Source organism: Stylophora pistillata, chromosome 2 (assembly GCF_964205215.1).
Source record: "Stylophora pistillata chromosome 2, jaStyPist1.2, whole genome shotgun sequence".
NCBI classification, from domain to species: Eukaryota; Metazoa; Cnidaria; class Anthozoa; order Scleractinia; family Pocilloporidae; genus Stylophora; species Stylophora pistillata.
In genome coordinates, this window is record NC_142520.1 from 5217311 (window position 1) to 5289399 (window position 72089).

At 37.6% G+C, this 72089-nt stretch overlaps 2 protein-coding genes, 2 long non-coding RNA genes and 1 pseudogene across 7 annotated transcripts; 3 read left to right on the forward strand and 2 right to left on the reverse strand.

Moving 5' to 3' along the window:
• Window positions 1-9310: 9310 nt before the first annotated feature.
• LOC148736799 (uncharacterized) lies at window positions 9311-11414 on the reverse strand. Its single transcript, XR_015997316.1, has 4 exons — window positions 11318-11414; window positions 10270-10882; window positions 9835-9916; window positions 9311-9377 (listed from the first exon to the last, which is right to left on the reverse strand). It is a non-coding gene; the product is annotated as an uncharacterized LOC148736799 (long non-coding RNA).
• A 2196-nt stretch (window positions 11415-13610) lies between these two features.
• LOC148736800 (uncharacterized) lies at window positions 13611-22855 on the reverse strand. Of its 2 annotated transcripts, none has more exons than XM_088750991.1 (15): window positions 22759-22855; window positions 22419-22475; window positions 21708-21826; window positions 21246-21328; window positions 20685-20767; window positions 20155-20241; window positions 19520-19607; window positions 19139-19214; window positions 18593-18739; window positions 18335-18460; window positions 17887-17922; window positions 17372-17435; window positions 16849-16880; window positions 15434-15476; window positions 13611-14984 (listed from the first exon to the last, which is right to left on the reverse strand). In XM_088750991.1, the coding sequence occupies exons 2-15, from the start codon at window positions 22453-22455 to the stop codon at window positions 14743-14745; spliced, it is 1263 nt and encodes a 420-aa protein (XP_088607117.1). In that variant the 5' UTR covers window positions 22456-22475; window positions 22759-22855; the 3' UTR covers window positions 13611-14742. The 2 variants fall into 2 exon arrangements, with proteins under 2 accessions (XP_088607117.1, XP_088607116.1); XM_088750990.1 differs by having other exon boundaries at window positions 13611-14987.
• Window positions 18346-22909, forward strand: LOC148736801 (uncharacterized). 3 transcript variants are annotated; one of them, XR_015997315.1, is made up of 4 exons: window positions 18346-18485; window positions 19064-19112; window positions 20949-21014; window positions 21281-21711. It is a non-coding gene; the product is annotated as an uncharacterized LOC148736801 (long non-coding RNA). The 3 variants fall into 3 exon arrangements; XR_015997314.1 differs by lacking the exon at window positions 21281-21711 and adding an exon at window positions 22632-22909 and having other exon boundaries at window positions 18372-18485; XR_015997313.1 differs by having other exon boundaries at window positions 18376-18485; window positions 20949-21711.
• An 18833-nt stretch (window positions 22910-41742) lies between these two features.
• On the forward strand, window positions 41743-58922 carry LOC111346084 (uncharacterized). Its single transcript, XM_088751025.1, has 18 exons — window positions 41743-41821; window positions 42081-42436; window positions 43158-43322; window positions 43501-43611; window positions 43896-44021; window positions 44129-44225; window positions 44540-44758; window positions 45217-45593; window positions 45903-46070; window positions 53323-53433; window positions 53756-53872; window positions 54177-54267; window positions 54588-54962; window positions 55266-55388; window positions 56091-56213; window positions 56726-56848; window positions 57663-57797; window positions 58248-58922. The coding sequence occupies exons 1-18, from the start codon at window positions 41743-41745 to the stop codon at window positions 58601-58603; spliced, it is 3252 nt and encodes a 1083-aa protein (XP_088607151.1). The 3' UTR covers window positions 58604-58922.
• On the forward strand, window positions 49542-51043 carry LOC148736802 (uncharacterized; annotated as a pseudogene).
• Window positions 58923-72089: the final 13167 nt, after the last annotated feature.

Below are 72089 nucleotides of genomic sequence, written 5' to 3' on the forward strand. Positions count from 1 at the left end.
CTTCGAAATTGAAGCAAATTTTGTTTGTGCAAGCATTGCTGAAATGGTCTGGACAATTGCATTTTCGGAAGGTTGGGTTCTGACCGTTGTATTTAATACAAATCTGGTACTTCCCAAAACGAAGAAAGCTGGGGATGGGCTTAATGATACGGACTCTGTAATGTCGGAGACCGTTATAAATGTTGGGCGCGTACGAGTGTTTTCCTCGGCGACAATGAATGACTTCTCAGTAGGGCGTAAGGCGTTTAATTATTGCAATTGTGGGACAACCGATATGGTTACCCTGAACGATCCCACATTTGTTGTATCGTCTAAGTCATGCCAGAGTGCTCAAACTAGGAAAGCCAAGTGAGCTATGCGCAATGCTAGCGGCAATGACTCACTCTACAGTGCTCAATTTGGACATGAAAGCAGAGACTTGTATGCCAAAGAGCTATATCTAACTGCAGACAGTACCGTACTCTTTTTTTTTATTTTTTTTATTAATATAATAGCCTAGAGACCAGGCGATTTTATTTCGCCAATGATATCTATTTACAATTCTAACTGATTAAAGTGTTCGAATTAAATTATGAGTTACCTAGGTAATTACAGGTCTCAATTAACTAATGATATTTTCTCTTACAGGCGGCACGAACAGCGCACGGGCTACAACAGCACGGAGTAAGCGCCCACCTGTAAGAGGTATCATTAACGAAGTTTAAGTTTACAAAGTTCTATTTACAAAGAGTTTTGTCCCGACCATGTGGGGCGCAAACAGCGCACGGGCCTGTAGCCCGGAGTAAGTACCCCTTATTGGCGAGGTTTAACAAGTTTAATTATATACAGAGGTTCAGGGGGGAGCAAGAGAAGGGAAGAAGACGGTTTTACCAGAGTCGACCGAACAAAATGTGTTTTAAAGGACCAAAAATTCCTTAAGGTATCAGCGTCGCTGCTAAGAACTCTGAGTTGGACATCTTTCTTAATTGAGTCTATAGTCGCGTGGGAGCTCAAAAGAGAACCTTCGAAGGTAGCTTTATTTCTGGTAAACTAACATAAATATATATAATGGTTGTCTTGAGAAAGTTAGATAAGGATATACGGGTGGTAGATTGGTCTAGGGAAAAGGGGTAATAGATAGATGTATGGGAGATAGAGAAGGGGGAGTCGAGTAGAACACGGAAAAGGGGGGAGAAATGGTCTCAGATTTTCACAACTCTGGGACATCCCAAGAAGCAGTATTCAATAGTTTCTGTTTTGCCGCAGATCGCGCATTTGTCATTATTGATGTATCCCCAAGACCTCAGGAGATATATCTTACGCGGATCACTCTATTGATCAATAGCCAAATTAGACCGTTCTTCTTGTTTTCAATTAGCTTTAGGCGAGACTTGATGGGGCGGTCCACAGCAGACGCCCAAAAATCGGAGCACCGGGCTGCAACGCAGACGGGGTCAAGCAAGAAAAGATATAAATTCTTACTGGTGAGTAAATCAGGTAAGGAACCAGTTTTCTGATGCAAGGTACGGAAATTATCTAAACAAAGCCGGTAGTAATTGGAAGGAAGGAAGAGGGACCAGAATTGGTGGGAAAAGAAAAACGGGGATCTAGAGCAGTTAACTTATGTCCTAAAAAATATCGAGCTAGGTAATGCCATTTGGATGTACCAAAGTAATCTCTTAAAATGGAAAAAAAAAAAGAAAAAACAGAAAGGCGCAGGCTAGCGCACTTAGGTTTAAAATCAACGACGTTGAGGCCCCCAGAAGATGGGAGCGCACAACAGCGATCTAACATTTTTCATTTTTCCTTTCTAGATAAAAGGCCAAATGATCGATTTAAGAACGCGTCCACCTGAAAACCACGCAGAAGAGTCAACACAAACCCCCACTGAATTCGCTCAAACTTGGCTCATTTGTTGCCCAGAATGAGCCTAAAATCTAGACCAAAGCGCTTATCCAACTACTATTTTCTAGGGAGCTATACTAGTTTTAAGTGTTTGTCCAAAAATGCGCAAAAATCCGTGCCTAAAATGTAGTGAGTTAATGATGCTGGTGTTTCTCCAAAATCTAAAGCCAACAAACAATATTTCGTTAAGTGAAAGTAGAAACCTAGATCTTTATGTACACACATAAAAATATATGATTGTCTGCTTTTATATTTGTGAGCCATCAATCGAACTTGACAATTTTCACCATTTTGCGAAATAACGGAAAATAACCTAAAATAGCGGGAAAAAAGCAAACAAGCGGCCATGTTTTGATTCATGGCAGTGGTTTTTTTAGCTTGGACAATTGATAATCTAAGCAATTTGCCCTTGAAGTACGGCAATCCGCCGTGCCTGGGAGGGTCACGTGACACGTCCCGGAATGTCGTAATACAGATTCCACCCTAGCGCGAAGAAAACTTGGAGAAGATCTCTAGAAGCATTTTGAAAAACCATATTTTCACCTTAAGGCCTACCTAACTTTCAGCAGAAAGGAAGTATGCAGTGTTTTGTTTCACCATAAGGCCTACCTAACTTAAGAATGTGAGCCGAATCGATTTTTCGGCTATTGTCACCATCTTTTGAAAATGTTCGATTTTTGGCCAAATTTCCTTTTAGAGGAAAGCCAACTGAGAGCGTTTCACGTAAAGAAGAGAAAACAAAAACCACTCTCTAAAAGGAGATGCTAAAATCAATTTATCTATTTATCTCAAGGGTAGTATAAGATCTTAGTTGTCTCCACCTTTCTGAAAACAGAAGAAAATACCACACCGCGGATTCATTAATTAATCATTGGTTCATTGGTTCATTTATTTCACACTATTTACATAAAATTAACATAGAGAAAAGTAAAGTTGCAACAAATGATTACAGAATAAAATAAATAAAGTGCAGATTATAAAAGTGTGTGTGGTGGACAAAGTAGCAAAGGCTTTCTAGCTGGCCACCATCTAATCTTAGGTAAATAAAGAAATAATACTGAGCTGGGATTAATGTGGAAGAAAGAGTTACCAGTATAGATTTAAGGTATGTTAGAGATATATTGAACCAGGCAAGAATCTATACAGGAAAAGCTTAATAAGAGGAGAACAGACACAAAACGAACAACAGCATCAACAATAACAGACACACATACATACAGACAAACAAACAACGACAATAACAGACACACATACAGACAAACAAACAACAACAACAACGATAACAGACACATACAGAAAAACAAACAACTGCAACAACAATAACACACATACAGACAAAAAAACAACAGCAACAACAATAACAGACACACATACAGAAAAAGAAGTTGATTATCTCTGATAATCGATCAAACATTCAGAGAACATGGGATGCCATTATGCGCCACAACAGAAAATGCTAACTTTTTGCAGCATGAAAAAATGCTTTAGTAAGTAGACTGCATCATCATCATCATCATAAGCAGCAGAAGTTAATTCAAAATGCCTAACTACCTTAACTTAACAATTCAGAGGTGTATGACGAATCCGCGCCACAAAGGTGGGCGCCCTCTAACATACACAAAAGACGAAACATAAACAAGCCCGAGAAGACACGCCACAACACAACTAAACGTAGGCCTGCAAATATTTATTACTCTGAGTAAGACAATATGGTAATCAACAATTACAAACAACAAAAAAGACAATAAACTAAATTATCTACCCTAATTACAATAATACGATAAAACTAAATTGCTAAGTTACTTACCTAAATTACTTTACAAGAATGAGAATGCGCTAACTATATTTACAAGAGTATTATTAATATAAAAGGGTATAGTTTCTTTTTATGGTTCAGTTCGGTTAGGTTTCACCTTACGCCCGCGTCCGTGTTCTTGTCTTGTCCACAACTCACCACGCTCCACCAACAAACGGTCCCCTGCCAAACCAAACTCCCGTTCCTCCAACCAGGTTCCCGTCTCACCAGTTCTCAACTTTCCTCGATTCCTTCGTTTCAACTTTGCCTCGTCTTCTGACAAATTTGCAGTTTTGAACTTTTTACTTCTCGTAATTTGACTCGTTCAAACTTCTCTTAACTTGACTCGTTCAAACGTCTCGTAACTTGACTCGTTCAAACTTCTCTTAACTTGACTCGTTCAAAATTCTCTTAACTTGACTCACTCAGACTTCTCTTAACTTGACTCACTCAAGCTTCTCGTAACTTGACTCACTCAAACTTCTCGTAACTTGACTCGTTCAAACTTCTCGTAACGTGACTCGCTCAAACTTCTCGTAACTTGACTCGCTCACACTTCTCGTAACTTGACTTACTCAAACTTCTCGTAACTTGACTCACTCAGACTTCTCGTAACTTGACTCACTCAAACTTCTCGTAACTTGACTCGCTCAAACTTCTCGTAACTTGACTCACTCAGACTTCTCGTAACTTGACTCACTCAAACTTCTCGTAACTTGACTCACTCAAACTTCTCGTAACTTGACTCACTCAGACTTCTCGTAACTTGACTCGCTTAGACTTCTTGTTGAATCAGTTACTGTCTCTTCTTCCTTTAGCTCACAGTCTGGTAGATTCTTTGCACACCCGTTCCTCAGCAAATGGTTTTCCACGTGAAATGGAACGATTTTACTGAATGAATTTATCAGAAATGATATCTAGTGTCCGTTACCTCAAAATTTTCTACGCTCTTCGTTCGTAGCTCACAAACCTTCACCTCACTTTCCCGTAACCGTGCCCAAAGCCTTCATTATATACGCAAGGTGCGAGAAAAAGGGGAAGAAAACTATTGAATATATAGAAAAAAGGTTAGTTACACAAGTAAAGAGTGCGAATTACATAATAAATACAAATACCACACACTAGACATATCCTAAGGCCATCCACGGACTAGGGATTTAGTTGTCCACAACTATTTGTGATCGACCATTAAAAGTAGTCGACAACAAAAAAACGTAGTCTGTGGCGCACGTTGGCGACAACTAAACTGCAAATTATTATTATTATTATTATTATTGTGGACGGCCTCATTTTTAGGCGTCTTTCTATTGTGTGAAAACTTTTGTTTTAATTGTCGACTGCTTTTAGATCTCCGCGCTATTGTGTTAGCGGCTTTCCCCGCCGGCTTAAAACATGGAGGATTGCAGAAGTAAAATACTTGGTAAAGAAAACATTCTTTTTGACCTTCCTTCTCCACATCCCGTTCTTGGAGGTGGAGACGACACTAACGATGTCATTATTACAGCAGCTTGTTATTATCACCATTGCATAAAGCTTTCGCTTACATCTTCACGATTTTCAACTCTACACAGGTAAGGCGTAGAGACAAACTTAATTAAAGTTCAAAAGTCGTTTTGTTTTATCAGATATTGATGGATTCATAAAGAGAGAGGTGTTACTTCGCCAGCTCAATGCTTCAATAGATGTGCAGCTCTCGTAAAAATCTAGCATTATCGTAATAGCTTGACACAGATTCTGGACATCTCTTCGATTTAACAGGGTTTCTTCATCTTTCCTCTTCACTGCGTGAGGAACAGCGAGGTCAGTGATCGTTCAATAAGAAAATTGTAAAAGTCCGATAATATATCGATTTTAACAAGTACAGCAGAGACCGGGATGTTTTATTTTACGCGTCCTATCAAAGAAACGAAACCCTATTGGGCAGGGCTCATCTTGGATCGAACTTTCTAGACAGATGGACTCGACGTGACAATGGCAGCAAACTATGACCAAATTTTATTAATGTATTTCCATATTCTGTCGGGCGTGGAGCTTTAAAAGTGCGCTAGAGCTCCACTTTCAAACAAATTCCCATCTCCTTGGAAGGGGCATGGGGGAGGAAAGGGAAGAAGAAAGGACATGGATTTCCAATTCACGAGACAGATCATTGATTTGTCGTACAAAGAGTTTAAAGTTTATATTGCAATTGATAATACTTCTTAGGGAGCAAAAGGAAGTAGTTACACTGCATCTATTACATTTTATAAATGTTCCTGTCCTCATTAGTTTCAGATAACTGAACGACCTCAAATTCCGCTATGGCTTGAGAAAATTTGTTGGCATTGAACGTCCATTCATATCATATAACAAGGATATTTTGCGAGTAGACATGGGTACGCTTCTTCTTATTTTTGAAAGACTGACCCCTTATAGTCACCGAGAAACGACACAGAGAATGAGGCAGTCCATTGATGTCGATGAAAGAGTTGGTATAGCATTATGGCGATACGGAGCATCCGCAGTAAGCTCTTGGTGCCCAACCTCCCGCGTATCAGTTGCTAAATCCGTATTTGAGCGCCAGCGTGTGGAATCCTTTATCGGACTTATTTAGTTGTGGATAACGTTTACTGGTCGATCACAAATAGTTGTCGGCAACTAAAGTCCCTAGTCTGTGAAGGGCCTAAGAGAGTAAAAGGATGCATTACATAATCCTAAGTTAATTATTTTGAATGCTTTCATGACAAGGTGGCGATGGAAAAGCACGCTAGTGTCTATTATAGAAACCGGCGCTATGGCCTTAAATCACAGACAATGTACTTACAAACCAACTTAAGGTTTGACTATAGCTTCAAAAGTTTTATCGGAGAGTGTGACGATTGGTTTCGCGCCTAAACGGAAACTCGTTACGGTTTCCTGCTACACGGAGATCTACTTCGAGCGAGCATATACGGACGTCAAGGATGAGACAGCGTTTTGGTTCCAGAGTAAACTTTATTCGTAGAGCACTCTAACATACATCATGCTAGAGTCAAACTGCACTTGTAATCATCAGAGCTGTACAATGTAGCTGCTTATGAGCCAATTGGTGTGAGGTGCTATTGTTATCTAAATCGACCATATTTCAACAGTATAAGAAAAGAAGCGACAAAGGTCTTTGAAGTTAAACGAAAACTACTTAAATATTCCCAACTCTTTCTACGACGAAAAGAGTTTCAAAATAAAAGGACGGCTAGAATAAAGTCGAGGTCATTAAAAATAGGAAACTTAGGTGAGAATTCACAGCTCTGATGTTAGAAATATACATGGAAATTACAATAGAGCACCTTACAAAATAAAATGAAAAATACAATTAAAGTTTCCACTTATCTAAGCAAGGTTGGTGTTAAGTTTGATCGTATGAAAGGAAATTGAAATCACGAGTATAAACTCAGCTGCCAACTACCATGAGAACTAATTTTTCCAGAAATATCATTAAAACTTTCATTTGTCTACAATCTCACTAGGATTTAACAAGACTGAAAAGTTAACGATGCAAAATCTATTTCCAGAATCTATTGTGGCTTTTTTATATATTTTTAAAACATCGCAACGAAAGACACTCGCATGAATTGAGAACGGCTAGAGTACCAAAAACAAGAAATAAATATGCTTAAACATTCACAGGAAAAAATCGCTTAAGTTTCCTGTAACAAGAGATTTGAGACTGTTTTTTTTTTCCTTACTATTGTTTTACCCGCGGCTTTTCTGTCAGTGGTCCATTTAGATATAATACTGTATCATTAGCTATTAGTAACTGTAGTAAGATTCACAACTTGCGATATTTTGCTTGACTATGCCGTACTACGATATTACACTTTCAACTATCGCTGTGATGTACAATGTAAGTGATGTGAGAGCACCTCAGACTATCAGCTTTTGCCTCTTTTCCAGGTAATAAGAATTCGTCTAATTATTCATTAAGGGAGCACATGATCGAGTTCTCATGATGTCCTTTCCAGCTATCTAGAATTATCTTAATAATCTCAGGTTTGCCTGTAAAAGGGTTAGCCTCTATACAATCAACGCTAGGATAGATTAAAACTCTGCAGCTACATGGAGGTTTTGTTGGAGACTTTTTTTTATCTTTTCGCCGTCCTTTAGTGGCTCAAAATTTACTTTTCTCAGGGCGGCAATGGCTGTGGCATCCTCATTTACGTCCGAGGGAACTACGGAAGTTCGTTTCGTGCTTGTCCCATCGTCCTTTGCTGGGAATGTCGCCTGAATCCTTCTTGTCAAACGAGCTCGTATCTGTAAATTTCAGGTTAAATGAATCATATTGTTACATTTAAGGAGTTTGTCACTCTAAGTCTTTGCCTTTGATTTTGTTTTGTTATATGATATGAATGGACGTTCAATACCAACAAATTTTCTCAAGCCATAGCGGAATTTGAGGTCATTCAGTTATCTGAAACTAATGAGGAAAGGTGCAATTATAAAATATGATAGATGCACTGTTCCTACTTCCTTTTCCTCCCTAGGAAGTATTATCAATTGCAATATCACCTTTAAACTCTTTTTACGACAAATCGATGATCTGTCTCGTGAATTGAAAATCCATGTCCTTTCTTCTTCCCCCTCCTCCCCCGCGCCCCTTCCAAGGAGATGGGAATTAGTTTGAAAGTGGAGCTCTAGCGCACTTTTGAGGCTCCACGCCAGACAGAATATGGAAATACATTGATACAATTTGGTCATATTTTGCTGCCATTGTCACGTCGAGTCCATCTGTCTAGAAAGTTCGATCCAAGAATGAGCCCTGCCCAATAGGGTTTCGTTTCTTTTATAGGACGCGAAGAATAAAATAAAACATCCCGGTCTCTGTTGTACTTGCTAAAATCGATATATTATCGGACTTTGACAATTTTCTAAAGTGAACAATCACTGACCTCGCTGTTCCTCACGCAGTGAAGAAGAAAGATGAAGAAACCCTGTTGAATCGAAGAGATGTCCAGAATCTGTGTCAAGCTATTACGATAATGCTAGATTTTTACGAGAGCTGCACAGCTTTTGAAGCATTGAGCTAGCGAAGTAACACCTCTCTCTTTATGAATCCATCAATATCTGATAAAACAAAACGACTTTTGAACTTTAATTAAGTTTGTCTCTACGCCTTACCTGTGTAGAGTTGAAAATCGTGAAGATGTAAGCGAAAGCTTTATGCAGTGATGATAATAACCCAAATAACCACGAGATTCTCAGCAGAGGAATCATTACTACGCATGCCTTTACACCAAGTCTGCAAAAAAAAGTTAGAATTGTTGTGTTGTGATTATGACGAAATCTAATGAGCACCAATAGGTATATCAATCATATCAAGTTGATTTATCGTTGTTATCGCTACGAACTCCAGATTCCGCTTCCCCCAAGACCGTTGGATTCCCCATTTCAGTTTCTGGAGCCGGAGCTGATTCCTAGACCCAGTAATCTGGAAACTGAGTTTCCTTACATGGACCAAACTCTACCTTATTTGTTCGCTGTGTTTGTCTTTCCCTTATTGCATGGTCGTCATCTCCTTGATAACCCGGCCGAGGATCAAAATGTTGAACTTAAGAGAAGTAGACAGACCTCTATGAGCCCCTGGAAAGTTTTTCAGTCTCGATAACGATAGTCACTTACAAATTCAATCAGCACTACAAACGCTATGAATATCCAGATCAGACCATTGGCCGAAGACATCCAGCAGCTTTAAGAAGATAAAAAGAGAAAGAGTAAGCCATAAATAAATGCTTTGTTTGTCAATTATTACAGGAATCTTAAAACAAAGAGCTTTTGGGCAAGCTAATATGGATTTGGCGCACATTTAATGAATCGATCATGCCTTTTCTCCAGATTATTGACTGGAATAATTCATAATTACTGCCCTAAACAATCCAATTAAAAACCGATTAGAAGACTCCAAATTTCTATATCTTCAATCTCAAAACACAATAACAAAACAAACAGGTAAGAAAACAAAAAAAAAATGGAGAAAATGTTGAATTTCTATATCTACTTTGTTCAGCTGTAACAGGATGTTTTGTTTTGTTTTGTTTTTGTTTTTGTTTTTGTTTTTTTTCAATACCAAAGAATACTTGTGTCAAATCAGCTATTTTAAAGTAGAGTGGGATGGCTTTAAATCAGTACAATGAAAGTTAACTTACTATTTATCACTCGCAAAACTCTCGATCCCATCTTTTCCGGCTGCAATACTCAGGGATATGGCAACAATGAGCGCAGGAAGGCCTACAAAATTGAAATTCGAAACTCGTTCTTCTCTGCCAAGAGCATAGTTTTCGTTTTTGACCTCGCACAGTTACCTTTAGCACCGCTAGTCAGGGCTATTCAGGAATGTAACTTAAAATATAATTGATACAGGCTGTTCTTGGTCCCCTGCTCTTGAACTCGGAGAGGAAATCTTCCCTGAATTCCTTAAGGGAACACTGACGCACAAAAATAGGGTGAGCAAGGACCAAAGAATAATTGTAGGGAGGATTTGTCTCTAAAATTAGATCAACTTAGGGGTTATGGGTAACTGATCACGAGGGAACAGCAGTTAAAACTGTTTAAAAACACTCAATGGTCACCGAGTAACTTACCCCATGAGATTCCATGGCAAATTTTTTAACTTGTTGCCAACGTTGTAAACTTTCACAACAAACAAATAAAGGTAAATTCCCTCGATTAGCATCCAGCAGAAGGAGGCCATCAAGAAATACTGCACAAGGGCTGCCAGTGCAACGCATCCTCCCTGTGAAAATGGACAGCAAAAGAGGACACGCAATGATTGATTTGCATGAGTTTCACCCTGGCTCTTTTTTAAACCAATTTTTGACCGATCGAATTTAGAGGTAATTGATGGAAAGCTCACCAAAGAAAGTTTTTTTTTTTTTTTTTTTTTTAACTAGAGAGAAAGGACAAAATAAGTGACTCAAAAATTTTCGAAAACCCTTCAATCCCATCAGCTTCATGTGTTACTTATAAAAGTATATACTTTCGTTCAAGTGGCTTTTTTTTTCAAATTTAATTTACGTCTCATTCATCTTTGTATTCATTGTTCCTTTCCTTTTCTGAACTGTAAACCCCGGCCTTTTTTTTAGAATTCTTGCCTTGTTCTCAGTTGCTCCAATCCCAGCGAGAAATATGACTTGTCTTGCACCAAGAGAAGCGATGAGACTCACTCGAATCTGAGATAAAGGTCCTCTTATGTCTCTGGCATCGCAAACCAAAAAAAAAAAAAAAAAAAAAAAGAAAAGAAAATGAAAAAAAAAAGTGAATAAAACAAAAGAAAGATCCTCTAAATAATAATAGTCGATTGGGTAGATTGCAATACAATGTTCAGGAGAAGTTTAACAGAATTTTCCTTCCTTTTTCATTTTTGTACATAAAAATTAAGGTATCTTGCTAATGATACATTTTTTCATTTCTTTTTTGCAATTTGTTTGTTGAGGTATACAAAAATGACTCCAGATCTTTCTTTCGTCATAGAACTGAAAGAAACATGCGAACAAGGAGTAACGCGATTAGTATTGCACGGGTATCATTGGTAACTGTCCTTTGACAGAACTATGCATACTTGGAAACTTTGTTTAATTATGTCTCCACCATTTTGACTGAAACTGTTTTATGTCTAACCACTGGACTCACGTGAGAGTGATATAGCTGATTATCGTCAATGAGATCCCAATAACAGAGAGAGTCAGCCCGATGTATGTGAGAATTTTCAAGGCCTTTTCGTCTTTCTTTAACGAAATGAAAAAAAAAAAAAACAACACAACATAACAAAGATAATTATAATACTATTGGGAAACACTACAACGTCTGGATACGTCGGACTCGCCAGGTTTTTAGTGAACTTCACAATCTAATATAATATTATGAGGATCATTCACGGTTTCCGGGAAACGAGCCCAAAAGCACCTGATCAAAAACGACCACGATTCCTCGTTTTGCCAAGCTTCGACATACGAGCCTCGATTATCCAATCGAGCCTCGATTTTGCAATCGTGCCTCGATTTTGCAATCGTGCCTCGATTTTGCAATCGAGCCTCGATTTTCCAATCGAGCCTCGATTTTCCAATCGAGCCTCGATTTTCCAATCGTGCCTCGATTTTCCAATCGAGCCTCGATTTTCTAATCGAGGCTCAATACGGGAGGGAGCCTGGGGCGAGCGAGAGTGGTCATGTTCGAGCAAACTTGTCGTCGCGAACTCAGGACTTTTTTGAAATTTTAAAAAGAACGCGAGAGGTAGAAAGAATATTTTTACGCTGCTAAAGAGATGGAGGAAATGGTCCTAAGGTAAGCATTGGTTTCTTCTGGTACATTGTTTTACCGGAGGGTGTTTGTTCCTACTTGCTGCTTCATAGTTTTCGGTTACGTAAGCTCGATAGATTTTCGCGTTCCTATTTTAATTGGTCATTTTTAGCCAAAAAAGGAACATAACTCTTAGGAAATGTTAAAATGGTTTGGACAAAAAAGACTGAGTAGAGGATGAGTAAAACTAACATTCCGGCACCAGAATTCAAGACAGTCACGCGTATGCATAGCTACCAGCTGACATTCATATTAGTGGGAATGGAAAAAAAACAAAAGCAAAATTTTCTCATCTTGCAAACAAATGGTAAGAAGAATAATGTTAACTATACTTCTGTCCATTTTCCAAGACCTTAATAGTTCAGCAGCATTTCATGGAACATGTGAAAGTGTGGTGGGATACTATAATTTTTTTGAAGCTAAATTTGTCATCCAATTTTGTGTTTCACTCATTCTATTCAGATAATTTTGTGAAACACAATCATACTGTGATATTTTTTATAGCAGAGGAATCTATTTTAAATCAAAATTGACTAAATGTTCACAAGTGAATGAACGTTGGAGGTTTTTAAAGAAACTGTGGTGCTGTGTCAGTGGGGGTAGATCAATTAAGATGAAATTGTAAACTGGCCACCCTGAAGATTCAAAAAGCTGACATTTTGAGCATTAACCCTTTGTCAGAGTTAAGGGCCAATACTTGAAACTTCAGCTTTTTGACTCTCTACAGTACAGTGGCTAATTTATAATTTCAACTTAGTTGATATAACCAAATTAAATGTTGACTAGTAAGATTAACATGGACTTGACAATAAGTTAAAAGAAATTAATTCTTATGAATTGATTTGATAGTTCAGAACAAATAAGATTCCTAAAATGTTAAATATTAATTTTGTAATAGATCCACCAAACTAATCAACTGTAAAAGCTATGACACAACTGCAACAGTTCACTTTTAACAAAATAATCAAGTGCTTGTTGAGCTGACCTTAATTTTCATATAGCCTGACCTAGCGCACTTTATTGACTGAAAAAAAAAACCTTAATCCTTATCTGCGATCATGACTAAAAAAAAAGCAAGACATTTTTGATATTAGTAACTGAATTGAATATTTTAATACCTATTAATTTAATAAATACAAGTTGATTTTACCATAGTAATTAATATACTTAACATCAAATCTGCCATGTTTGTTGTTTAAGTTGAACCTGCTCTACATGAAATAAAATATCAAAATATCCACAGGCAAATTAAAATAAAGGTGTGACTAACTAGGGACCTTTTTTTGGTTTGCATGCTTATGGATCATCTTCAAAATATGAACGAGTTTTAACTTCTTGCCACAATTTTTTATATATACATATATATGTATGTACTGTATAATGTAATTTTAACTTTGCCTACTCTTCAGTGCAAGGCAAGAATTAAGCCAAGGAGTCCCTACTCTAGATATTAAATCACTGTGCTCTCACCCAAGGAAGCTAATTTCACACCTTTCAGTAAAGAAAACATGGTTGTGGTTAAGGTTTATAGTTTCATAGAAGCCTAAATTTTTGCACTCTTTTAGAAGTCTTCTCTATTGCATGTGCAACATCAACTATTAAATTCAAATCATAACTAGTTCCAGTATTCGATCTAGTTCATGTTTTTGTTTCATTTATTTGGAATATTCTATTCTGACACTAAATGAAATGGTTGTGGACTCTTACTGATGTAAAAACAAACTAAAAAACAAAGAAACAAACAAAAAGCAAGTTACCTCATATATATTAAGTACTTCCAAAGCAGCTGGCAATAATTAAAGAAAACCAAAAAAAAAAATGTGCTTACTATCCTTAGATGAGGGCACAATATTAAGGTTACTAGCATTTCAGATAACGTGGGTATGAGTACAATTTTAGTATGAGCCTACTTAGACATTTTGCATATGTTGATTTACAGATCGTTTGATGCTTCATTTGTTGTCTTTGTTCTTGTGTTTATGTTTTGTTATGAAACAAGGACAAAAGCTTAGTGTTTTTCAAGCAAAAGAGAATGGCAGTTGAACCTGAAAACATGATTTGAAGTTGAATCAGTTACTTGGGGTCAGAAAGCATGAAATGAAAAATATATTTTGCTGTTTTTTGACATCTTATATTCAATATTGGTCTTTAATTTTTTAAAATAAGGATTCCACTTTATGATGAATTGTTTACCACAATAAACAACTAAAACTTTGAAAAGCATAAAGACTCTGACATACTGGTGATGGTTTGAATGATGTCAGTTCTTGGAAGTTCGAAGATCATAGTTTGACCCAGACCATTTGTTTTTCAAATGACCCAATATAAAATGTCATGCAATACATATGATCCACTTTGACTAAATTCTAAACTGAACACTTTTAGTTCCTCATAACACTAACCATATTTACATTAGGAACTGAAGTTTTGGGTTCTACACTTGTTGTTTATCATCAAAACATAGAACATTTTTAACTTGTTGCTTTATAGCAGCCTCTATTGAACAAATTTTGAAGGACTCTAGCCAGCCTCTACCATTTTTGATGACCATGAAAATATGTGAAATGTATGGGAAAGTGAAATTTTATTGCATTGTCCCAAGTTGTGTTTCTGGAAGTCTTTTAAATTACCCTAAGCAGTTTGATTGTGCATTTTTATATTTGGATCTGCTCTACATGAAATAAAATATGAAAACATCCACAGGTAAACAAAAACAAAGGTATGGCTGACAAGGGTCCTTTTAAAGTCTTTTTAAACTTTTAACATTCTGGGTGATTTTCCACCATTGGCTTTTTTCTTTTTGAGGTTGTTCTCCTGTCCTTCTTTTTCCTTTTCCTTTCGTGTTTAACATGTTCCTTCCCCTCTTCATCTTTATGTTCCCTCTTTTTCTCTTCTTCTGTGTGCTCCCTCACTTCCTCTTCTTTCTTTTGCTCCTTTTTCTCTTCTACTTTCTTCTCCTCCTTGTTGATGTCTACACAACTTTCCTCTATTTCTTGTCCTTCTTCTGGGGAAAAAGTTATAATTTTAGACATTGTAGGCTGACCAGTAATTTTCTTTTTCTTGCTGTTGACTCACAATTATATATTTCTCTGATAATTATATTGTCCCAGTTTGGAGGGAAGTGCTTTATAGATTGCCAGGTTAAGTAGGGGCCTTAGTTAAAAGGGTCAGTAGGAAATTTCCATAATCCATGGTCTCCAGGTCAAGAATATACATTTCCATGTTCTTTCAATATCTTCTAATAGAGTCTAATCATTTTGTTCAACCTTCTGATTAAATTCTTTTGTAGCTCTAATGATATCCTTATGCCTTGTTATCCCCTAAAATGCAGTAGGATGACAGTGGATCAACCATCATCAGAGATGGCCACTTTTACCAACATTAAAATCAGTATCCTTACTGGTTGGTAAAATGCTGGTTATTTTACTTATTAGATAATATGCATCTCACCTGATTGTGCAAAAATAATTCCAGATGTACCTGGTAGTGGTTCCTGAAACAAGATAAAAAGTAAAGGGAAGTATGCCATCCACAAGAGTCACGTGTAACTTACTTTTAACAACAAGGGACAATAGCAAAAACCAAGATGCCACTGCCTCAATCTCTTACTTTCCTTAATAACCATGACTATCATAACGTAGATATAGTATTATAAAATTAAATAGTCACTAATGAAATGTACATGAACTAATCTAATTACATGACCTCATATTTCAATGGCAAATTAAAATAGGGCATTCAATACCTTTACTAAACACACTTGGAAAATGATGTTACTAACATGATCTCTATTTACTTAGTTCTTTAGGTTGATAAGTTGTTTACTTTATAGCATGACCCTTATTTAAAACTATAGTGATAATAGATACTGTCACTTGTTCCACCTTGCTGTTGTTAATATTATTTGGTCAGGTGTTGATGTTAGTGTTATGCAGGAGGAAGCCATGACAGTTCATTTTGTTCAGTTGTATGTATATTGACATATCTTAAAGTATTTTGGTTAAAATGAGAACTAGATCACATGAAGATCATTAAGTACGTCTGCACAAAATAATGCTTCTCGCAAAGAACCTTGTCCCAAGGGACCTTTAAGTCTGCCCCAAGTGTCGCGGCTCACGGAGAACCTCGTCCCAAGGGACCTGTCAGTCTGCCCCAAGTGTCGCGGCTCACGAAGAACCTCGTCCCAAGGGACCTTTCAGTCTGCCCCAAGTGTCGCGGCTCACGAAGAACCTCGTCCCAAGGGACCCGTCAGTCTGCCCCAAGTGTCGCGGCTCACGAAGAACCTCGTCCCAAGGGACCTTTCAGTCTGCCCCAAGTGTCGCGGCTCACGAAGAACCTCGTCCCAAGGGACTCGTCAGTCTGCCCCAAGTGTCGCGGCTCACGAAGAACCTCGTCCCAAGGTAACTTTCAGTCTGCCCCAAGTGTCGCGGCTCACGAAGAACCTCGTCCCAAGGGACCCGTCAGTCTGCCCCAAGTGTCGCGGCTCACGAAGAACCTCGTCCCAAGGGACCTTTCAGTCTGCCCCAAGTGTCGCGGCTCACGAAGAACCTCGTCCCAAGGGACCCGTCAGTCTGCCCCAAGTGTCGCGGCTCACGAAGAACCTCGTCCCAAGGGACCTTTCAGTCTGCCCCAAGTGTCGCGCCTCACAAAGAACCTTTTCCCAAGGGACCCGTTGATCTACCTAAGTGTCGCGGCCCACAAAGAACCTCGTCCCAAGGGACATGTGAGTTTTTTAAGTTTAAGTCAACTTTTTTTGGTCAATGATCTATGGAACATACAATGCAACATGTTATGGTAGGGTTTTCATAATGTAGCATACTACCAATAATTTTACGTGACATTTTAATGCGCACTACTTCCCTTACCTCATTTGTTTTGCTTGTGTTAGGATCTTCATCTGTCGGGAGGAGAACTAGTCTCAGTATGTAAAAATACACAATTTAATATACCTATATTTTACTGTAATTGCTCAAGCAATACAGGTGATGATGATTTATCCAGTAAATTACAGAATTTTGTGGCGACCCTCATTGTTTATCAGGTAACAAATATGAAATTAATAAGCCCTCAACACATAACTTAACATATGACCAGTGTTGATTTTTGGCATTAAGGCAATTTCTTCTGAAATTTTTTAAAGAAAGATGTTATCTCTGTTTTTAGGAACATCATGTAGTCCTAATGTTTGTCCTTATTTTCCGCTTATTATCACTGAGCAAGGCAGATTACCTGTAATTTTCTGGTTGGGTTGCATTACCTTTGATAAGACTGGGTCTGCTTTTCATGCATGTTCAGTTTCATTTGAAGGTACTTCATTTTTATTCTTTACATTGTTTTTTTCATTTTTTGGTAATTACTAGTTTAATACATAATATTTGTATTCCTCACCTAGTATTGTGGATGAAGGGTCACCTTCCAACTGCAAATCGGGAATATTTCCTTTGAATGTCACCTACAGGCAAAATGAGGAAAGCCATCATGTGACCCAGAATTAACATTTCTTATTTCCTCACCATTAACAATTTCAAAATTTATGCTTAACTCTATGAATAAAACTCAGGTCATAACCCAAACTTTCAACCTGGGTATACAAAATGAATAGTCAAAAAAGATGATTTTGTCTTTTAATAATAATCAAACTGAAAAATTAGGCTGTGTGGAGAAAGAAACGGTTTATACTAAAGACTGGCTATGGTGATTAGAGCTTTCCAGTTTACTTCTTCAATAATACACATTCTTTTTTTCTGTTTTGACCCTTGTGCCATTTTGTTTCATGTGACACACTCATAGGCAGATAATTTGCAGCAAATTGACCTGTCCGAGCATACACTTTACTTAATATGTGGTGTTGTATCATACATTCAAAGATAAGTTGTTACTATGTGTATTCACTTTTTTCTAACCTCTGATCCCAGAAGGGATTTGATCTCTGCCTCATCCTGGATTAAAAAAAAAAACAAGTTAACAGAATCAAAGATAAGGTTTAATACATACATTCCACAGTATTTACCAGGGTAGCTGTTTGAACACTTTACCACTGTGACTTTCAAACCTCATGCAGGCACATTGGTGAATATGGAAGCAAAAATTCCCTCAAAATTCATACTTGTATTATGTATCTCATAATGATTAATTTTGTGCTAAGAAATACCAGGAGATAGCATATCATTTGCCATATTTTTTCCACCACCTCTAAAAATCAGGATTAAAAGGGTATTTTGAACAAATTTGAATTCACCAAAGGCATTCCATTTGCCTTCTTGAAATAACACAAGTATATTTTAGACTCCAACTCCAGATTTCTAGTACTGTAGTTGTTATTCGTTTTATGCAATATTATTATTTACTTACTCTCTCATGAATATGAAGCACCTCTGCTCTCTCCAAGAGGTCTCCATGTTTTACCACTTCCCTACCTCTTTGGATAGAGAAGTGTAATGGGAGAGCATTGTTGGAGCCTGCCCAGTCATATACTTCCTATATCATTTAGACAGGAAAAAAGGTTAGATTTCTTTTTATAAAAAGCTATCTGCCAATCACTGTATGTCTACATAACTTTACCAAAGTGCTATTTAAAGTTTAATAATTTGTATCATTGTTTATATGTACCTGGAAGAAGGCACCTTTGATGAACTGGCGCTCTTCCTTGCGGTTTGAGTGGCGGAGGATGATTTTCACTTTCTCTTCTTTTCCTTCCCGACTGACATTTGTAACTCTGGCTTGTCGGGCCTTCCTTATCTTGCTTGATTCTTTAATCTGACAGAATAAATACATTACAACCTCAGTAACATTTCATTGATAATGTAGAAAAAAGATCTTGAAATTTCTGCTGCTAAGTCTTAAAAGAGAAAGTGGTAATTGTAGCAGTTTTTTGGTAACAAGTATTATTTATGTTGAATCACTTCATTTCACTCATTTCCTTTCCTGTTTGGGGATATTTCTCTGAAACTTGGGCCATACTCTGATGGCTGGTGCTTGTTTTGGCTCCTGAAGTCTTAAAGGAAGCCTTCTAAAAATAATCCTCATTTCATTGCCTGACTTTCTCCTAATGTGTTCTTTATTTTTGTTTATTTCCAACAGGTAATCATGCCATGATTGACATAATTGATATTGGCATTATTTGTGCAATGTAAGTATTTGGGAAAAGCTATTTACCTTGTCATCCTCTATTGCCTTTTGCAATGCACTCTCCTGCTCCCTCTTAAGTGAATGATCCTGCTCTAACCTCTCCCTATTGGAAACAATGAATAACTTATGGTGAATCTCACCAGTGTTCACTTTGATTTGCTGCATCTGTCTGGATAATCAAAACATATTAACCACATAATTTGCATACACCTAGGTTTTTTTAATGTTTGTTAATTGTGAACAAGACATTGTTTGACACAGCTTAGTATCTGATGTATGAATAACACATCAGACTTGAGCTATATGAGTTTATGAAAATTTTCTGTAAGATCATAAGGTTGTCAATGGGTAACAAGCTGGAAATAATTATTTCTACCTTTATCTTATCGAATATTAAAGACCTCTTACCATTCCCTTGTGAATGCATCCACAGCATCTGCTGCCCTTTTTACTGCATCCACCACATCTTCCTTTGTTGCCAATTTTAGGTTGTCTCCTTGTTATAAGAATCCAAAATAAAACAATTTTGTTTCCAGCCATCTTTAAGTCAAATCAGATCAATATCAACCTATGATGTTCAATTTTTAAAAAGGGGCCAAAAAGACATATTAAAACAATTTACCAAAAAGTGGCAGAATTTATGCAACGTCAAACTGGTATGTAGGTAGTATACTGGTGCCTGATAATGGCTTGGGATATTGTACATGACTGCAAGTCAACCTTAAAATTAAAGAGTACATTATCTTTAAATTAATATAAGACTTAAGGTAAGGGAAGCGCTTTTAAAGCAATGGGAGTTTTTCCTCAAACTTCCTTATGTTTATTGTCTGTTTTGACTTGCGCCTACACATAGTGATGACATTAAAATTGAATGAATACAGACTGACTTGCAGGCATGGGATCCATTTCAAACATTCCAAACTGAACGTTATTTGCCAAGAAAAGCTTATTACTATTATCAATATAAAATTCCTTTCATTAACATTTACCAACCTTTTCAACAAATTGTATTTTTAGGCTATTTACATTCTTAAAATGCTCACCACAAAAACGCTCTATGAGGATAGGCTGAGAAGTTGTGGGTGCCATTATGAGTAAATTGGACCCAGCACTTCCAAATTTTCTTTTCACTGTCATAAAAAATGACATAAAATGGTAAGAAGAGTTTGAGAACATTGACAATCATGGGCATTATTGCATCTATTATTGGTGCGTAGAGGTTGTTATGGGGCACTAAATATAGTATAAGGAAACACAACATAGACTAGAAGATAACAGGATATTTTGATATGCTCAGTACTACAGAAAGTAAAACACCCTATTATAAGTACATCCTGGAAGGGAACAGGAGATGTCAACATCCCTTAATAATGAAGAAACATATCTATGCACACACTCTTTACAGTACACAATATCAGTACTTCAGATGTATCCATTTTTAAATATTAGTAAAGTGTGAGAATTACATTACAATCTTGATGTTTAGCCATTAAGACTTAGGAAACTTTTTTAACTTTGACCTTTTTGTCTCGTATCTTAGTAAACATCCAAAACACGGATAATAATTCAATACCTTCTCTCCCAGATCTGGATTTTTCTTTAGTTATCCAAAAGTATAAGTTTCCATGATTGATTCCATGTAGAATATTCAGAATCCTGATGATTTAAGAGAGAGATAAACATATTTGATTACTAATTAAAATTATTTACTACTTAATGTGAAATATAGCATGCATGCATTATACAGTGGATATTAAAAATCTTGAATACCCTTTGTGATGTTTGTGAGTGATGTTTGTATTTCAAATTATAATGTAATTTATGTTTGAAAACACAGAAACCAGTCAGTTGGAGTAACCTTCTATGTACAAAAAAATTGTCATGTGGGTACACATTGCACCAGGTAAGCATGGTCACTTTTGATGTCTCCATGTGTTTTTAAGTTATATACACAGAAAAGTTTAAAGGCACGGTTCATGCATATGTCTCTCAATGAGAAAAATTAACTATTATGAACTATGATATTAACCTATTTATTTTGTCACTGTGACTTAGTGTAATCGGAAGCTGTTTCTGCAGAGTGCAGCCTGCTTTTAGAGATAAAAATAACCTTTTATTAACTATTGATAGTCACCTTATCACATCAGGTATGTTGTCACCTTCTTGTAGGATCACTGTAACCATGCTTCTCTGGTCAGACCTGGCCTGGTGACACATCTAGATACACAAATTTATAAATTAAAGTAGAGTTAGATTTAATGTTATTTCTTTTGTTGTTATGATGCAACACAGTGCATTGTTACAATGCATGCATTAGGACTATATGTCACCTAGAGAAATTAAAGTTGACAGACAGTAACTGTAGTATACTTTTCCAAATGGGTCTGTTCCTCAGCAAGTGAAATTGACATATGACAAATGTGGCTTCACAAAAGTTAACAGGCTATTTTTATTTCAAATGTGACTGCTAATATATTTTACTTCTCATTAACTCAACACATTGACACCTAGGCAAGCTAACTGTATTTATTTACAACAGTTTCCTTGAAAATTGCAAGCCATCCGGGCAAACATAACATCGCTATTTAACACAAACCTCCTCATATGTCAAGTTCAAAAAGATTGGTAGGAGAATATCCTCATGGGCTGATGCCACCTCCATCAGCACTTGTTCACAGTAAAGCACATCCCATGCTCTGTCCACACTCCATTGCACTACAAAATTATTATATTGTGGTCTACAAATAGTAGTGGTATTCAATCAAACTGTCATCCTTTAAGGACATCTGTGTCAAAATCTTCTAAGGGTTGGGTTTTTTCCAAACTCTTCTTCCATTTTCCTTCTTGAAATAACAAGTATATTTTAGACTCCAATTCCAGATTTCTAGCACTTTTGTTATTTGTTTTATGCAATATTATTATTTACAAATAGTAACGGTGTTCAATTGAACTGTCACCATTAAGGACCTGTGCCAAAATCTTCTAAGGGTTGTTGTTGTTTTTTTTTTTGTTTTGTTTCCATTCCCTAACTCTTGCTGTAGTTTGAAATATGAATGAGACAACTACATAAGGTATAAGCAAGGTTAAGCTTTCTATTTTAGGTTCAAATGCTACTTTTGGCATGAATATTGTTTTGTATCTGGTGGAAATTTATCTAATGTCATCATCCAGGGAGAGCCCTGCATGTACTTGCATTAAATTATTGACAATAATTCCAACATACCTTGATTATTCAGATCCAGAACTCCTAAGGAACTCATAAATTATTGAAAATATTATTGAATTATTGACAATATTTCCAACATACCTCGAGTATTCAGATCCAGAACTCCTAAGGAACTCATATCCTCTTCTACAACCCCAGCTGAAATGTAATGGCACAAAATTGAATGAATTTCAAGAACATTACTTATTGTGCATTACTTCATGCTACAAAACTGCACGAGTCAGTCAGTCTATCTGTCTATATCACACTGTACTCTACCATAATACTGAAGATTATCCTATTCTTCATCAACAGGAGACCCAATTGTTCATCTCTCTTGTTTTTCAATTAAATTACTGAGTAAATAAAATTATGTTCAAGCTAATCCCACTTTGGCTTTTTTAAGTGTATCTGTTTTTTAATCCATTTTATAGAAACACACCTGTTTCCCACTGTTCTGTGCCAGTTAAATGACATGCTATAATAAATGTAAAAAAATATATGGTGTAAAAATTTCCTCCTTTTTGATTTAATTTCTTGATCAGTCTCACATAAATATTGTTGATTTACATCATACCTAATGTGTAAATCTGACTTGGCTTACTTTGTTAGGGCACTTTGTTAGTGTTAAGACTTAAAACACTGGCTTTTAATAGTGCTCTGTAAATTTGCCTTATAAATGGTATTACATGATACAATTTGAAATCATCTATGTAAACTATCTGCAGTTTTAAACTTGATTTCTAGTGTAATGTGCATGCTTTTTTCAGAAAATATCCTTACCCACCCCGTTGGTGGCTGACCAGACCGATGCGGGAAAGGAATTATAGAAGAATTATATAAGAATTATAGAATTATATAAGAATTAGAGAAGAATTATAGAATTATAGAAGATACACAAAGTTCCAAACTAAGTGAAAAACTAAGACTCAAATCTCAGAGATTTCACTAACAGTTTCACTACGTGGTTAAACATTCATTTTCCTTGACAACAAAATATTGCTGCCAGTTTCATTTACTTGCGAGGCTCGATTACTTCTTCTCCCTTCAACGACAGCTAGGGTGAAAGCATTGATCCTTCTCTTCAGCCGAGATCTTGTCTGTGAGGATAAGTTGATCTCAAAATAGTGACGTGGTTTTATTTGTAGAAAGGAATGATATACCATACTATTACCATGATGTTCCTTTATCACTTATTATGTCTGCTACGGTCAGCATGTGCGTCGAACCATTGACAGCAAATGTTCATTGCCTTTAGTATTATCAACGAAGCAACACGCTTTGTTTTAAGAGTGGAATTACACTTTTTTTGTCAGAAATATAATACGTTTTATGATAAACAAGTGATACAATGTAGACATGCCCATCATGGAGTGAGAACTGACTTAGTAGCCACAAAAGTGATTTATTAAAAAAAAAAAAAAGAGATAGAAATATAAAACTTTTCCGCTGAGGCCTTCCGCTTTTCGCTGAGGACCTAGGTGGAAACGACAAAGCTTTTAACTTCATATATTCATATACACCCAAAGAAAACAAGTCACTAATTTGAAGAAATAGAGCAATGCGTAAATGAAAAAATAAATGCATAAATGATTACATTGATGAGTACAGGAAACACAAAATTGTTAATGAAGGGTTAGAATAATTAATTCTCATGGGAACGATGGAACAAAGGAATTTTTAAGTGAATAGAGAGACGGCTGGATTTAAGCACATACAGTTGACGAAATAATAAACAGATTCATAATGACAACAAAATAAATCTTATACATACTATCCCCTTCTGATATGCCGTTGAATAAATAACCTTATCTTTATCATGGTGTAAACTTTGTAGAATCGCAAACCCAGGCAGTGGTAACGGTGTTTGACGTCTAAGCTACAGGATAGGCTATTTCCTACGCAGTTCACCATAACAGTTGCGGAAAAATTTTCCCGGTTGAGTTTCTGAATGCATTTTTCTTGCCACTGAGTGGATTGTTTGAGACAAAAAGCGAGGTCTCTGCACCACATCAGGACACAAAGCCGACGAGGTGGGAAAGGGCATTTGATTTCAAACCAAAGCTGATTGGTTCCGTTTTCAATTAGCTGACAGGTGTCCTTTACCCTTTTAAGTTCCTTCTCTGCATAATTATTAGAACACTGGTGACTATGACCTGAAAAAAGTAGGTGGGAAAAAGCGTTGAATTCTAAAGAAAATACTCGACCGTACCCAGTTTCCAATTATAAAATCAACTCTACAGCAGAGGTTTTAACTGCGATAGCCCGCTTTAAGTATTCTTCAACAAGAGAACAGAATTGTTTTTGCTACATTGAGAATATTTTCAGCGGCAAATATCCGGAAATGAAACTATAAGTTATAGAACCATCGAATTGATACTGACATAAAATAATAATAATAATAATAATAATAATAATAATAATAATGATGATGATGATGATGATGATGATGATGATGATGATGATAATAATAATAATAATAAAGATCTTCAACGATTAGCGAGTATACTGTGATGAAATAAATATTTTATCCTGGTATCATTTCTACAATGGTGGTGGTGGAGATGAACAAGGACAAGTTAGCAAATATAGACAAACAAGATATCGGATAATTCCCCTCTTCTTCCCCATTAAAAAAGAAAAAAGAAAAGGAAAAAAAAAAGGGAAATGAATAAACGAAACGAATGACATCATAAAACTGACATCCACTCAGAAGGTTACCCAATTGATCTTTCTTACTCACCAATCATTAGTGTAAGGCTGAAAATTTTCCGGAACATTTCGGTTAAAGATCCCTTCGAACCTTTTAAAGGCGTAATCGGCCTTTGCGTGTCTTTAAGATCACAGTGTCGTTTAACGTTTTGATGTGATCAATGTGTTAGTCTTTGTTTAGTGGCTTCTGGTTGATAGATCCAGGCTAAATCTTGCAAGAAAAAGGAAGACAGCGGTGAACATGTTCGGCGTGAGTTTTTAATATATCGCCCCTTGAGGTTGATGGTAATAAATAGACTAGCTGGGTCCATATTTACTTCATAAATCGAGACAATACTAAGAAACGAGAAGAATACTTACTTCTTGCAGGCGACATTGTCATGGAAACCATTGGGCAGCAGCAGGTGGCAGTTGAGTTAACAAAAAAGAATTGCATAAAGCGAACGTGTTAACCCCTTCATTATATCAGAAAAGGTACGATTTTTCACGTAAATCCTTCCTAACACCAACATAATAATTTTGTAATTTACTCTTTTCTTAACATGAAGTAACGGATGCAGGTCATAAAGTCACGCCGGTATGTTTCAAAATTTTAAATTCACCTGTAAGTTAGGCACGCTATTTTGCTAATTGCTGGTGTTTTTGCGTTAATGACGTCGCCACCGACAGATGAGTAACGAATGGGGACTAATACAAAACCATGGGTTGCCATCTCAGTTGGTTCCATCATTAAAAAAATGTGCCGAATTTCTTAGTTTGCATAACTGACATAAGGTTGAGCGCGTTTTACTTTTGAAAAGTGCAGATTTTGGAATGAATATTTATAATGTCTGCCTCTGGCCACGATATATTTTCATTCTTTTTTGTTAGCGATCATAACTGATACATCAAAAAACATTTCACCACAAAAATTTATAAAACAAACACAGGTCTTAACTCGTTCTAAAATTATTGAATTGGTGTTTTACGAATATAGACCTCCTTGACAGATTTACATTTAGTTCATCTGATAACTGGTAATGTTTGTTACAATGCTTTGTTATTGCCGAAGGATATTAAAAAATCAACAACAAAAGAAAAACAACAAAACAACAACAACAACAAAAAAAAAACAACAGCAAAAAAAGCAGCAACAACAAAAAAACACCCAAATAAGGTTTTTTTCATTTCATTGAAAATGACAATCATTTAGTCAAGGAAAGACGAAGACGAGAGAGCGAGAAATAAGATGGACTGTCTAATGCGATAACTCTTAATAAAGTTATCTAACATCTGCAAAGCCTTCACCATAAATAAACTCATGCGATGGAAACGAAGCACCTTGGCTCCGTGCTTTTAAAGTGGATTCCATAATTTTTATTTGACCAGGAGAACATGAAGCAGTTTTGATATCTAAAATGGAAATACTTCCCACTTCAATCATACCGAAACATTTCTGCTACTTTACAGGCAAGAAGAAGTCTACCTCCTGTTTCCCGTTTACTGAATCGTCTGTCGAAACCACAGTGTACTATTACTATAGTTTTGAACGAGCAGCAGATTTCCTTATGAGGAGAACGACACGCAGTGCTGTTGCAGAGTTCACATCTTTTCTCTGCAATTCATTTTATTAGTAAGCGAAAATGCCAGTTTCAAGGTAATTTATGTAATGAATCAAACAATCAATAGAGATTAAAATAGTAAGGAAGAGGAAAGAAGTACGATTCAATTTTTCAGCGTCTTAAAAAATAATTATAAATCATTTAAAATCCTTACCTCTACTCGAGGCAGTTGTCATCTCGACGGGTTCCTTACACAAAGTAAGCACCAAATGTTTCTATAGATACTCAGTGTGGTTTCAGCGATTAACGATAAAAGCACCCCTCTGAATTTCATTTGGTAGGTTTGACTGCAACTCATTTTGAATATTGCATACCGTCAACAGAAGAACATTTAGTAAGAGTACAGGAAAGTTGAAAACTTATGAACAGTAAAATACAGTAGTATTGTAACAAGTATAGGTTTTAATCACCGAACTAGTGTCACTCCCGACTCCACTGGGAGTCCAAGGTTTTGCCGGTCACATGACTCTTGGCTGGAATCGCCATGTGCTTGGGTTTGCGGATGTTTTGTTTAGTTTTTTTGTCCATTGAAGAGAGTTTTAAAAAGGGCGTTATTGTTTATTTTCGTTGGCTTAAGGGAACGGTTCGGTGAGTTAATATATATATTAACTGTATATATATATTGAGCACTCTGGCATGGCTTAGACGATACCACAAAGGTTGGGTCGTTTGGGGTGACCGTCTCGGTTCTCCCCCATCCTAGCATTAGCACTGCACTGATGAGGCCCAGAAGGCCGAAACAGTACTGTCTGCAGTTAGTTATATATATATATATATATATATATATAACTCTGCAATTGCAACTCTGCAACTCTTGCAACTCTTGCAACTCTGCAACTCTGCAGAGCAATATATTGCTCTGCAATTGCGCATGCTCGCTAGTGTACTCTAGTTTGAGCACTCTGGCATGGCTTAGACGATACCACAAAGGTTGGATCGTTTGGGGTGACCATATCGGTTCTCCTCCATCCTAGCATTAGCACTGCATTGATGAGGCCCAGAAGGCCGAAACAGTACTGTCTGCAGTTAGATATAGCTCTTTGGCATACAAAGCTTTGCTTTCATGTCCAAATTGAGCACTCTAACTAGGATGAGTCATTGCTCTGCAATTGCGCATGCTCGCTAGTGTACTCTAGTTTGAGCACTCTGGCATGGCTTAGACGATACCACAAAGGTTGGATCGTTTGGGGTGACCATATCGGTTCTCCTCCATCCTAGCATTAGCACTGCACTGATGAGGCCCAGAAGGCCGAAACAGTACTGTCTGCAGTTAGATATAGCTCTTTGGCATACAAAGCTTTGCTTTCATGTCCAAATTGAGCACTCTAACTAGGATGAGTCATTGCTCTGCAATTGCGCATGCTCGCTAGTGTACTCTAGTTTGAGCACTCTGGCATGGCTTAGACGATACCACAAAGGTTGGATCGTTTGGGGTGACCATATCGGTTCTCCTCCATCCTAGCATTAGCACTGCACTGATGAGGCCCAGAAGGCCGAAACAGTACTGTCTGCAGTTATATATATATATATATATATATATATATATATATATATATATATATATATATATATATATATATATATATATATATATATATATATAAACCCCTGAAGAGTGAATCGATTCACGAAACAGGCTTGTCGGGAAATGTAGTTACGTCCTTTTTTCCTCTCATAATATTTATTCTGCTCTGCTTCAACGTATTGAGCACTGTTCCACGCGAAAATCGACTTGCAGACTTCCTATATATATATATAAGAAGGTTGGATCGTTTGGGGTAACCATTTTGGTTCTCCTCCATCCTAGCATTAGCACTGCACTGATGAGGCCCAGAAGGCCGAAACAGTACTGTCTGCAGTTAGTTATATATATATATATATATATATATATATATATATATATATAACTAACTGCTATATATATATATAACTAACTGCTATATATATATATAACTATATATATATATAACTAACTGCTATATATATATATATAACTAACTGCTATATATATATATATAACTAACTGCTATATATAACTAATATATATATATATATATATATATATATATATATATATATATATAACTAACTATATATATATATATATATATATATATATATATATATATAATTGCAGACACTGCACACTGTTTCGACCTATGTGGGTCTCATCAGTGCAGTGCAGACACTGGGCCAAGCTCTGGAATAAAATATATATATATATATATTCTTTTTTTTTTTTTTTTTTTTGTGGTTTAGGCAGGTATTTGGAGTTTGATGCCTTCTTTGTTTGTACATGATTTTCAGAAAACCTTTCGCTTTCACTCTCACTAACCGAGGCCGTGCGGCTAATTTATGAGCTCGAGTTTTCTACGTTCGTTTGAGATAAATAAAAACAGTACTACGGTCCAACAACTAGGTTTATCTTTTGTTGTTTTTGTCCTAAAGAGAGCTTCATCAACCTAAACAATAATTTACAAAATAATAATATGAACTTAATAAGGATCGGAGTTAAATAAGTGTTTCCTCGTGTTTCCTTTATGTAACGCTCGACCTTAGTTCCTGTAGCCACGAGCTTCTCGGTCCAAACTTGTATTTTTGCGGTGTTGTCGATTTCTGTGGATGCTCATTTTGAATTAATTGGCGTTATTCCGCACACGAGAAACATGTTTCTGAAATTGCAAAATTTCACCAACATTTGGTTCGCGGTTTAGTTAAAGACTTATATTTAAACAACGATCTCTTACGTGAAGTAATTACAGCTTCTATTTCAACGAAACGGAAAGAGAGAAACCCTGAGATACGCTTTGTAAATAATCATTACCAAGATGTGTTGAATATCCTGCCAAGTTATATCGCTAATATACAGATTTAGCCAAGCCTAAAAGCGGAGCTCCCAAGAAGTGAATATTTTGCAATAAAATTTCTTTACATATATTACAAATTTTTAGCCAAAAATTAATTCCGTATAGATTAAACCCATTGACACTTACGTGTAACACATGCCTGTGAAAAGTCAAAATTTTGGAGAAACCAAGAAAGCAAACAGAATCCGCAGTAAATTTTTAAAAATCATATTTTCCAAAAAAGACAAGCTCCAGTTGAAAGAAGACTAATTAACGAACTTATTTCCGACGAAAAAAGCGTTAGGGGGATATTACGTTTTTACTCAAAAATCAAGATGAAAGATAAATATTTTCGCATGTGTGCAAATATTTCAAACTGGAACGTCAAGATGAAAGATAAAATCGATAAATATTTTCGCAGGTGTGCCTATTTGGAACTGGAATATGCGAATTTGTCCGTGAGTGAAGAGATCTCAAGTTCCATGGAATTTATCAATCGGAAGCAAGACTAAAATGGCCAAGACATATTTTGGGACGACATATTTATTCAAAACAGTTTTTGACTTCCTATAAGCGAAAAATGTACGAATTTCTTGTGTGTACAAAGCCCACGCGGTAAAATTCATCATGCTTAGATCGTTGACTTGCCTTCAAGGCCAGAAATTGCGCAGCGTTATGTTGAAAGTTCTCTAAAAACCTCGATTTGACGATTTGACACAAAATCTTCTATTAAACAATACTTTTTTAACACATGGTTACTCGAACATAATATTTACTGGGCCATCAAATCGTCAAATTGTCGCTAGGCCCTGCTTGAAGTCCGAAAGTTCGGTTTTCACTTTACGTCCATAATTCGCATAGTCCTGAGAATCTTTGACTCGAGGTCTTATTCTGACACCTTTAAGACCCTGATATCCGTTCTTCTCCAAGCAGAGTATTCTATAGCATTGTTACTTTACATTCTGAGTTCCAACTCGATCGCAACTTTGCAGTTTTGAACTTTTTACTTCTCGTAACTTGACTCGTTCAAACTTCTCGTAACTTGACTCGCTCAAACTTCTCGTAACTCGACTCGTTCAAACTTCTCGTAACTTGACTCGCTCAAACTTCTCGTAACTTGACTCACTCAAACTTCTCGTAACTTGACTCGCTCAGACTTCTTTTTGAATCAGTTACTATCTCTTCTTCCTTTAGCTCACAGTCTAGTAGATTCTTTGCACACCCGTTCCCCAGCAAATGGTTTTCTACCGTGAAGTGGAACGATTTTCCTGAATGAATTTGTCCGAAATGATATCGTGCCTAATGTCCGTTACCTCAAGTTTTTCCACGCTCTTCGTTCGTAGCTCACAAACCTTCACCTCACTTTCCCGTAACCGGGCCCAAAGCCTTCATTATATACGCAAGGTGCGAGAAAAAGAGGAAGAAAACTATTGAATATATAGAAAAAAAGGTTAATTACATAAGTAAAGAATGCGAATTACATAATAGATACAAATACCACACACTAGACATATCCTAAGGCCATCCACAGACTAGGGATTTGGTTGTCGACAACTATTTGTGATCGACCATTATAAGTTATCCACAACAAAAAAACGTAGTCTATGGCGCACGTTGTCGACAACTAAACCGCAAATTATTAGTTGTCGACGGCCTCATTTTTAAGCGTTTTTCTAGTGTGTGAAAACTTTTGTTTTAGTTGTCGACTACTTTTAGATCTCCGCGCTATTGTGTTAGCGGCTTTCCCCGCCGGCTTAAAACATAAAGGATTGCAGAAGTAAAATACTTGGTAAAGAAAACATTCTTTTTTACCTTCCTTCTCCACATCCCGTTCTTGGAGGTGGAAACGACACTAACGATGTCATTATTACGGCAGCTTGTCCCCAACAATAAGTTGTGATGCAGGATATTTTATCCAAAACGACTGAAGGCAGATTTGGCGCAAAGTTCGTTCGAGGGACTATTGGCCAACGTGCGTAGAAACTGGAATGACGGCGATTTTATCACCAATTTTCGAGTAGACAGGGGTACGTTTCTTGTTATTGTTGAAAGACTGACCCCTTATATTCACCGAGAAACGACAAGAATGAGGCAGTCCATTGATGTCGATGAAAGAGTTGCTATGGCGTTATGGCGCTATGGAGCATGCGCAGTAAGCTCTTGGTACCCAACCTCGCGCGTATCGGTTGCTAAATCCGCATTTGAGCGCCAGTGTGTAGAATCCTTTATCGGACTTATTTAGTTGTCGATAACTTTTAGTGTTCGATTACAAATAGCTGTCGACAACTAAAATCCCTAGTCTGTGGAGGGCCTAAGAGAGTAAAAGGATGCATTACATAATCAATGCTTTCATGACAAGGTGGCGATGGACAAGCACGCTAGTGTCTATTATAGAAACGGCGCTATGGCCACAAATCACAGACAATGTACTTACAAACCAACTTAAGGTTTGACCTTAGTTTTAACAGCTTTTTCGGAGAGTGTGACGATTGGTTGCGCGACTGAACGGAAACTCGTTACGATTTCCTGGTACACGGAGATCTACTTCGAGCGAGCATATACGGACTTCAAGGATGAGACAGCGTTTTGGTTCCAGAGTAAACTTTATTCGTAGAGCACTCTGACATACATCATGTTAGAGTCAAAACTAAACTTGTAATCATCAGGCCCCAGTTGTTCAAAGGGCGGATAACGCTATCCAACGAATAAATCGCTATCCAGCAGATAAGTGTTACCAAAACGTACTGTGCTATCCACCGGATAGAGATTTTTCCAGTGTACAGCGTTATCCATTCTTCGAACAACCGGGGCCAGAACTGTAGAATGTAGTTGCTTATGAAATAGTTGGTGTGAGGTGCTATTGTTATCTAAATCGACCATTACTGTGACATTGTTTGGGGTAGCTGTGGGAAAACGCTACGAGACAAACTGCAGAAATTGCAGAATAGAGCAGCCCGTGTGTTAACATTCTCTAACTTTGATGCTGATGCAACTGAGCTACTCGAGTTTTTAGGGTGGAAAAATCTTGCACGCCAGCAGGAAATCCATAAAGCCACCATGATGTTTAGATGTCTGCACGGGCTAGCTCCAAGGTATCTATATTCAAAGTTTACGTGGCGTGACTCTGCTTATGACCTCAGGGACTCTGAAAATAAGCTTAATGTTCCACTACCACGCAGTAATTATTACAGAAAAAGCTTTAGCTACAATGGCGCCACATTATGGAACAGTTTACCACGCGATATAAGGAACACAGAGTCTCTGGGGTTATTTAAACGTAAGATCAATGACATTCTAAGGCACGGCTTTCACGGAAAACAGCTTTAGTGTTATAGTATGTAGTTTTAATTTCAAATATCTTAGCGTATGTGATATGTATTTTTATAGGCTGATGAATTGATCGTGTCTAAATAAAGATTACAATACAATACAATACAATACCACTTTCGAGAGGTGGAAAGGAATGACAAGGACACATCGAAACCAGTCGCTAGACATTTCAATTTAGCTAATCAATCTAAGCAACATATGGCAGTCTGCGATCTTTCCTTACAGTTAGGTAGCACGGAAAGCCGTAAAAATCTTGAACAAAAGCTCATCTTTCAAACCGGCAGTCTAAATCCCACAGGGATCAACGAACGCTTTTCATTCCACTAATTTATTCTTGTTTTTCTCGTTGCCATGTTCCCACCAATAACGCAGCTCCATTCTCTGCCTTTAAAAGCACACACAACCCATAATTCCTCTATTCGCTCCGAAGAAGGGCTAACACTCGAAACGTCAGCTTTTGTAATGGTTACTGTGGCCAATTTACCATTTCAACTTTGTTGATATATCCAAATTAAAACAAAAAAAAAAAAAAAAAAAATCGTTTGAGCCAGAACAGGCTCTGACCTGCATGACTAGACTTCCCCCCGTTGCATTTATCCCAGTCAAGATTTTGCGCGTTAGCAATTTCCCTAATTTTAGAATTCCACATTCTTCCGATCTTGTATTCGTAGAGAAATTAGATTTTTTCAGCTAATGTAAAGTAGTGTTGCTAGCTCGCATAATGAAGGAAACTGTTTTCCACTTACCCAGATGTTCACCAACATCTATAAGATCAGGAGTTCTTAGGTGCTGTTGTTTTATAGCCTTCCTCCCTATTAAGTCTTCAAAGATAAACGCAGTAAAAAAGGTATCCTCCAATTTTTGACTCTCTGAAGAATTTGTGCAGCGGGACCATATACTTTGGATTGAGGAAGTCAATTAGTTTTTCGCATCCTTGATGAAAAGTGGTAAAATTAAGTAGATTAGAAGCTAACTCCAGTTACTCAAATGTTGCTTAATTAAAAGATAAATAGATATAATAAGTGGAGTTCGGAGTTCGGGTTTATGGATATTTCCGTTTGTTGAATTTCAGGCATATTGACATGTTCTGAATACTAGATACGATTGCTTTTCAGGACGTTGACTAGATGAAGTAACAGACTAAATATAGCGTTTTCTAATTCATCTTACGGTATCCCCTCACTGTTGCGTTTGTAACCAATCCATTACTAAGCAGTGGGAACAAAAATATAAGTGATGGTCTTATACATTATAATATCTATAAATATTGCATAGTATTTATAATTATTAGTATATATTTATCATATACCTGCAGGTCTAAATCCTCATGACTTATGATAGTAACAGTAATAATAATGATAATAATATATATTAACTCTCAGGAAAGTTTTAAAGAGGGCAAAAAAAAAATCATGGTTTTTCCTCTCAGCTACTTTGCAGGCTGGAGTTTTTCAGTTAAAGGACAAACTCTTGTTTACATGCGTGGCTTGTTCTGGGCAGTTTAACATAGAGGAAAAATGGTTTTTAAAACTTGTAGTAAACAAAGCGGTGTGCAATCAAAAACGTAACTATATATTAAAAAAAGGGAAAAATGGTGAAGGACATTGTTGTCATTTTCACTGATTTTCCATCACAATTGGTTTCACTCTGTAATTTCTAAACAAACGACTAGGAACCTCCTCTTACCAGGAAGCAGTTGATTATCAAAATAAGTTGAAAGAGATGGATAGATAGATTCTCACAGCAACTCTGAAACGCATGACCTTCCGAGTATAAGCAGTTTATCGGGCAAAGATTTTCGTGTTATTCTTACGGTTCCGATAATGAAACAGCTACACGGCTCTTTATGTCAATCTTTACTGCCAACAGATTCTCTTTGGGAAATAAGGCACTATTCATTCATAATTGCGCTAAATGACCCATTTGCTTTCAATGCCTTGTCTGGAATTTCTCCCGTTTCTCTGCTACTCGGTCATTTGTTCAATTATGTAAAGAGGGCACCCTCAGACAGATCCTGCCGTTTAGAGTTAAAACTTACTGTATATTTCTGTTGATATATGGAGCTCCTCGTAGTTTTCATAAAGCTCCACTCGTATTCCCTAAAATACATTACTACACCTTAAATGCCTCGTTCCTATATTCCCTGAGGAATTAAAGGAGTCCCGTTAACCTACAGGCCCCGACAGTTCACCTTGTTCAGCATCCACCAGTCATTTAAAACATTTCTTCTGTTATGTTATTGATATTAAGAACCACTGACCATAAACATCGAGAATCCGCCGACAGTTGCAAAACTTCCTAATTCATTTACATAATTTTTTCTGATAGAGCTTCTCAGAGTAAACCCCAAGACGCACCCACCCCCAAAGCTCCCCGAATTTGATGTGATGATGGCATTATCAAAGATTAAAAAGACTGCTAATGGCCCTGATGGGTTGCCTTTATGGGTTTGGAGGGACAATTGCACAAGTCTCGCTCCTGTGGAGACTGCCTTGTGGAAAAAGTCTCTCTCTTCTTACTCTTGGCCGACAGCTTGGAAAGAAGCTAACATCAACCCCCTCCCAAAGGTAGACACTCCTGCTCAACATTCGGATTTTCGAGGAGTTAATGTAACCCCAGTTATAGCACGTTGTTTTGAAAGAACCGTGTACCATCATTACAGTAAGAAAGTTTTTTAAGGAAAATCTGACGGTCACGCAATATGCCTAGGGAGGGCCGCAGCTGTACTGACGCCTTTATTCAAATACCTTAATTACTTGAGGGTACTTGATGATAAGGACTGTAATTATGTTAGCCTTTCGCGATAGACTTATGGACTTTTCGAAGGCCTTTGATAATGTAAAACACTCGTTAGTTGGGGAAAGGCTCTTCATCTCAATCCTTATCTTGTCAACTGGTGCTTCAGTTTTCTAATGGATAGCAAACAAAGACTAATATTTAATGGTTTTATCTACAAATGGCATAATGTGAACAAAGGAACAAACCAGGATAGTGTCAGTGGGCCTCATCTTTTCAACTTGTTTATCAACGATTTAGCCATTAGGGATAGTGACCTTACCAGCGTAGTTAAATATGCTGACGACACTATCTTGCTAGTCAAAGTATGTAAAAATGAAATAGATCTTCCTCAAGAGGTTGTCAATCAGTTTTTCAGTTAGACCCAAGATAATGCCATGGCATGCAATCCCAAAAAACGTAATGAACTAATACTTTGTAAGAAGGTTGCTCGCGATATAGACAATGTGAACAATATAAGGCAAGTTTCTTGTCTAAAAGTGTTAGGGCTTACTTTACAGAATAATCACAGGTTTAATGAGAATATTAAGGGTAAGATACAGGAGGCCAATAAGTGTCTTTATGTTATAAGGTGTTTTATTACAACTGAAGGTGTCTGCACAAATAGGGATATCAACAACCAGATGCAGATTACGTTTTTAGATCAATTGCTTTGCCTAAACTAACGTATGGTTTAGCCATATACGCCTCTTCATTACCTGAATTAACAACGCTCCAGAATTTTCTACAGCGCTGCTTTAAACGCAAATATACTTCGTACCAAATTGATATAATTATATGGTGTATCGGGAGAGGTTGATAGCTCACTATTCAAGAAGATATCCAGTAACCCGGTCACCCTCTGTACCCTTCTCTCCCTGAAATGAAAGAAAGCTCAGCGCTCCTCCGAGTTCCTAGGAGTCAGCTTCCCAGGGTTAATATGCCCAGCGTTTTAAAAATAGTTTTTTTTTAATAGGCTCTTTTGTAAATATCGAGTAGCTATCTAATGTAATGTCTTGTATTACGTAGAATCGCATAGCTTAAAGTAAACACGCGCTCTGATTGGTCAATACGTCAACAGGAAGAGAGGGTAGTTAGCGTGGAATCGCACTAACGCATAAGGCGATAGCGCTGACGTGAGTTGCGAGCAATAATTATTGTTCCGAACGTAAAAGCGTAAATACAACTAGTGCTATGAAAATATGAACAAATTTATAGAAAACGAATGTCTTCCAAATTTTGAATTGAAATTGAAATTTTCAGAAAATTGGAGGAAACCACTCACGCTCAAAAGTACGAGAAAACGCATAGAAAAAAAAATCAAAATGCCAGAGACGAGGGAAGAAAGCCAAACGACAGTTCTCGCCGAGGAAAACCAAACAAGCGTTACGAAAGAAAACCAAAACAGGTATCAATGCCGAAAAAGGTCAAGCATCTTTTCCCGAAATACAAACCATTGTAGCCTATACAGACGACGAACTGGCCTCTTTTAGATACAACATGGTTTCAAAAAACACTAGACGGCAAATTCACAAATTCGAGTGGTCGCAAAACTGTCATCCAAGCGCTCAGTGATGATTTCGACCCAGTGGAGATATCAGAGCTCACTGGCCACTCCAATCCGGAATCCATATCCAGCTACAGCCATAATCCTCTGGAAAAACAGCGGCGAATGTCGAATAAGTTGGCCGCTTTCAAACCACGCCAAGCACGACAACTACCAACGGCTATTCAAGTCATGCTTTACGGGAGATTGTCCTCAATAGCTCAGCCACGCCAAGCAACACAGCAGCTACTTGTGACCTTGACAGCAATGCCAGTCGTTCTAGTTACCTGATGACAGGAGCAGTTGGCGGAATGTTTACCGGAGTAACTTTTAATAATTCTCCAGTAAATATTTCTATAAACTTTCAGTCCAGCATTGACACCAACAAGCGACTCCCTGCGATGAAAGAAAAACAGTTGAAATTGTAATTTTTAACTGAACTGTTTTTCGCCAGAGTTAACCGTGAAATTCCAGTCTTAATCATTATATTTTGAATACACTTCTTTTTACAACTGTAAAGCACTTACCGGTTTTTTGTAGATCTTGCTTTGATACCGGAACGATTGACATTTTCATTTCGCTTGAGGATTTGGCCATTCAGTTGTTGATTGTCGGCGCCACATTCTGCCAAGTTGAGTGGTAGCAGGCAAATCTCTGTCTTAAATAACTCCATATTGTGTACTTTTAGTTTTTTTCGGATTGTAAAAATGTGAGGCACCGCTTTCTCCACGAGTTTGAAATAAAAATGGATTTCATACTAAAAATATCTTGTTCCCTCTATTCGCTCGATATTGACACCTGACTTTGAAAGGGTTTCCATCGTTTGCGCACTGGCGTGGCGCACAAAAATACAAAACATCTGATTTCGCCCAGTGATTTGGTGGCTTTAGCTATGTGACGCAAGAAAAATTCACGAGTTACAATTAAAATTGTCAACGGTTCAAACGTGAGCGACTTACCTTGCTTTCTATTCCCTTAACAATGACAGTTCTGACAGTTGACTTTAAAATGGCTTTCCTAAGGGCGCGCGTACGGAATAAAAACAAACAATAACATTGCCGTTTTTTTTTCTTGTTTTCTTATTTTTATTCTGTTCTGCGATTCAAGAAAAATTCACTACCTGACTCGTGAGTTCCAAGTTAAATTTCACTTGAAAAATCGATATCGCACTCATCGCTTCGCGATTCGTGCGATATCGGTTTTTCGCGTGAGATTTAACGTGGAATTCACTCGTCAGGCAGTGAATTTTTCTATAATATTGATAGCCTTGTAAATATGTTTATGTAAATTTTCTTGTTTTGGTATTTATTTTTGCTAAAAACAATAAAGGCCAATTTATTTATGAAGAACTCTCTTAATGCACCCTTTTCGAAAGCTATATATATATAAAAAAAAGTTCTATTGCGCTTTTCTTCTCCGTAAAATCGTAAAGCTTAAAACACGCATAAATGGTCGATGTCCCCCTCGTAAAGCAACGAAAAGTTATGCAACTTCGGCAGCTTTGTACGCCACAACGCGACGCAATCCCGCTTTTAAATTTTGTGAGCTAGCAGTTGGTCCTATTATCTCTTGGAAAAAATAAGTTTCTTGTTATGTTGTTGACCATACACAAATTAGCAAATTAGTTAAGAGGATGTTATGTAAGCAAACAGGCTTTAATAACAAACATAACTTGATAGCACGAAACTCGCAAGCATTCCACTGAGCACTACGTTAACAGGCTTCACATAGAATCAAACATTCAGGAAAATTGTCACAGGGTATGTAATCTACTAATATTAATCAGGAATTCCGAAAATTCCGCTGTTACATAATTAAAAGATTCAGAAAAGTAGATGAAGACTTGTAGGCAATAACATCATGACCTCGCCATCTCTTGGGAAAGCTTAAGAAAAAGTGATAGAAGAAAGAATTATGGATTAAAACTGATTTTGTGATAGGCAGCATGCAAACACTCCTAAAACTCTGCGAGCACTACAGGGAACAAATCGAGATCCATTGGAAATCGAATATCAACAAGACTGGCCAGATGTTTGTGAGTACTGCGTTATGCGATAAAATGAGGGAGTAAAAGTATTTAGCATTTCGTGACTGGAATAAATCGTAAATGACGAGTGAGTTAAAAGCCTTTGCTTTAAATCAGCTGGGTAACTCCAACAAAAGCTATGACAGGAATCATTTTAATCCCAAAACTTTTTTTTCTATCAATGATTAGGAGCTTGCCATTTGTTCGTTAAGAGGATCCCGCTTTATGAAAACATCGCAAATAAATTCCTCTCCTTTCATACAAGCAAGGTAAAAGATATTGAGGGTGACTCTTAAACTTCAGAAGTGGGGCAGATGAAGGGAGGAGGAGGGTGGGGGGGGGGGGGGGGGTAGAAGTGTCCCTGTTCGTGTCCAGAGTAAAAACAAAATATAACCGAACTGGCAGGGCCTAGTCAAAGCGACTGCAATCGTGGCTAGCTCACCCTGGTGATCTCCAGTAGTCGCAGTAAAGAAAGCGTCAAAAATTACATCTAATACGTTTAAGTCTAAATTGTGACCCGTTGAAATAAAGTACTTCGAGTCTCTTTCGCGGAGGTAAAATAAACGTCAACTTCATTGGCCTCTGAAGAGGTCTGCCTTAGATACTTAAAAGTCATTATATGCATCATCTTAAAGTTTCGTCATTGTACTTTAATTCCTCCAATTCTCTACTTTGGCCCGCAATAAGCGGCACGTCCAGGTTTAAAAGAGTTTGGGCTATTTTGTCAAAAATGCAATGTCATGGCCCATTTAATGGCCTTTAAAAAGGTCTTGTATGATATATTTCGCATCTGTCGGAGGATTCTCGGTAGTTGCAGTCAGTGGCTCTTGCTCCAACAAGAAATGCTCCTACAAAACAATTATCGTGGAGTTATGATCTTAGCAATAACTTTTGCTCTCCGTTTGTGACACTTTTTCATTTGTATTTTTCCTTAAGGTCAAATGTGAAGATTATCTTCGTGTGCATGAGAAAAAAATTAGATAACACGCAAATTAGCAAATTAGTCAAGAGGATTTTACGTAAGCAAACAGGCTTTAGTAACAGCATAACTTTATAGCACGAAACTCGCAAACATTCCTCGAAGCACTACGTTGATCAGGCTTTACATAGAATACAATGTCAGGAAAATTTTCAGAGGTATGTAATCTACTAATATTAATCAGGAATTCCAAAAACTCCGCTTTTTTTACATAATTAAAAGATTAAGAAAAGTAGATGAAGATTTGTAGGCAATAACATCATGACCTCGCTGCTTCTTGGGCAAAGCTTAAGAAAAAGTGATAGAAGAAAGAATTATGGATTAAAACTGATTTTGTGATATGCAACATGCAAACACTCCTAAAACTCTGCGAGCAGTACAGGGAACAAATCGAGATCCAGAGGAAATCGAATATTAACAAGACTGGCCAGAGAGTTTTGAGTACTGCGTTATGCGATAAAATGAGGGAGTAAAAGTATCTAGCATCTCGTGACTGGAACGAATCGCAAGGGAGTTAATAGCCTTTGCTTTAAATCAGTTGGGTAAGTCCATGACTTGAACCATCATAATCCTAAAATTCTCTTTTTTTCTATCTTAGAGACACAAATCTCGCATAATATATAGTGGAAAACGTCCAATTACTAGGAGCTTGCCTTTTGTTCGTTAAGAGGATCCCGCTTTATGAAAATATTGCAAATCATTTCCTATCCTTTCTAAAAAGTGAGGTAAAAGATATTGAGGGTGACTCTTAAACTTCAGAGGTGTGGTAGATGAAGGTGGGAGGGTGGGTGGGGGTAAGGAGATAGAAGTGTCCATGTTCATGTCCAGAGGAAAAAAAGTATATATAACCGTACTGGCATAGCTCAGTCAAGGCGACTGCAATCTTGGCTAGCTCACCATGGTTATCTCCAGTATTCGCAGTAAAGCAAGCGTCAGAAAGTAAATCTTCCGCCCTTGGAGTGAACTGAACTTAGAGACTTTTCTGATATTCTTTCCATGGGTCGAGTGGAAGATAACATCAGTCACAGCCGTCGAGTTATACGGCGCTGTCATCCCGAGCAATCTTCATCTTCCTGTGACATCGGCCGTCGTTCATTCATAAAACGCATGCTTTGAGCAGTTTGTTAATCAACTATTACGTGAAAAAAACTTTTGTGTTTTTGAGTCACAATTGGGCCGGATTTGACTGCACATTCATCTTTCAGATTTCGTATAAAAATTAAAAAACTCCACTCAATTAGCGGCTAGAGCACTCAAAAGGTAGAGGGAAACACTCTACTATTTCTCGTGTTTTCCCCTATACTTTCGTGCTCTTAACAACAGAGCAGAGCGCAGTCAACACTTCTCTACTTGTTAAAAAAGTACCAACACTGCCACTGATGGATCAAAATGAAATGGCAAAGGCTGTCGATAGTTTCCCCCTCACCCCCTCCCCTCCTATTTCCCCCTCCTTAACTACGATCAACGTATTAAATTTGATTCTTTAGTATTCCGTGATTAAACTTTCCCTCACGAAATGGACAAGTCATTGCAGTCAAAGATGATTGACATAAGGATCTTTATGAGAGTATATACTTTCCAGCGGGAAATACACCTCTCATTCTCAGCAAGATGTTGCGCGAGCGCCAAAATTCAGGCGATTTGCACTTTGCTTTCTTCGTTCTTATCTTAATTGCTCCAGCAAGTAAAGGTATGTTGATATGTTTTTCCTTTATAAAGCCACAGTATAGCTAACATTGAATTACTGACGTTGAATGACTTGTTTATGGCGATAAAAACGTGGGTTAAATGGAGACCAAAGAGAAAGAAAAATGGGGGAGGGGCGTAAGGAGAAGGAATAGAACAATCAACTGGATCAAAAAATAGGGTGTACCTTCTAATTCTCGTACAACTGCAATGAGCAAGGTGTATATTTTCAAAGCTTTTGTATTTGATTTATTTCGTAACAGCTCTCGGTTTCAAGGCCGGAAAGGAGAACATCACCACCGCCATACCAGGTCTGTTTGCTTGTAAGAAGATCTCATTCCAGTATCTTTTCTCTGGTGGACAGCAGGTAAAGGTCTTTGCCTCCGTTGGCCACACAGAGAAGAGCCAAAATCCTAGAAATGGAGCTGCAGTCTGGGTTGAAGATGTTACGAAGAGTGGATTTACAGCCTGTGTGGTGGAGTTTGGAGACAGCTCGAACGGTACTAAAGAAGTGGACTGGATTGCTGTTCAGACAGCACCTTACGGATCCCAAATAGGCACCAAATCGCTTAGTTCTTGGACAACTGGTACGGAATGTGAGAGGATCGATTTCAAACAGGTTAGATGTGTGCTAATTAGCACCTCATAGGCGCTGATGATTAAACAGGGTATGCCATTAAATGATGAAGATTGAATGCAAAAGTCTGTGCTAGGAAAAGGGATCCGACCTTACCAACGCGTGCTTTCGAAAACAAAGACACTTAACCTTTTATTAAACCCCCAGAATAACACGTTTCACAATCTTTTTAAACACGCTAAAGTTGCACCTAATCCTTCGACATTTATTATCAATGATATGGGCTTTTCTTCTGCTTGATCTCGGTTTTTTTTTTTTTTTTTTTTTTATCTTATAGTCTCACAGTACCCTCTTTAGTTCATAATTTATAATTCATAATTTGAAGGTGTAGTCTGATCGTCCGGGTGAGTGTAGTCCTGAGATGAACTGTTGTCGGTGATACTGACTGACGTTTCGACAAACTGTGTGGAAGTCATCATCAGACTTCCACACAGGTTAACGAAACGTCAGTCACTACCACCGACAACAGTCCTTCTCAGGACTACACTCATCCGGACGATCAGACTACACCTTCACATGTTACCCCCGGGCTCAAGCCATATACTGAATTCATAATTTGTTACCATTATTAATAGTACCAATGGTAGGGTTGTTTCCAATAAACGTTTATATGTGGTTCATTGTATTTCCCTCACTCCTTAATTAAGGGTATCGGCATAGTCTCAAAATGGATTGGATAAAAACTTGTCTACTTATGTTTCAGCGTTTTCTATCTCCTCCAACTATTTTCGTGACTGCCAATCACGGTGTTATTAACAGAACTCAGGATGCCATGGCCTTGTGGGTCGAGGACTTGAAAGTAAACAGCTTTAAGATTTGCTTGAGGGAAGCCAAGATTTTCGATGGTCCACACAAGAACCTAAAAGTAGTAAGTGACCGCGAGTTTTAAAAGGTGCTGTCCACTGAAAATGTATTGAAATTTATTGGAAGAGATGAGAAACACTTAGTTGAGCTTAATTCTGAAAAAAAAATTATCATCGAGAGAAAAACGCTTAAATATTCTATGTTTGTCAGAGTAATTATGGAAGCTTTTATTTGATCGATAGAATTGGATAGCTTTCAACAACATCAGCGTCAACAACTTTACCTTCATCAACAGTTTGTTATTTTCCAGCACAAACTCGCCATCTCCGCAGCATAATTACGCCTTTTGTCAAGTAAGTAATATAATTTGTAATTGTATCTTTTGTTCCTTCTTTTATCGTTTCACTTTTTTTTAAGTTTTGTCTCCTTTTGACCTGCAATCGGCTTAAAGTTTAGTACCCTCGATTTCTCTTCTCCCATTCTGTTTTCCTCTTTTATATTTCTCATATACTTAGCCCCCCCCCCCCTCCTCCCACCAGGACAGTGTGGCCTTAGAGCAGTTCTACTGCTGTTCACACTTCACTCTAACTCTTGAGGAACTACTCGTCATTTACTTATTCTTCTTTCTTTAATTCAGACCATAAACTTTACAGAGCCCTTCTACGCTCCACCGGTTGTTTTGGTGACTGCAAAGCGAAGCACTAAAATGAAAAATTCTCTTCAATCCGGCTCCCAATGCAATGCTGTCACTACCTGGGTGGAGGTTAGTAATGTGTTCTAATATTGGTTTAGCTCCTCGATGAAAAAAATGGGACTATTAGCTATGTTACTATATTGAAATGATTTCTTCTTATTTTTGTTTTTATTTAGCACACATCTAAAACTGAAGCTCAGATTTGTGTCAAAACATTTAACAGCGACTCCAACAATAAGGATGTCATTACCGTGGATTACATGGTGACTGGTGGTGAGCAAAGAAATTCATGACTATTTTTCTGTCAATTTGAGAAAGGTTAAGTTTTCATTGTTCCTGCAAAGTGACATACTTAAACAACTTTGTAGTTCGTCAGTCAAAATGTAACTTCGCAGAGCGTGGTTGTAATTTTTAACTTAGGGCTTTGTCATCCTATTTTTGGATGCAACTTTTGGATGTCTTTTCTAAATTAACCAGCTTTTATAAGCATTTGAAAAGTGAGATAGGAGTAGCAAATAAATTATCTACGGTGGCAAACTTGTTACCTTGCCGGCATCTTCTTTCACGTTTCCACGTTTTTCTCGCAGACTTGGACCCTTGTATTGACGTCGTTTGCCATTATCACTGTCTGTGCAAAGCATTTGGGCCTTATGATGCTAGATGCGTTTCTGTAGAGAGCTGTCCATCATACCAAGAACCTCTCTGCTCATCAAACGGCTCAACATACGATAACGAGTGTCTGTTTCGGCAGGAAATGTGTGTTCTTCAACTTAACTACACTGTACAGCACCCTGGTAGCTGTGAAGGTTAGTTACATTTGAATAAAATCTTTGCCTTCAACGGTTTCTTTTATCGGTAAATCCGTTTCTAGACACCTGAAGAGATGACGGTGATAGTGTCAATGAAAATGTCAATGTCAGTGGTACTGGCAGCATCGGTGTTCCACGTAGATCTTACTGCTGGTAGTAATGGGGGTCATTTCGACTGGTGTGTGGGTGTCGGAAATGGTGGCTGTCAGAAGTCAGTGCGGTAGAAGCAGTGTTAGAGCCGGGAGAAGTGACATAGTCCTCGTCTTCATACTGCTATCCAATGTAGGGTAATTTTGAGAAATAACCACGTTATTTTGTGGTTTCAATCATCTTATTGTTGTTGGTTGTTTGGTAATGACGCCTTGGCTGGTATAAATGGTTTAGAGTTCCATTACAAATTTAAAGTAGAAGACAGAAAATTATTCGTAGCCAAATGGTTCTGATTTTTTTTCTAGGATTTCCTTTTCAGCGCGGTCGTCGCCACATGCCGCACATCCCATCGCTTGGATATTCTCATTGCGAAGTCATTCGCCTCAGGCCATTTGTGTTCTATCCTGACAAGGCCCTCGAAGTTCAGATCACAGTCAATCATATTGACACCAGTGACAAGTCCTTCGTACACGATGCCGCTGTGTCCTGGGTTGAAAATGTCAATTACGATAGATTCACGGCATGTGTGATGGCGGCCGGTTACAACGAAAGACACTCAAATGCTAATGTGACAGTTGATTGGATAGCTTACCAAGGGGCACCAGTGGATGGAGTTGCTGACGAAGTGCGGTTATCACAATGGTGGACTGGAACGACTTGTAAATCTGTCAGTTTTCCCTTGGTTAGTAGACCAAGCTGTGTTATTACAAATGTTTTGAAAAGGAAAAAAAAAGTTTCTTTTCAAATTGGAGCCGTGTTCGCAGTACCGACCTAGCATTATCATTCATAAAATAAATATCATTAAAGAGTTGCTTTTATACAGAGATTAAAATGTTGACTATAAAAGACTGTATATTGGAAGTTTTTGAACGTGATTAGTTTTCAGTTTCAGGTCTGTGTATTCTGCTTTTCGAGATTTCAGATTGAATAAAGGAGATGAACTTGTGTAACTTGAGTGTTTTAGAAGCTAATATGCACTACCTTTTAATAGGGAAAGTTTTCTGTGATGCCATCAGTATTTGTAACGGCTGCTCATCATCACGCTGGACTGAAACGTGACGCTGCAAGTGTTTGGATTGAAGATGTCACGCAGTCCTCATTCAAAGTCTGCTTAAGGGAACTTCAGAATTATGCAGGATCTCACGAAGATGTTCACGTTGTAAGTACACATTCCAGTTACTTGCAGTCATTATCTCCAAAGAGGTGCACCACTTTTTTTTTTTCTTTTATGTGTGCGTTTGTGTGTTTTGTTTTTGTTTTGGTTTGTTTGTTTTACTTTTGCGTTCTTTATTTTTCTTTGTAAATTGTGGAGTAGTATCAAAAGGGGGTTTCTGACACATTTTGAAAATTGCCTTGATTTTCAGGTAAAATTTAAACTTTGTCCTGAAAACAACTCAATCTAAAAATGTGTCAAAACAACCATCTTTTCAAGTTAATTTTGAAAAAAATACTTCATCTTTAATCTCATTTTAAAAAGTATAACGATGAATTTAGGGCAAAATGATCGACGCATTGTTTTCAAAATTGCCTTCAAAATCAAAGCAAGTCTTTAAAATCAAATTGACGAATTGAGAGATTGCATTGAATTTCAAGAGAAAAGTGCGTTAGAATCACCGGGAAAAACTAATGAGGACAATATCTCAGAAATAATCCCAGAAACTCATGGAGGCTTATGAAGCATTTGGAACATTTTACAAATCATCGAAATCCTTCAGGAGGTAACTCAGTTTTAGATGGAACAATCTGAAGCTCTTCTCTGACGAACCCTCGCTTTTGTCCGTCTTTTAGATAGTGGAGAACAGGCTCTCTTTCATCCACAAATACTTTTCGATATTGAAGACCTTCAGAGACCATATTGGAACTGTTGCTCGTCTTTGACTACCTTCTAACTCACCAGCAGCATAGAGATATCTCACGTTTTTTGAAGAGTCGAGTCTCTTTTCTTTAAAGCCAACAGGTCTTGAATAAGAAGTTGAACTCTTTGCGTCAACCGCCTTTTCTTTGATTGCGTCAATTAGTTTCTTTCCAGTCAATCTTGTCTCCTCACTATTCAATGCTGAAACAACTTCTGGAAGCCTTTTCACCCATTCTGTTGATCTGTTTTTGTCTTCGAAGTTTATCTCTTGGCCGGATTGGAAAGTAAAAAGACGCTCACTCAAAGTTCGATTAAATCGCCCAACTATCCCTTGATCTCTATGAACGTTTACATTTCTTCTTCTTATTCTCACATCATGCTTTGCCATCTCTTTAGTCGTTTCACCCATAAATTCACGTCCAGGATCAACCTGAGGAACGCCATCTCAACGGTAATCTCTTGTAGTTTTTCTAGAAAGCCTTGAGACCTCAGAAGAATCTTTTGAGGTGAGAGGTTCAGCAGCCTTGAATCTGCTCGCAACATCGACCACTGCATATTTATAGACCTTTCTTCCTGTAGGAAGTCTGTCATGAGGAAGGAAAATAAGATCAGATTGATGAACTGCGTTTGGAGATTCAACGTGAAAAATTGGTCGAGGGATATGCTTTGGGGCAAGCAAATAAATCTGCCAGATGGCCTGCTTCATCAGCCAAAGCCTTGCAACATTTTCAGGAACTCCAGCTTCCTTTATCAACTTCTTCACTGCATCTAATCCCTTCCAAAATCCTTTCGGGCTATAGTAAACTCTTGAAAGTTTTTATTCCATTTTCTATTGCGATCTCAAAAAACGACTTGCTGCCAATCCCAAAGCCAAAGCCATTCTTCCGACGTAGATTTTTCACCTTCTTTGGGTTGTGTGCTCGGCTTGTAGAAGGTAGAAAAATGTGGCTCTTCTACATCAAGCTCTTCATTATGTGCCTTGTTGTAAGGCTTTAAAGCATAATCTGTATCAACAAAATTTTGTTTTCCCTATTTTTTGATTCGATCGTTTTCTGCAATCCAATCGCGGAGCTTTGTTAGACTGTCAGTGTCTATGAAAAGAAGCTTGGCACAATCTCCACATTTCTCTTTGATGTAGTTATAATGGAAGTCATACATCAAAGTCTTGTTGATATCAAGAGGAGCCATTCCACAGTAAACTGGCTTGTCAAGCCTTATTGATGTTCTCCCCATATGGATTGCAATGAGATTTTCGTCAAATAGTATGCGGTGCTCAAAGTTTGGTTTTGCTGAAAGCTTGTTTGCTTTCTTTCGATTGTTGACTAACCTCGCATCAACTCGATTCCTGATGTTTTCCATTGTTTGTCCAAAGACAGAGTTATTCATCAACTTGAAGAAATCCTTTTCAAATTCGTTCTTTGCACTCGCGCGCAGGTTTGTGTTGAGCTCGATATAGCTTTTCAGCCAGGGTTCTTCTTCAAGTTTGATTCCTCTGTGAATATTTTTCAACCTTAAACCCTACGCAAGATTTGAGATTCTTGAGCTCGATATAACTTTTCAGCCAGGATTCTTCTCCAAATTTGATTCCTCTGTGAATATTTTTCAACCATAAACCCAACGCAAGGTTTGAGATTCTTGTGATGAATGATATATCTCTCCTTATCATTCATATTTGGCACAAGTTTCTCGACTTGGGCTCTTCCCGCGCTTTGCGCATTGTTGATCATAACCCTCTCTGGAGCAAGAGGATAGTCGTTGTGAAGCTCATGAAGCTCTTTTGGATATTTATGATGAACCTCAAGAATGCACGGAATGTTTCTCCACTTTTTAATCTCTGCTTGTCTCATCCATTTGAAACATAAGACAGGAAGAGGCTTGCACATTGCGCATTCATAACGATTGTTCGCATCTAGATAAGTCAGATATTTTGATGGCTTTTCTCTGTCAAACTTTTCTCCCATGTATTTGTTGTTTGCCCTTGCGTAGCGATTTGAGATCATAGAGATTCCTTCACGAATTCCTTTCACAAACATCACAAGCATGTCTGGATCACTCAGTAGCTCAACCTCAACGTTTTTCACATTCAATGCTGCAACCTAAGCCAATCCAGGAGCAGTGTAATACCAAGCAGGGCCGAGACTGTAATTCTCAAGACAGACGTTTCTGAACTCCTCAAACACAAGATCATGATAATCACCCAAGGTCCAAGACCGAACTTCGGCCACGTTCTTCACTTTGAACTTATTCCAGATATTCTTTGAGGGCTCATAATCTTCATGATATATATCACAGTCATTCAGCTTTGAATAAAAACTCTCTTTTTGGTGGAATCTCTGTTTCTCTGAACTTTTCAACGCTGCTCATGTAATCATATGGATACACACCCTTTCTTGAGACCAACAAGATTTTGTCCTTGAAAACCTCTCTAGTCTTCAGCTTCCAAATGATCGCAATTGACAAGGTAGTTGTTAAATGATGGTAACCTTTTGTCAAACTTTGACTCCTTCGTTTTTCAATCCATCTCCAAGAGCTTTACCAAGGCTTTTCAATGAATAATTTCTCTCAGAAATGTTCTTTACAGATGAATTGTCCTGAGCATCAAGTGAAGAGATTTCTCCAGAGCGACCCAGGTTCTGCCATGAGTTGTAAAGAGAACAGCTCACTAGCCTAATATGTTCACTTCCATTCACGATATGTTCTTTGAAGAGAACTGTGAAATCATTTGAATCTGAAATAATTGTCAACACAACCATTTTGATTATAAAAACAAATAAAATGTCGGCTTGGTTAAGAACAGATGAAGCGAAAAGAATTGTTGCGAAAAAAAGAACAAAAGCCTTGAATGATTTCAAAGCACAATATCCGAACGCAGACCTGAGCAAGTTGAATGTGCAAGTAACATTCTTCAGCGAAAAACAGGGAAAAGCTGAAGTTTACTTGAATTGCTCCAATGGTGTTCAAACGAGCGTCTCAGGATCAATCAGAAAAGACTGGGAGGATGAAATGAAGCGTGCACTTGGAATAGCAGAGCTTCCCATCCAGGTTACTCTGAATTCTTTTGCAATTAAGGAGGTTCCAGCAGTTCCAATTCAGAAGAGTGCAATAAGTAGCTTGAATGAAGAGACTAACATATTTATTACCCAAACCAATATTTCAAAGCAAAGTTGAGAGAAATATTCACAAGAATGAAAATTCAACACAGCTCAGGCGCAGAATCAAAGAGATGGCTTGCGGGGCCGAATATGAGCTACTGGTTTCAACAACTCAACTTTGCAGTGTGGTGCGCTATTTCAGGCTGTGGAATCTCTCGTGAACTGCTTGACATGGTTCCAGACCAGATCAAGTCGTTTCTGCGGTTTCAAATTTATATCGCAGTCAGAAGGATTCTTTTAGAGATGGATGGAATACAGAGTGAATCGGCTCTCCCAGGCGACCCAACGCTCAGTCAGACAAATAATAACAGCGACAAGTTATCGTTCAAAAGATTGTTTTCAGAATTTGGAGTTTCTCCAAGCACAGACTTCCGCGTCACAGAAGAAGACTGTCATGGTCTCGGATCTCTTTTCATTTACGTCACTAATACTGGACCTATGGCAACTGCCATCCCATATCCGGGTGATAACAAGTTCAGAGATGAAGGTGGAAAAGCCATAAAAGGCAATTTGATTTATTTCATAAGGAATGACAACATTAAAGTTCAAAAACAGCTCGACTTTTTCATGACAGATAAGTCAGAAGGCCTGACGCAAGCCGGGCTGGGGAGACTAATTCAGTCGGTTGAGGCATTTGTTTATTTAATTCTCGGTTCACAAGTAAATGGCAGATCATCCATCTTTTGTTAATCAGGAAGCGCAAACGAGCCTCAGCGTGAGTTTATTGCTTTAGTTGAGGATGCGATCAGAATGACAGACATCTCGAAGAGCGTACAGAGATTTTAGCTTCCGATTGATGAGGCGAAAGTCAGACTTGATCTTGCAATCTCACCAAGTAATTGGCTTATGCCCTCAAATATTCTTCTGAACACACAGAGCGCAGTCGGGTATAATAACAAGCTGAGGAAGGCAAGTTTCCACATGAAATTTGGAGTCAATAAATCAGTTAATTTGGATATGAAATCAGTCGGAGTTAAGCATATGAACGGGGGCTTATCAAAAATGAAGAGACCTACTTCTCACCTATCAAATCAAAAGACCGCGAGCGAAGCTCAGACGACAGATCCAAATGAAACTCTTGTGAATACGAAAGCGTCGAGTGACAGCGAGACAAGTAATGATTAAATTAAAGACGGATTGATCTCAGTCCAACTGGTCTCAGCCCTCCTGATTCATCGCCTTTTGTTTTGAAGTCGCTCAACCATAAATATTGCAACACCCACTATTAGAGTCCAGGCATTTTCTCTAAGAAAGTTGATCACTGAGCCAACAACTCTAAAACCGAAGCTGACTATTGCACCAACGAGACCTGGTGAAATTCCAGCGATATTTTTTCCAAGAGTCTTAAGCCCGTTCCCCACCCCTAAGGCCTATTTTAGTGTGCTCACAGTCACTCCAATCGTTGTTCCAACTGCCAAAACAACAGCTGAGACTTTAAAACCATACTCCTTGAAGATGTTTATCAATCTCACACGGAGTGATAATCTTTCTTCAAGTCTCTCTCTTTCATTCTCAAGGGCATCAATGCGCTCTTGATTTTCAGTTATTCTTTCTCTTGCTTGTTCTCGTATGGTGGGGTTCTCATTTTCATCACCAGAAATCTCTTGATCATCTCAAATGGACTGTTCCTTATCTTCAATTTCTTTATCCTTCTGAGCAATCAAAACTTCTCGCTGTGGACCAAGTGAAGTTTTAATTTGTTTTGGGAGACTAGGATTCAACCTCTGCCTATTTGGGCCCCTTTCTTCAGTAGACAAAGGATCTACTCTCTTGCCTTGACCAAACATCTTCACCTACCACCTTCCTTTCTTACTGTAAGAAACCTCAAGTTCTGAAGCTTTTGCCTCCGGAAAAATACTAGTAAGTGATTCCAATGCATTCTCATTTAAAGTTCAAACTTGCGAACCAAAAATATCACCTTCAATGAAAGATGTCTCAGCCATTTTTGAACACTATTCTTGCCCCCTTTTCATTGTCGTCATTGGAATTTCTTCGACTGAGGGTCCCGGAGTTGAATTCTCATCTGGTTGAAAAGGTGTTATTGCATCTCCATCATCTTCATCGTCGTCTTCATCATCATGAGTATGCTCTACTAGAGGATCAGTATCTCCAAAATCTGTAATTTTTAAAATATCTATTATGTTACGTGCACGAATGACCAACAGATGTCTGCTAATAAAACATCTATAGAAAACAGACATCCCAGTACGATATAAGGCACGCTAAAAAAAAATGTAACAACAAGCAGTTACCCATTTTAACTATTATTTAATTATTTTTACACTGCTCAATTTACTTAGGTTAAGATTAAGTTAAGTAGTTCGTAAAGCAGGCTTACAATCCTTTCTGCCGTAGAAGTATTCATCGTCTTGATCAACTTCGAATTCCAACTTTCGCCGACTGAAGACCACAACGCTTGGCTTTCTTGATTCATGGTATTCTTTCCGCGTACACAAAATTCTCCCGCAGGACTTCATAGTGAACTGTGTATTCTTTATCTTCTTTCCTTCTCGGCTATCGTCTTTTTCTTCTCTTCCTTCTCTCCGGATATGGAAAGGTCATAGCGTCGTCACATCATAGCTTGCACAAGTTCAGCCAGCCGGCCACGAGGGCAAGCCCTCGGGCAAATGTTTTTTTGCACTTCTCACAAGCCAGCTTTTATACATATACTTTAGGTATCTATAATGTTCTTTTACTATTTACAGCGCATTAAAAGTATTTTTGGAAACTGCTGGGTCACATGAAAGAAGTTTCTGGAATATTACAAACTAAAGGCAATTCTAGAAAGGTCTGGGATTACGTGACAGATTTAGTGAAAATAATTCGGTCCTCGTTACAAGTATTGGTTCAAACGCATTTTGAAATTGTCTTGAAAATCAATGCAATCTCAAAATTCGTCAATTTTGCTTTGATTTTGAAGGAAACAAATGATGCGTCAATCATTTTGCCTTGAGATCATCGTTGTGCTTTTTTTTTTAAGTAAGATTAAAAATTAAAGTAATTTTTTCCGTTGCTCACCATAGAGTCTCCTGTAGCTCAGCGGTTAAAGCATCCGACTAGATCACGGAGGGTCGTGGGTTCAAATCCTATCTGGAAACTCGATTTTTTAAAAATTGTTTATTTCATCTTTACATTTTTCAAAATTGCCTTTAAAACATGATTATTTTGACACATTTTTAGACTGCCCTTTTTTTAAGGCTATTTTTGAGTTTATACTTAGAAATAAGGCAATTTTCAAAATGCGTCAGAAACCCCCTTTGAATACTACTTGTGGTTAATTTGCCATTCTCTTTTTATCAAGTGGTCTTTTTTTTCAGAAACAAGGCTAAAGGTTGGTGAGCTACACTTGGACAGATTAACACAAAATTAAGTAATAACAAATGATTTTTAATTTCATGTTTTAGAAATGGTTGGCATTCTCATCTCTGCACAAACCTCTCTTCTCTGAACACAAGTCGGTTTATTTTGCTAATTCTCAGTCGCCACCTGCTGATCACAACCGCGCTTATTGCAAGGTACAGCTGAGCTAAAAAAGTTTGTCCAATACCAATGCATTTTTTTCCCATAAAAATATCCTTTTCGTTCTCGCCGTCAAAAGCATGTTCCAGAACGGGTGGTGTTACTGTCTTTAATTGTGAATTGAACCGTAAAGAAAAACATGGTTCTTTAGTAGGTCAGAGTAAAACTGCCACATGGAGTCTTCATTTGAAAATCAGAAGAAAACAAACAAACTAACAGACCTACAAAGAAGCAAAGCATAACGAGCAGGATTTAAGTTGTCCCTCCTTCGCAAAGTTAAGTTAATTTTGAACTGGATTCGATCTGCTCTTTACATAGGATGTCTCCTTTAATCAGAAGTTCAACAGCACCCCGAATGTGTTTGTTTCTGCAAATCATTCAACCAGTGGTGGAAATCTGCAACCGATACATAATGGGATAACAGCTTGGGTTGAGGTAGGGTCGATTACTCATCATCTAAAGTGTCAATTTTTTCCCGTTTTCCCCTTTCTTTTTGCCACGGAAAATCTGCTATCTAACTTTGAAGCAACACTTTAGTTTCAGCAGATGTTATTGGTATTTTTCTTTTCAATTTTCTGTTTATTACATTCTTTGCCATTTGTTTCGTTTGCTAGCGCTACGATATGTAATGGAAATTTCCCTCTCATTGTACTGCATTTCATCCCTTTTCAAGTAATATTGAATTGAAATTAACTCTTTTATTTTTGATGTTTTTATTTTTCTTTCATTTTTTGTTTAGTTCATCAATGAGACAGGATTCAGAGTTTGTCTAAAAGAGTTGTACGAGATAAAGTATGACCCACTTTCAGTGTCATACACTGTTTTGTCAGGTGAGAATATGTTTGGACCTGAAAGTGCAGAGGGATGTTTATCACAACAGAGGTTATTTCATCTGAAACATATTATTTTAAAAAGTACCTTTGGTTTTAGCTGACCACCTAAAGTATCTCTGGATTCCATTGGTTTTCCTTTGCTTTGCCTTTTTGTTCTTGTTTTGGTTTTGCTTTGTTTTCTGCTTTGCCCTGTCCTTAGCCATAGAGAAATCGTACTACCGGTTATGAGCAAACCAACGTATAATTACAGCATATACGGTATAGATCCATACGCGTGTTGACTTTGATGCGGACGCGTATTGTGCACTTTCATACAGATATATGCCAATCAGGGTGGAGTTATTTCGACGGCTACTGCTACCTCACAAGCCGCGCATGCACACCATGGCTTACCGCTGAGTCTAACTGCTCTGCAATGGGCTCCCAGTTGGTGACTGTGCACAACCAAGAAGAAAATGTTTACGTTCAGCATCGACATAACGGTGAAAGATCTTGGATTGGACTCAATGATCGGAGCGTGGAAGGATCATTTGTTTGGACAAATAAAGAAGTGAGCAAATTTAGATTCTGGGCTCCGCAACAGCCAAATGACTGGAACAACCAAGACTGCGTGCACACTCTTGGTGCAAAGCATGGGTACGCTTGGAATGACGTACCATGCAAAAGTTGCTTCAATTTTACGTGCTTTACAGGTAATGAGTTTATTGTCTTGCAAGTAGTTATTGTTTTTGAATAACACCTTGAGTAGTTATTGAAACTGAGGTAACCTTGATAAATGGAAACATGCTATTTCTTTTTCAATCCAGACTTTTTTCTTTACTTGATGAGTACTTCTAGTTATTGGACGTTCCTAAAGATCTCAGTCGCCAAGCTTCTAAATTTTTTCCTTGCTGTGCTAAGATAATCCCTCCCAACAACAAATACAGATCTCTTCATCATTTCTTTTTCATATGGTATGGGCATAGACTTAAATTGTTATATGTTGATTTTGGCAGACTTTGACGAATGCTCTACGCACACTGACAACTGCGCAGACAACGCAGATTGTACGAATACCGTGGGGTCGTACACCTGTACCTGTAGAGCTGGGTATTCTGGTGATGGAAGAACATGCAATGGTATGACCAACTTTAAACTCTTGAAAGTAGAGAAAGTGTACCATTTAGCCCCTCTTATTTCTTATTGACATGATTGTACCGTTCTATCTCAGCTAAGAGAACCGTCTTCAACTTCTTAACAAATCTAAGCGATCCTTATAAAAGTTTAAGATATTGACGAGTGTTTGTGAAACTCGTACAGCTTGTGACATTCACGCTGTTCGTAATAATAACCCGGTGCCTTATATGTTGATATGTTTGGTTGCCTCTTCTTTGGTTGTTTTGAATGCCACTCTTTATTCGTTTCTCAGTTGTTGTCCTGAGATTAACCGTTAGCTTTGAAAATTACAGAATAAGGAAGAATAAGGATTATTTAGGGTTCACAATTAACTGAGAGTAGGTAATATTTTTACCTGCAATGGGAGCAAGGAAATAGAAGGATTGATTACAGGTAGACTTATGTTACTTATAGTGATAGTAATTATTCATGCTTTGCTTTTCAAAGAATTATCAATGAGAGTATAAGTTTAGAATTAATTAAAGATTAACCGTTAACTTTGATAATTACAGAATAAGGATTATTTAGGATTCACAATTAACTAAGAGTAGTTATTATTTTTTCCTGCGATGGGAGCAAGGAAAAAGAAGAATTAATTACAGGTAGACTTATGTTAGACTGCTTCATTGAATTTTAACTAGCATTTATTAAAACCTACGTCGCAGATATAGACGAATGTTCCACAAACTCCCATAGCTGTGACGCCAGCGCTATTTGCAGTAATAGTCAAGGATCCCATAGCTGCGCATGTAAATCTGGGTATTCGGGGAATGGAAAAACTTGCGTTGGTAAGTAGGCTATTGACGCAAACGATAGTGAAATAAGCAGCACTTTTTAAGTTGTTCAACAAAAGACTGAAATGACATGCTCAGTTGTTTCTTGGATGCTTAAAACGTTTTATTTTTGTTATGTTATTCAGTGCTAATTCAATAAAAATATGAATTAACATCCTTAAGTTGGTAAACCTATGCATTTGAAACTCGAAGTGATTACAATGTCAAACTACAAGGCTGTGATGATTATGGTAGTGATGAAAGTTTTGAAAATAGTGATAATAATAATCTATGCTTTGCTTTTCAAAAAATTATCAATGAGAGTATAAGTTTAGAATTAATTCGAGATTAACCGTTAACTTTTACAATTGCAGAATAAGGATTATTTAGGGTTCAAAATTAACTAAGAGTAGGTAATATTTCTACCTGCAATGGGAGCAAGGAAAAAGAAGGATTGATTACAGGTAGACTTATGTTAGAGTGCTTCATTGAATTTTAACTAGCATTTATTAAAATTTTTGTCACAGATATAGACGAATGTTCCACAAACTCCCACAGCTGTGACGCCAGCGCTATTTGCCGTAATAGTCAAGGATCGCATAGCTGCGCATGTAAAGCTGGGTATTCGGGGAATGGAAAAACTTGCGTTGGTAAGTAGTCCATTGACGCAAACGATAGTGAAATAAGCAGCACTTCTTAAGTTGTGCAGCAAAAGACTGAAATGACATGCTCAGTTTTTTCTTGGATGCTTAAAACGTTTTATTTTTGTTATGTTATTCAGTGCTAATTCAATACAAGTATGGATTAACATCCTTAAGTTGGTATTAGATTTACCAATTACCCTTTTTCAGACAAGAGGTTCTCGATCAGATGAAGACCGAGGTTAGAGGCTTTAACTTTCCTCTAAAATTTACAAAACTCCTGAGGCTATGGCCACCAAACAAGAAAATAATCGTTTATATTCTCTTGCCCCCAGATTGATCGCAGTTCCAATAAATTTTAATTAAAAAGTCTATATACAAAAACTGCGGTTTTGCATACGATTTGTACATTTCTTGCATCGTATCACGCAACGAATCACGTGACTTGAGATCAGAATCTCGCTCTTTTCGCGCTTCTTTTTTTTTTCCTTTTTTTTTGTCTGGACTAAGGTCTGAAAAATCTCTAAAAGGCGTTTTAGCTGATATATGACAGCAGTATCATAAAACTTCAACTTCGTCCTCAGTAAATTTTTCTTCGGTGCCTGAGTGAACGTTATTCAATAGGTTGAATCGTTAATTGAAATAAATAGTTTTCTGACTTATGGAGGATAACAAGTAATGAACGAAAACTTTTTTTGAAATTTGAATTTGTGTTTGCAAATACATGTAGGATGCTGTCCCCCCTTGTTTTTTTGTTTTTTTGTTTTGTTTTTTTTTTTTTCGCTTACTTCATTCATAATCTCGGTGGTCTTAATGTCCGCAGACATTGATGAATGTACCAGCGGTGTTCATGGCTGCCACCGTTTTGGGTCATGTATCAATAGTGCAGGGTCTTACAGCTGTTCATGTAACAGGTTTTACACAGGAGATGGAAAAACGTGCAGGCATTCCGTGTCAGGTAAAGAGTGTCTTTTGGGAGACGATAAACCAACAACTATTTCGACTCACAGCCACACGATCACTAGCTACCTGTTAGACATACAGGACGACATACTGCTGTGTCCCTCACGTAGTAAAGAGGAAAAATCAAGAAACCTTTTCGAATAACTATGCATACCATTAAGTTGACAACTACTGTATCCTCCATATACATAAACTGTAATGGATGGAGGTGCTTCCATCTCTCCCCATTCTCATGTTCCTTCTTCACGGGCAGGGGCTCAACTAGAATTATTTCAACCTCTGCACGCAATAAATGAAGCTATGATGTAAATAATAAAAGACTAGGGATTTTAGTCACAAAAAGTTAAGAGAGAGAATTTTTAAAGCCTGTTTAATTCAAATGTGTGTCCCACCTAGCAGACTGAACTTTGCGTTTTTAAATTTCTACCTTTCTTTTGTTCCTTAGAATGTCAAAACTACCAAAGTCTGAGTGGCAGGGACAGACATGTATCTTACGGAAATACTAATACGTATTGTGACAGTGGACTCTCTGGCTGGTTTCGTTTTGAAGGTTCTGCAGGTTCAAGAATGGCCACATCCTGTCAGTCTAAGAACCGTTGCAACACTCATGCACCTGGATATTTGACTGGTGGACATCCCTCAGTGGCTGATGGTCAGGTCAGGAGACGAGTCTGTTTTCATTGGGATAATAGCTGCTGCAATTGGTCAAAATCCATCACAGTGAGAAATTGTGGTGCTTACTACGTATACTACATAACTGGAACACCTACATGTTCTCTTCGTTACTGCGGCACATATTAATTTTCTGCAGTGCTCAGGAATCAAAATCACTATGTCGCAGTTCAAAATTAGTAGACATTCAAAACAATTTAGAAATTGATTGCTGAATATAACTACGTGCAATTTAAAAACTAATTTTCATATAGATACACAAGGGTATTGTTCTAAGTTGATTTTTATCGCAAAAGGAGGAGGTAGAAGGAGCCTAGATCCGTTTAAACAAAAATTCGCAATCTCCTTTAGAAATGAAGATATAATCAAAGTGCCTCATGGTTTCATAAAACGAGTCAAGAATTTTTGTAGATAAATAAATGAATAAAGCTGAGAGTTTCTAAAGAAACTGTTTGGGGCTGCGTCGGTGGGGGTAACGAAATAATTTGAATATATCAACAAAGTTGAAATGGTAAATTGGCCACCGTTACGATTAGAAAAGCTGTTATAATCGTAACGGTGGCCAATTTACCATTTCAACTTTGTTGATAAATAAATGGATGAGTAAGGGAAAAATTAATGAAATATTGAGGAGACTAAATGATAAAAGTTTGCTTTTATTTTCAAATAAATCAAACTAAAAAAGATAGAGATTTTTGCCAATGAATCTCCACGAAAAAAAAAATTTGCTACGTTCGAATTCAAAATTTGGGTGAGAAATTAAAGTAAAACAAATCGAGCGTGCTTCGAGGAAACGTCTGAAGAAAATTTTCTCTCCCGGTAATTAAATCCTAACCAGTTCTAATGGATGCTCATTGGCGAGCTACTATTAGCATAAAAAAAAGAAAAAGTCTAGCTTACCTTCTGAGATACCTTAAGTAGTTCCCTTAATCTTAAGACTCACTTTTTGGATGCAGTTTTGGATTATTAGACCTTCTAACCTTAGCTATATCCAGTACTCATTTTCGACAAAAAGGATACTTCTCATCATGATTACTTGAACTGTCATTTTATTATACTTTGGATCGAATACAAAGCTATCAGAGCCTTATAATTTAGATATACCAACAAAGTTGAAATGGTAAATTGGCCACCGTAACGATTACAAAAGCTGACGTTTCGAGCGTTAGCCCTTCGTCGGAGCGAATGACAAAGGGCTAACACCCGAAACGTCAGCTTTTGTAATCGTTACGGTGGCCAATTTACATTTCAACTTTGTTGATATATCCAAATTATTTCGTTACTTTCACCGACGCAGCCCCAAACAGTTTCCTTCGAAACTATCAGCCTTTATCAGAGCGTTAGCTCCTGCGGGTTATCCATCTCTTCTGAGGTGTACCAAGCTTTCTAAACGAATGTTCACTTCATTTAAGATATACACAGATCTAGACGGTGGAAAAAGACTACGATATCGACTCAGATCTTAGAGACTCCAACACCACTTTCAATGCTATTGCGAGGCTGGACATGAATATTCCTTGGCACCCCAGATTCAGTCACTTGCGAGACTCGCTTAATGCTCGTTCCCTCAACTACAATTGGGGTGACGCCATTGATCCTTTTTTGAAGCGAGATCTAATCTACAAAGATAAGGTTAAATCAAAACGATCAGAAGAATTTTAAAATTGATCGTGCTTTGAATTGGATCGATACAACTATTGAATTAAAATTCTTATTTAAAATTCGAATCCTAGTTTGAAAAAATCTGAACAAAGGCACAAAGACGGCTTAAAACTACATGGAATAACATACCTCTGAGTTTCCTACGCAGGGAAGGAGAAATATTTAGAAGCCCTGTCAAATTATAAAGTGGGATCTCAAGTTAACGCCTTTAGTATAACCTTTTTTATTGCCTGTGTAGACTCAGAGAGCTTTCATCCACGCCCTCCCCCCCAGCTCCCTCAATATGCAATTTCATGGGCAGCAAAATGTCCAACCTACTGGTATTAATCACAAGTTTTCTATTTTGTCAGATTGCTTTACACTAAGTTTACCACCTGCTAAACTACTAGGGTAGGGGTAGCACAAGTTATATCCTTTACGGAGTAGCAATATCATAAGATCAATATTATAAGATCAATAATATAAGATCAATTTTATAAGATGACGAAAACCGTCATCATTGCAGGTTCACGATCGTGAGATTGGTTTTATTATTATTATTTTTTTTTAATCCCGAAAAATTAAATTTTACTTTTTCTCATCATTGTAAAGAGTGATCGATATTTTTATGGACAAAATTAGAATCCTTATGATCTGTTTGTTAGTTGTTTTTTTTTTCTCTCGTTAACGTTCTTTACTGAAAAACGCTCTAACCTATTTTCCGAGCATGTTGTGATGGTATAGAACGTTCGCTTAAAAAGATAAATGAGTATCAGAGAGACCTGAGAATTCGTAATAGACAGTGATGAGCTTGTGCTCTAATATGAGTAGAGATACACCCTGATTACTGACTTCAGCTTTGGTGAGATCCATTGAAACGGAAGTACCCCAGCTAGCTACCACATGTTGAAAGGAATTCATTTTGTAAAAGCTGTGTTTAAGTTACCTGCGTGGAGTTGAAAATTGTGAAAAGGTAGGCGACCTCTTTGTGCAAGGACAACAGAAGACCAAATGGCCACGTGATCCCCAGCAAAGGAGTCATCATCATGCATGCCCTGACTCCAAGCCTATAACATTATGGGAAAAAAAAAGAAAAAAAAAAGAGGATAGGTTGCTTTTATTTTTGTTGTAAGCAGGCATTACTCCTACAAACGAGTGAAGAAAAACGCGATTGGCTTACCGTAATTTATATTCCACTAACGCCGCTGAAATACTGACCTTATTTTTTTCGCCGTGTTTGTCTTTCGCATGCGGTATGATTGTCATTTCTATAGCGACTCACCCCAGCAGCATCGCGTTTAACTGAAAAAAAAAAATAATAAAATAAATAAAGAATATACACTTACCAAACTAAGTAAAAAACGACATGATTTGGAGGTAGAGCAAAGTTTGCACTTAAGCGAAGTAGTCTAAGTGGCCTCAGTTTCACACTTCCCCATCCTTATCATTCCATTAAGTTTCTCTGGTTTGCCTGAAAATGCATTTGTAGACATTTATGTACCTGGGTGGAGGGGAAGAAAAGCATTGTCTCGCGTAACAACACAAAACAATCAACCGATAAAGTTTCGAACCAGGACTTCTTAATCTGCCGTCCAGCGCGTCAACCGCTTACTGTATCCTCTAACAACGATGTATTCCAAGGAAAACACGTACACTTTATATTTCGCGGAATACTATTGAACATAGTGAATGAGGTTAGAAGTAAGTGGTAAGAAAGAAAAAATGGTCACGCTTGTAACGATAACTGAAGGCAAAAGGTGAACGTGAAACAAACCTTAAGAGTTCAATTTACCAACTTAATCAGCACAACGAAAACGACAAATGCATCTCATCCCGTTAGTAGATGAACTCCAGGAGCTGAAGTAAAACAGGTATTGGAAACTTTGATAAAATATCAATCAATTATTTATTTTGTGCACATGCATGTACACAGTATCTTCTTTGCCCGGTTTGCTTACAAGTAGAAATGACAAGAGAAATAACAAAATAAACAAACAAACGAAAAGACAGAAGACGAGGTTTTGTGACAGAGATCTCGTGGATCGGAAGAAAAAAGTCCTTAATTCTTACAGTTTTTCACTGAAATAGCTTGTAATCCCCTGTTTGCTTCCTGCTGCAATGCCCAGCGATATGGAAACGACGAGGGCGGGTAGACCTGTGCATTTGAATCTCGAAATGATTACAATGTCAAACTACAAGGCTGTGATGATTATGGTAGTGATGAAAGTGATGAAAATAGTAATAGTAATTATTCATCCTTTGCTTTTCAAAAAATTATCAATGAGAGTATAAGTTTAGAATTAATTTTTACCCCATGAAATTCCATGTGACACCGTCATGTTGTCGTTGATGTTGTAAACTTTTACAACAAATAGGTAAAGATGAATTCCTTCGACAAGCGTCCAGCAGAAAGCGGCCATCAGGAGATACTGCACGAAGGCTGCTATTGCCACCTAAAGTGGAGCCTATGTTAGTTACCTTTAACTAAACAAAACACTAGGTTACACTGTACCCGTGGGTGTGCCACCTAAAGTGAAGCCTATGTTATTTATCTTTAAGTAAATAAAAACAGTGGGTTACACTGCATTCATGGGTGTGCCACCTAAAGTGCACCCTATGCTAGTACCTTTAACTAAATAAAGCACTAGGTTACACTGCTCCCATGGGTGTGCCACTTAAAGTGCAGCCTATGTTAGTTACATCTATCCGGTTAAAACACTGGGTTACTCTGCACCCATGGGTGTGGCCCCTAAAGTGCAGCCTGTGTTAGTTACCTTTAACTAAATAAAAACACTGGGTTACATTACACCCATCGATGCGCCACCTAAAGTGCAGCCTATGTTAGTATCTTTAACTAAATAAAGCACTGGGTTACACTGCACCCATGGGTGTGCCACTTAAAGTGCAGCCTATGTTAGTTACATATTCCTAATTAAAACAATAGGTTACACTGCACCCACAGGTGTGCCACCTAAAGTACAGTCTATGTTAGTTATCTTTAACAAAATAAAACACTGGTTTGTACTGCTGTTCGATCCCTGCCGGTTGAATTTGTTTGTAATTTTAATTTGGCTTTCTCTTTTCAATATATTTTTCCTACTGGGTGGTTTAAATTTATTTAGAATGCAATCCTTATTCCAAGTTTGCTTGAGGGAGCTTCAGAATTATGCAGGATCTCATTAGGATGTTCACGTTGTAAATACACATTCCAGTTACTTGCAGTTATTCATGATATCCATAGAGGGGCACCACTGTATTTTTCTTTTATGTGCGTGTGTGGTTATGTGTTTTGTTTTGCTTTTGTCTTTGTTTGTTTGTTTGTTTTTTTTTATTTTTGCATGCTTTATTTTTCTTTGTAAATTGTGGTAACCTTGCCACTCTCCTTTTATCAAGTGGTCGTATTTTTCAAAAACAAGGCTAGAAGTCGGTGAGCTACACTTGGATAAATTAACACAAAATTAAGCGATAACGAATCATTTTTAATTTCATGTTTCAGAAATGGTTGGTATATTTATCTCTGCACAAGCCTCTCTTCTCTGAACACACCTCTGTTTATTTTTCTAACTCTCAGTCGCACCTGCTGATCCTAACAGCGCTTATTGCAAGGTACAGCCGAGCTAAAAACGTTTGTCCAATGCCAATTAATTTTTTCCCATAAAAAATGTCCTTTTCATTCTCGCCGTCAAAAGCGGGTTCCACAAGGGATAGTGTTATTGTCCTTACTTTTGAATTGAACCGTAATGAAAAACATTGTTATTCAGTAGGTCAGTGTAAAATTACTACAAGGAGTGTTCCTTTGAAAATCAGAAGAAAACAAACTAACAGACCTACAAAGAAACAAAGCATAACGAGCACTATTTAAGTTCTCCCTCCTTCGCAAAGCTAGGTCAATTTTGAAATGGATTCGATCTGCTTTTTACGCAGGATGTCTCCTTCAATGAGAAATACAACAGCACCCCGAATGTGTTTGTTTCTGCAAATCATTCAACCAGTGGTGGAAATCTGCCACCGATGCACAATGGGATAACAGCTTGGGTTGAGGAAGGGTCGACCACTCAACATCCTAAAATCTCAATATTTCCCCTTGTTTCCCCCTTCTTTTTGCCCCGGGAAATCTGCCTCCTAACTTTTAAACTAGAGTTTCAGCAGATGTTATTGGTATTTTTCGCTTTCGACTTGCTATTTGCTTCATTGGCTAACTCCACAATATGTAATGGAAATTGCCTTCTCATTCTACTGTATTTCATCCCTTTTCATATAATATTTAATTGAGTATTACTCCTTTATTTTTAATGTTATCTGTTTCTTTTTTCTTTTATTTAGTTCAATGAGACAGGACTCAGAGTTTGTCCAAAGGAGTTGTACGAGATAAAGTATGACCCACTTTCAGTGTCGCACACTGTTTTTTCAGGTGAGAATATGGTTGGGCCTGTAAGTAGAGAGGGACGTTTATCACAGCAGAGGGTATTTGATGTAAAATATATTATTTTGATAAGTACCTTTGGTTTTAATTGACCACCTAAAGTATCCATGGATTTCCTTGATTGTCGTTTCTTTTGCCCTTTTTATTCTTGTTTTGTTTTGTTTTTGTTTTGTTTTCTGCTTTGCTCTGTCTTTAGCGATAGGAAAATCGTATTACTGGTTTTTAGCCAAACAACGTATAACTATAGTGTATGCAATATATATCCATACGCGTGTTGACTTTCATTCGTATTGTGCACTTTCATATAGATATATGCCAACCAGGGTGGAGTTATTTCGACGGTCGCAAGAATTTTACAGAGAAGAGTATAGTGCAGTTGCCTCCCGAATAAAATTGATAGAATTGGAGGACGGTAATAATATGTAGGACTTAATATGGACTCTTCTAGAAATAATAACTGTCTCCACTCCTAATAAAATGATAATAAAAATGATTATATTCACTAAGAACGAATGTCGCAAGACGAAATAGGTTTGCAAACCCATGCGGCACTTTGTTCATCATTTTGGCTCTTACCCAAGTGACGCCTCTGTGGTTAGATGAAACTTGTCGCAACAATGTATCTTCAAGATGAAACTATATTTACCCGAGATGCACGTGATGAGAATCTCGCGTGTTTAAATCCACATGTTGTCCTCAACTACTGGTTTTCACCTGCTTTTTAATTTATTTCAGTCATGGTGATGTACGCACGTGCTACACGACTCTTAATAGGGTCTCTTAGTTCGTGATCCATCGACTTTTTGTAATGAATCTCCGTTTAGGAACAAAAAGACCTAAGGGTAATGTAGCGTGGCTGCCAGAAAATCTAGCTGTAAAGTATCAGAGTCCTTCATGCTTTTCTTGTCTTTTGGTCAAAATATTTTGATCAAAATTTCTTGCGGACTCACGAGGCGCAAAGTAAGTCCACAAACTTAATTTTTAATCACTGTGATGACGAATAATTGCGATGTCGAATATCGTTGTCGAAAAGAGCACAGACCACACTAAACTATTGTCAGTTTGTGAAATTGTAAAAGAAAAATAACTTACATTTGCCTCAGTAAGTTTGGTACAAGGACGCTATTGGGAAAATGCTGTGCATGAAGTAAGGAAAATAATAAAAGAATTAAGACAAAATGATCAAAAACGTTTCCTGCTTCCCCAATAGCAAGGAATTCCGTTCAGGTGAATGCGACATACCGATAGAGGATAAACAAATGTCTAGAGAGGCGATTTGTTCTGGACAGTTCTACTAGAGTAGGAAAAAACATAGGCAAATATTTTGAAGCATGCGGTGAACAAAGCGATGCAAATTTAGCGTAAAAAAGCCTGTTTCTGGAGTTTAGTTACCAAAACAAAGCACGAGGAGTAGCGGAGGAAGGCGATGTATGGGACGGGTAGCGTAGTTTATGACACCCAACCCACAGCGCTACTGTTGCGCCGTGTACTATTTCTCCCCTTTTAACTAAGTGAACGTCTGGGACAAGTTAGAATTGATACTGTTTATCTTTGGTAGAGAAATCTTTGCCGTTGTAGATTTTTCTCCTCAAATATCGCCATCGCTTCTTACAAATTCTATGAAATCAGCGTTCAACCAGTTCGTCACTGTATGAACAACGAAGGCAAAGACCTTTTCTTGCTGTCTGCCATAGAAAGGACGCTAGAAGGAGATCTTCATACCTTCAAACAGACCTGGGGTGTCAGTAGTAATTTTTACGTGCACGAATGACCAACAAATGTCCGCTAACAAAGCATATGTGCAAATAGACTCCCGAGTACGATATATAGCACACAACAAAAATGTAACAACAAGCAGTTACCCATTTTAACTATTATTTAATTAGTTTTACATTGTCTAATTTACTTAGGCTACAGATTAAGTTAAGCAGCTCATAAAGCAGGCTTACAATCCTTCAATCCTCCTTTTTCTTCTCTTTCTTCTTTCCGGATATTGCAAGGTCAAAAGGTCATAGCCTCGTCACATCATAGCTTCCACAACTTCAGTCAGCAAGCCACGAGGGTAAGCCCTCGGGCAAATCTTTTTTTTACTTCTCACAAGCCAGCTTTTATACATTTAATAAAGGCTGATAGTTTCGAAAGAAACTGTTTGGGGCTGCGTCGGTGGGAGTAACGAAATAATTTGGATATATCAACAAAGTTGAAATGGTAAATTGGCCACCGTAATGATTACAAAAGCTGACGTTTCGAGCGTTAACCCTTCGTCGGAGCGGAGCGTTAGCCCTTCATTACGGTGGCCAATTTACCATTTCAACTTTGTTGATATATCCAAATTATTTTATACATTTACTTTAGTTACCTAGAATGTTCTATTACTATTTTTGGCGTATTACAAGTTGTACTATTTTTGGAAACTGCTGAGTCACATGAAAGAAGTTTCTGGAATATTACAGATTATAGATAATTCGAAAAAAATCTGGGATTGCGTGAGAGATTCAGTAAAAATAATTCGATCCTCGTAACACCCTCCCCCATCAGCAAAAGAAAGTTTAGCCAAAGGATGAACTTTCTTAAAGTAGTCCTACAATACATCCTATGCCCTAAAACCGTGATTACACTATCACTTCTCCTTACATGACTCGTGATCACAAAAGATCACAAAAATAATCGCATTCCTGCAAACAATGGAAATATCATCCCAACAAATTGATCAGTGCTCTCTCTCTCTAGAGCACTATTAGAAACTCACAATACTTCATCTTGAACTACCTCAATGACTTAACACGTCAGTCTAATAACTTCGCAAACAGCTTCTGACTTTGACCACCTAGGTCCTCAATAGAACCTTTGAATCGCTTCAACTGTAAATTGTTTAACTCTGGGCATACAAGCAATGATAGCTGTCAATAATACTGGATGGTTCAAATTACATAGTTCTTAACTACATTCTTACGAGGATCACCAATTACTGTAAGTAACTGCTCGTGTCACTACAATAACAAAAATACGAAGCGGACAGAAAAGAAATAATGGTTTCGTGATAAACCTTAAAATGAATTGTTTTCACTAACTCCTTTATTTCCTTTATCTTTTTCTCTTCTTTTTCTTCTTTTTCCTCTTTTTCGTCTAAACGCAACAACCTACTGCACCTTCTTATATAGTTCCTTACAATCTTTGTAGAAGATTCTACAGATCTACAACACGACTATTTTTAGCAACATTACATCATAGAGTTTTCCAGAATTTACGGTAAACAACTCGAGTTTCTATAAATAGACGTCACGTACTCATGCCGAAACCACTAGAACTTTCCCAAAGGACTAATCAAGAATGTTCTGGAAATCATAGGATAATCGATAAACGTGCCAAATAACATGTCATCTGTCCAAATAACTAGTAGGTAATGAAAGATTTTCCCAGACAAGGAAATGGCTACGAAACAGCGAAATGACTCGCGGACAGGGAAATGTCTCCTGATAGCGGAAATGTCTCCTGACAGCGAAAATGTCTCCCGGAAAGCGGAAATGTCTCCCGGACAGGCCCCCAATTTTGTTACGTGCACGAATGACCAACAAATGTCCGCTAACAAAGCATATGTGCAAATAGACTCCTGAGTACGATATATGGCACGCAACAAAAATGTAACAACAAGCAGTTACCCATTTTAACTATTATTTAATTAGTTTTACAATGTCTAATTTACTTAGGTTAAAGTATAAGTTAAGCAGTTCATAAAGCAGACATACAATCCTTCATGCCGTGTAAGTGTTCGTCGTCTTGATCAACTTCCAATTCCAACATCCACCGACTGAAGACCACAGCGCTTGGCTTTCTTGATTTATGGCTTTCTTTCCGTGTACACAAACTGTTCCGGAGGATCTCATAGTGAACTCTAAATTCTTTATCTCCCTCCTCTCTCGGCTATCGTCTTTTTCTTCTCTTTCTTCTTTCCGGATATCGCAAAGTCAAAAGGTCATAGCCTCGTCACATCATAGCTTCCACAACTTCAGTCAGCAAGCCACGAGGGTAAGCCCTCGGGTAAATCCTTTTGTACCTCTCACAAGCCAGCTTTTATACATTTGCTTTAGTTACCTAGAATGTTCTATTACTATTTATAGCGTATTACAAGTTGTACTATTTTTGGAAACTGCTGAATCACATGAAAGAAGTTTCTGGAATATTACAGAATATAAATAATTCGAGAAAAGTCTGGGATTGCGTGACAGATTCAGTAAAAATAATTCGATCCTCGTAACATAATGTTGTCCTTTCCGAAATTTCAAACTGTGTGCTGCGTAACGGCACCGTAATCTAGGTTGAAGTTGTTACTAGAAGTGGTTTCACAACTTGAACGGCACTGAGGCGGTGGACTGGATCGCTGTTCAGACTGCACCTTGTAAATTGCAAATCGGCACCACTTCATTCAAGAACAATAACGTACTTAATGCTCCGATAAACTGAAACCAAATCCTGACTGCGTTAGCCAAAACAGAAACTTTCGTGTGAGTCCAAGGCAAGGTCAGCAGACAAACTAAGCGCATCCACTTGGAAGTCAGACAATAGAAGCACAATTCGGAAATTCATGCAAGCAGCTTAAACCTAAACAACCTCGGGCCATACATTAACTACATTCTAAACATAAAATAAAGACAAAATCATACTAAACTGATTAACTAACTGATTAAAGGCTGATAGTTTCTAAAGAAACTGCTTGGGGCTGCGTCGGTGGGAGTAACGAAATAATTTGGATATATCAACAAAGTTGAAATGGTAAATTGGCCACCGTAATGATTACAAAAGCTGACGTTTCTAGCGTTAGCCCTTTGATTAACTAACTGACTGGCTGACTAACTAAACACCTCATAACAATTGTAATTGTTCAAGCTATGTTTAATTCCAATGTTTAGTCTGGGTGGCTTTTTCAATTTACATCCTCTCTGTGCCTACTAAGAATGTCAAAACTATCGAAGTCTTACCGGCCGGGACAGAACAACAACTTACGGAAATTATTATGGCTGTGACAATGGACTTTCCGGTTGGTATCGATTCCAAGAGTAGGGGGAACGAGAATGGTGTCAGAAATGTCTTAGTTATAATCAATAATAGTAACTGAGTAGTGTGCAATTTGATCTAAAATCCAAGGTGTGATTTTAAATTTTAAGTCACAAGTATCCCGGTCAGACAAGTATCCGCCCTTTTGGCCTTTACGAGACAAGGTCAGTTTCTATAATTTCTCGATGGCGGAGGAGGGAGTCACAAATTTCTCTGTGCCTTGCAATGAGTGGTTCTCACTGCTGATCTCCCCCTTTATTGTGTTTCGTGTATTTGTAGAGATTAAAAAAAAAACAACAACAACTGAAAAAATTAGATAACTTGTCATGACCCACAATTGAGTAGAGGTATCCTGATTAGCGATACACGTAAATTATGTTGTAGCACGAATAAAGACATTCTTAGCTTTCTATGCACAGCTTAAAAAATGTTTAGAATCTATATTTTCCTAATTCTTGAGTTATCCTTTACCTTTCTTTTACCATTTCTTTCGTTGGTTTGGATAAAAAGTGTCATGTATTTACTACACCCAGTTCTAGGATGGCCCATGCACCATTGCAGTATTTTGTAGAGAAAATATATGAACTAATTTTACACTGCGTAGGTCTGGCATGGAGGTGAGCACGTCCAACGTCCGAGTTTTTGTCTCGATTAACTGGGTTTTTAGCCTTAGGAACTTTTTCAACGCTTCATTCACCAACATTGCGGTATACATCACGAGTCACTGTACTTTCAGTGCATGGAGAATGTGTTTTTCTAGCAAAAGGTAGCCGGCAACCCCTTGTTTAAGGGAGAGAGGAGCCCATGTGATAGTAATTTTCCAATACCAATAAGCTCCTTATTTGCCGCTTTGTTTTCATAGCTTTCTTCAACAGTCTTGGAATGTGGTAAAAAAATAGACGGTGTCTCCACTGGCGTTGCTTTTGTTGCTGTTTTAGCATATAAAGCTAAATTCATTTTAGAGAGATCACAATAGAATTCACTTGATTGCTACCTCTTCATTGGCAGTTTTAATTTCCAATGTTCCTTCCGTTCATACTATGTTTGCAATGACTGATCTCTCCTTCGCTTGCCCTAGATACCATGTGATCCTGTTTAGTGGCTTCTGGTTGATAGATCCAGGCTAAATCTTGCAAGAACAAGCTAGACGGCGGTGACCATGTTCGGCGTGATTTTTTAACATATCGCCCCTTGAGGTTGATGGTAATAAATAGACTAGCTGGGTCCGTATTTACTTCATAAATCGAGAGAATACTAAGAAACGATAAGAATACTTACTTCTTGCATGCGAAATTGTCATGGAAACCATTGGGCAGCAGCAGGTGGCAGTTGAGTTAACAAAAAAGAATTGCATAAAGCGAACGTGTTAACCCCTTCATTATATCAGAAAAGGTACGATTTTTCACTTAAATCCTTCCTAACACCAACATAATAATTTTTCAAATTTACTCTTTTCTTAACATGAAGTAACGGATGCAGGTCATAAAGTCACGCCAGTATGTTTCAAAATTTTGAATTCACCTGTAAGTTAGGCACGCTATTTTGCTAATTGCTGGTGTTTTTGCGTTAATGACGTCGCCACCGACAGATAAGTAACGAATGGGGACTAATACAAAACCATGGGTTGCCATCTCAGTTGGTTCCATCATTAAAAAAATGTGTCGAATTTCTTAGTTTGCATAACTGACATAAGGTTGAGCGCGTTTTACTTTTGAAAAGTGCAGATTTTGGAATGAATATTTATAATGTCTGCCTCTGGCCACGATATATTTTCATTCTTTTTTGTTAGCGACCATACCTGATACATCAAAAAACATTTCATCACAAAAATTTATAAAACAAACATAGGTCTTAACTCGTTCTAAAATTATTGAATTGGTGTTTTACGAATATAGACCTCCTTGACAGATTTACATTTAGTTCATCTGATAACTGGTAATGTTTGTTACAATGCTTTGTTATTGCCGAAGGATATTAAAAAATAAACAACAAAAGAAAAACAACAAAACAGCAACAACAAAGAAAAAACAACAACAGCAAAAAAAGCAGCAACAACAAAAAAACACCCAAATAAGGTTTTTTCATTTCATTGAAAATGACAATTATTTAGTCAAGGAAAAGACGAAAACGAGAGAGCGAGAAATAAGATGGACTGTCTAATGCGATACCTCTTTTAATAAAGTTATCTAACATCTGCAAAGCCTTCACCATGAATAAACTCATGCGATTGAAACGAAGCACCTTGGCTCCGTGCTTTTAAAGTGGATTCCATAATTTTCATTTGACCAGGAGCGCATGAAGCAGTTTTGAAATATAAAATGGAAATACTTCCCACTTCAATCATACCGAAACATTTCTGCTACTTTACAGGCAAGAAGAGGTCTACCTCCTGTTTCCCGTTTTCTGAATCGTCTGTCGAAATCACAGTGTACTATTACTATAGTTTTGAACGAGTAGCAGATATCCTTATGAGGAGAACGACACGCAGTGCTGTTGCAG

Bases quoted from the DNA above. Each gene is read 5' to 3' on its own strand.
- LOC148736800 (XM_088750990.1), bottom strand. From the start codon at position 22,455: ATGAGTTCCTTAGGAGTTCTGGATCTGAATACTCGAG. The intron at 17,436-17,886 runs GTTAGAAAAAAG...TTTTGCCTGTAG, and splicing joins AATCCCTTCTGGGATCAGAG to GTGACATTCAAAGGAAATAT. The intron at 14,988-15,433 runs GTGAGATGCATA...CTTTTTCCCCAG, and splicing joins AATTATTTTTGCACAATCAG to AAGAAGGACAAGAAATAGAG.
- LOC111346084 (XM_088751025.1), top strand. From the start codon at position 41,743: ATGTTGCGCGAGCGCCAAAATTCAGGCGATTTGCACTTTGCTTTCTTC. The intron at 43,323-43,500 runs GTAAGTGACCGC...TTTGATCGATAG, and splicing joins CACACAAGAACCTAAAAGTA to AATTGGATAGCTTTCAACAA. The intron at 43,612-43,895 runs GTAAGTAATATA...TCTTTAATTCAG, and splicing joins ATAATTACGCCTTTTGTCAA to ACCATAAACTTTACAGAGCC.